Source organism: Carettochelys insculpta, chromosome 7 (assembly GCF_033958435.1).
Source record: "Carettochelys insculpta isolate YL-2023 chromosome 7, ASM3395843v1, whole genome shotgun sequence".
In the NCBI taxonomy this organism is placed as follows: Eukaryota; Metazoa; Chordata; order Testudines; family Carettochelyidae; genus Carettochelys; species Carettochelys insculpta.
The window spans coordinates 47,458,093-47,530,181 of record NC_134143.1 but is presented as its reverse complement, the minus strand read 5'-3'; positions in this window follow the sequence as shown (position 1 = coordinate 47,530,181).

The following is a 72,089-nucleotide window of genomic DNA, read 5'->3' as shown; positions in this document are numbered from 1 at the left end:
GAATGCCCTAGGTGACAGGCTGTTCTCTCCTATAGACAACCTCACAACCTTACGAGGATTCTCAGTAACAACCACAGGCTATACCACAATAATACCAATCCTGGAACTTTTCCTTGCAACAAGTCCCCTTGCCAACTTTGTCCACTTATCTATTCTGGAGATACAATCACTAGACCTAACCATGTTATCCACAGAATCATGGGCACATTCTCCTGTTCCTCAACTAACATCATATATGCCATCATGTGCCAACAATGCCCACCATGTATATAGGACAGACTGCAAACACTCTTCAACAAAGAATGAATGGGCACAAAACAGACATCAAAAAACTGCAAACACAAACCTGTCATCCAGCACTTCAGTGGAGTGGGCCATTCTGTTAACTACCTGAAAGTCTGTGTTTTACTGAAAAGGAACTTTAACCATTTACAGAGGAAGTACTCAGAACTGTCATTTATATTCAAATTCAGCACATTGACACATGGTTTGAACTGGGGCAGCAATTACCTGGCCCATTAGAAGGATTCTTTTACCTACTTTGTTTTATCTAACTCTCAACTTCCCCACCCCACATCCTCCTCCTGCCACCCCTCTGCTCTTCTGATTTGCCAACCTTGATAACAATTTTTGGACCCCTGTGGTTTATATATTGAGTCTATTCTGATATGGCTGTGATCTGAAGAAGTGGATCTGTTCCACAAAAGCTCATCACCTAATAAATTAATTACTTTGTTAGTCTTTGAAGTGCTACATGACTGCTTTTTTGTTTCCTCTGTATGCTGTACATAGGACAACTAATTTGAATAGGCAGAGGTTTTGTCAGTGGACACAGGAACTGTAAGCTTGCCGGTGGAAAACTTGACTTCACTCTGCACATGAACCCTCAGCCCGGTGCTGCCTACCTACTCATGCACACACAAATAATTATTCTATTTCCCCACATCATTGGCTCACCTTCATTTACAAATGTCAATTTAAACCCTTATGTACCATCCTCAAGCCAGCAAGAAAATGTTGAGATTAATTTCACTGATACGTCCTTTATTTTGGAAATTTGTTTGGGGATATAGTTTATAAGGAACATGCCATCAGACTATTTTATGCTTTGTACATTTGCACTAGTAATGTGATTTTCAAAGCACTTAAGTGATTCGCTAACTCAAGACCCATTAGCATTAGGTTCTTTTAAAAACTATTCCTTAGGTAGCTAAATTTTGCATCTATTTCTAAGTGACAGGATACAATAGGAACAACAAGGGTCCCATAAATTTACTAGAAATCAGTGGAAGCTTCACATACCACTTTTTGTTTCTTTCAATGGATGACCATTACAAAAATAATGTAACCATCAGATGTAAGATGGTTTGAAAAAAAAATCCATAAATGAAAACCACAGAAGCCACCAGACAAGCAATAAGCCTCTTGACAGGCTCATTGGGAACACAAATTGACAAAAAAAAAAAAAAAAACACTCCTCTACTTGTGTTGTGTGGATTCCTGTGACACAAAAAATAATAAAAAATGAATATTGTGTTGCCATTAGAAGTATGTAAATGCAAGCAAACATATAGTACCAACAGGGACAGTCAAATAACATGATTAACTGGGTAAAAATAATTATTTGTTCCTATAGACTAACAAATAGTTAAAGACAGCCCAGTTCTAAATTAATCAAATTGCTGTATGAGCTGGACAAAAAGGCGAATTATTGTTCATAGGACACCAGGCATTGGCCACTGTCACTAGACAGGATACTGGGATAGACTGACCATTAGACCCCATATAACTGTTCTTATTTTCTTACATTTAGCAGTGAAAAATGAAAACAAAGAATTTCATTTTTGAAACCATTTTTTCATTTTAAAAATGAAAACATAGTCTGGTTTATGAAAAGAATCAAAATATTTCAACTGAAAAATAAAATATTTTCAGTTCTTGGTTTTCAGTTCTTTTTTTGTTTTTAAAACACAAAAAAATGAGAATTTGCACTTTCGTCGAAATCTTTTCTTATTTAAAATGTTGGTGAAAAATATCAAGTAACTCTAATATTATTTCTTTCGGAGGATATTTGTGAAGGCACCTGTGTGAATTAGCTAACATTTGTAGCTTTCTGACTGCCCTTTGTGTCTTAGAAAAATTACCCCATTAAAGCCTGACTGTATTCTAAGAAGTGACTTTACAAAACATAGATTTCAGATAATCCAGATATACATCTTAACGGCTCCATATCATACATACTCAAAAATGACAAATAAAAGGTGGAGCTCAGTTAAAATTTGAATTTCTGTTTCATGTGAAATTCTGATGTTTGAGCATTTCTTTTGTCCTAAGTCAGGATGAAATTTGAAATATCAAATTTTACAGAAGAAAAAGTCAGTATACAAATATTTCAATGTTTCATTTCGGATTACCATTCACCTCAGATACAAGAGGCACTACAGTGCATTATGGGAATATAGTCTGGCCTGGAACTGAATTCATAGGGGAGAATCAGGCACGAGGCATCCAAACAAAAAATCGTATGAAGCTCTGCAACAAAATGGGCAGATGCAGTTTAATGCCAAACTAATTCTAAACAAAATATATTGGTTCAGGTCAGCCAACTGAAATATTTCAGTTTATGTCAAACTTTCCTCAAAATAATATTTTATTTCAAATTTCCCCAAGAAGTTATTGAAGAGTTTTGACAGAAAAAAGTAAAACATGCACCCTGGAAAATTTTGATTTTTGTGGAAACTATTTTCTGATTTTTTTTAAAAAGATGGCAAATTCCTGGTCAGCTATCCCTGAAGGTGCTGGGGGCTGTTTCTCCTCCCAAGTTACCCTTCGTGAAAACCTACATTAGGATCGAAAAAAACCGATTGAGGCTCTTTCCTTCTCATATGTTGCAACTCTTATACAGATCCTGTTGGCCAAGCAACATCACACTTTCCACCAAATTATGCTCATATGGTTTACTGAGGCAGTAATTTACTCTACAGAAGCATTATTACTGGTAAAAATGCATGTAAGGGAAGAACACAGTATGGCTTTTAGGTCCCTGGCTGAAATTGCAAAGCTGGCAGTTCAATAACAAAAGAGGAAAATTAAACAATAGAATTATGTCAATTTGTATCAGTTGATGATCTCCCACAATGCTTTCTACCAGCAGCAACAGCCACCACAGGCCCAGGGACAAGGTGAGAGGAAGTCTGGTTCCCCTCCCCAGAATAGGTAGAACCAAGAGTGGAACAGTCAGCCCTGCTCCTTCCACTGCTTGCAGATCAGCAGCACAGCACTAGTAGCAGCGGTGGCCAGAGCTCCAGGCCCCTTTGAAATGCTGGGTTCGGGGCAAGTGTCCCCTTTGCAATCCCCACTGGTCCCTGCATCAGTGGGCCTACTTTCCACTTGTAAATATAGCAGAATCTCAGAGTTATGAACACCAGAGTTACAAATTGACTGGTCAGCCACACACCTCATATATAACCTGACTGCATACCAAAGGATGCAATCATGGAGCAGGCAGACAGGCAGGCAGGCAGGCACATGCATATGCACGCACACACACACACACATAAACACACACACACACACACACATCCTGTACAGTAAAGCACTACAAAAATAAAGAGAGGTTTTTTTTGAAAAATGGCAAGGTAAGAAAACTGTTTCTGTGCATGTTTCATTTAAATTAAAATGGTTAAAAGCAGCATTTTTTCTTCTGCACAGTAAGTGTCAAAGATTAAGTTAATATTCAGATGTACATTTTTGAAAGAACAATCATAATGCTTTGTTTGGCGCTATGAACATTTCAGAGAGACAAATAATCTCAGCTCCCAAGTGTTTGTAACTTCGAGGTACTATAAAGTACTTTTCACATAGTATCACTGAGATACAAGCACAAAATTCCATTTTGTGCCATTTTGACAAAGTACCACAGAATACATTATAAACACTGAAAATCGAGTCCAGAGCCATAACTAGGCGTTTTAGCACTAGAGGCAAGCAAGCATATACATGCTCCCTACCAGGGTTTTTTTTTTCTTTTAAATTATTATTCTTCCTCCAGAGCTATGTGCCCTACAACGCTGCCTAAAGGATACCATCCTGATTCTGGCCCTGATAGAATCAGGCACTAAAATGGGCATTAGGGAACCTTTCAGGCAGTGGTTCGCAAACTTTTCGGCACCACATCCCCTCTCAATTTTTGAGAAACCTACATGCCCCCATCTCTTCTTAACCATCATCCAACCCCGCTTTTAACAAAAAATTCAACACATAGTTTAAAATAAGCACAAAGCTTGATATAAAAATGTTATTTGAAATCAAAAATAAGCACACATAATTTTTCTTGACCTCTTGCGGGTGCTTGGTGCAGCCCCAGCTGGCCAGCTGCCTGAGCCCCATGCCAGCTGCCAGAGCTGCCTGCGCCAGCTGCCCGCCTGCCTGAGCTCTGTGCTGCCAGAGCTGCCCATCCAAGCTGACCGAGCCCCACACTGCTGGGGCCAGTCACCTGCCCACAAGCCTGAGCCGCCCAAGCCCTGCAATGCCTGGGCCAGCCAACCGCCCGAGCCCCCCTGTCCAAGCCCCTTCCCTCCTCCCAAAGCCAGGCACCCCCAGCCCCAATCTAACCTCATCCTTCTCCTCCTCTCCCCAACCCACACTCACGCCACTTTGCAAGAGGCAGCTAACTCCATGTGGATCTTCACCAGCTGCCTCCTTTTTATAGCAGCTGCACCAGGCTGCCAACATAAAATGGCAGGGGCTGAGAGCCAGAAGCAAAGGCTGGCTTTCGGTGGGGGGAATGACAGGGGGTGGGGTTGGGTCACCTCGAACCCCCCCTGGAATTTCTTCACGTGCCCCCCCCGGGGGGCACACCCACCAATTCGGGAAACCATGCTTTACAGCGTGCCTTCAGAATCTACATGGGCCAGTTGTTCACAATGCACTAGTGTGATGTGGAATTTACATCCCTCTGATGTGGAGCAAGGCATACTACGACAGGTCCTAACTCGCTAGAGAATGACCTCAGCATAATGGAGCAAATCAATGTAGTTTTTTTGTTTCTGTATCTGCTATAGCAGATAACTGATTATTATAGGTAGTGTTCCAGAGCCGGCACTGCAAATAGGTTCTGAAAAAGCAGGAAAAAAAAAGGATGGCTTGAAAAAGGATGAAATTAGCTTAATGATTAAGAGAATAAATGGTGTGTTTAAGAATTGAAATAATTGCTGTTGCCAGACATGCTGTAAGCTGAGTTGGAATAAGTGAAAAATTGTCTATCAGCAGGAACTGAACACCAAATATTTATGAAATCTATTAACAGCTGTGCTGGCCAAGGATCGCTGGACTAGGTGGTAAGCCACAGATGCTGAAAAATCAACTGAAGTTCATAAATAGTCAAGGAAAAAAGACTCAGAAAAAAGTTGTCAGCATTAATGGAACTTTAAAAAAAATCAAAACAGCCAGGAGAACTACGACAGGAAAGTTTTAAAATATGCTGTCTGGAAGACACCACGACAGATTCAAAATTAAATCAATAACTCTTACCTTTCTACCATAAGTAAATACAGTGAAACATTATCGAATGTAGTCTAGCTTAAAGCATTGCTGCAACTCACCATGTGGTCTTTCCACATTCAGTGAATCACAAAGTACCTAAATGTAGCTGCCCTCCAGTGTCAGATTTTATCTATATTAACCAGGACCCGAGTTCATTATCAAAACAAAGACAGATACTTCTCATTCCCCATGTCTATAATTTTATCAGTTAAACTAACAGTGCTTATACTATCCTCCTACCATCATTTGTTTTTCTACTATTAAATTGATTTATAGTAAATAAAGGAGGGCTAGCCTTAAAACGTTCCATAAATAATTGCAGTGTCAGAAGAGAGAGCAATTATTTTAAAAGGGATATAAGCAGTGATCAGAAAGAGGTAATTTTATAGCAGTAAAATGAAAATTGAAAAATTCATATTTGATCCCATTACTACAAGAGACAAGGAGAATTTTTTAAGGATTATAACGCTTAACTGAATTCAGTAGGGTCTGTCTACCTGCACATTGCCAGCAGCAGTTTCAGGAAACAACAGAATACAATTAGAAACTCTTAACTAAACTAAAAGCACATCTCAAAATGTGATGAGCAAAATTACTGATGAGGCCTTGCAATGGATTATATAGGACTAGGAGCATAAGGTTGCATGAAAAGCAATGTCTGAAAAAGGGAAAGGTTAACATTCAAGGCCACAGTATTCCCCGAAACTTCCCCATTTAAACAAAAATAAAGATTATGAAAATACGTATATATTAAATTCCAATACTGAAATACTATGGTGAATAATTTCTGAATGGCAATAATAATTTTATAAATTATACTTTAATAGCTTTTATTTATGAATAGTAAATGTGTTTGGATGGGATGAAACCTGTATCAAGGCCTTGGCCCAGATTGTATCTGGCATAATGAATATTGACTTTCTGATTTTTCTGTGACATAGACTAGTTCAGCTTATTGCTGCAGGAAAAGGGGATATTGTCTCGTTGCATTGGACATTTTAGTTGAAAGGGTGATAATTAGTGTAACAAATACTCAAAGACAATGCCAAAAATCCTTATACTGGGGGAAAACGAGTTAAAAATGACATGAACATAAGGACATCAAAAATTCTCTTATAACTCTTCCTACACAGAAATTTAGGAATTGAACACGTTGGTTATGGATTTATTTTTGTGCAAACAAGCAATTTTACTAAACATATGGGAGGCAGTGTTAATTTTTAATCTACAGTTCTGCTAGTGTAGGTTTCTTCAGTGGTAAAGCAGCAGGAATAAACTACAATAAAACTCTTTAAAGATCCAATATCAGTATGCTCACAAATACTTCAGTCTATGAACAGGAGGGAATTATTAGCAGGATTAGTTTTAAGAATCAGATTTTACAGCATCTCTTCCAAGTAATCACAAGCTCTCCTGCTTCTGTTGCAGCAGACTAGTTATGTGGACAGATTCTACTGAAGTCAGAGCAGCCCATGTTTGACAGCAAAAAGACAGAATCCTTTCAGCTGGCAACATTCCAGAAGATAAAAAGCAGTCTGTGCTTCTACAGCCAGGATTCAATCAAAGCAGAGTAGTCTATGAAACCAACAGTTCTAAAGAACTCCTAATCAGCAGTATGCAGTATAGGTACTGGCAGGTAAGCAAAAGCCCAAATCCTATCAAAAATATTATTCTGCATTTGTCCCTTTTTGTCTCATTTTAAAAAATAAATATTTATCTTAGCATTTAAAAATAAAGAAAAAGAACACAAGAATTCCCACAGCCAGAGCAGACCCGTGCTGCACCATCCAGTACTGGTAAATAAACAAAATGCAAGTGACAACTGAGAGGAAGTGAGACTTCAACAGAAAAGTCCCCAAAATTAATTTTTTAAGACAACAATAAAAACTATTCCCTAAATTGAATGATGTCACTACATGGACAGTTTTAGGGTAATGGACTGGTATCAACAGTAGTGTCAGATTGTTTTGTAGCATGTTTTTTATAAAATTCTCCCTTTAGTAAGTAACTATGTTTATCCACCTATTTCAGCTAGTTGGATCTATCATATAACACAATAGGCACCACTCTTTCAAAAGACCTAAGCAAACATTTAATGGTACAGGTTGAACCTCTCTGGTCCGAGACACTCTGATCTGGCTACATCTGTGGTCTGGCTGGACCAAAGACCCCTATCTTGGAACAGTGGCTGAGTGGGAATCCAGGGGCAGTAGTGCTGGGAGCACAGCCAGGCCAGCAGCTTAGCAGCCAGGAGGGCAGCCAGGCTGGAGGTGGAGTCAGACTGGTGGCAGAAGGTCGGGCAGCTGGGAACATGGCTGGAGCCGGGATAGGAGCCTGGAGATGAACCTGGAATCCAGAGCTGGCAGCCACAGGGTCCCTTGAAAGAGCCCTTAGATCAGTTGCAGAATAGATACCCAAGAGTATACCCTGCTGACAGTTGCAACCATGTGATCCAGCTTCCCAGTCCTGGGGTTTGCTGACCCCTCAAACATCCTCCCCATTGCAGAAAGATATCCTCTCTCAGAACTCTGAGATGTGTTCTGGGTCCAGATTTTACATGATAGGTGGCATGTGGTACGTGCAATAGACTACATGCTCAGACACTTTGCACAGGATTCAAAAACCACTGACAGTTCCTTACTTTCATGAGTAATAAAGATCCACCAAAAAAAATCATAAATTTGACATACATTTCCCTGCTGTTTTCCTACTACTCCAGAGTATTGTTTGGACTCCTTAGAGTCACCTGGAATCACTCAGAATCCTGTTGCTGCGATATACGTCTGCCGTTATGGAAGCTGGAGCCTTCTCTCACCAGCACCCCTTCTCTGATCTTGGCCAGTCCACACCCCTTCCTGCTCCAGTCCAAAGTTTCTAGTAATGCTAAGAGTCTTCTCCCTGACAAGCCATTAAACAACTGCTTCATCACCTCTGTGTCTTCCTGCTTGGAGAACTTGTACTCTGTCCTTCGCAGCCCACTTCAGAAACCCTTGCTCAAAATGGTTTCCTCTCTGAGGCAGAGGCAGTGAGGCCTTGCCAGGACTGGGAGGACCAGGACTCCCACCTTGCCCATAGCCCTGCGCCTTTACCCCCGGCCCTACTGCTGGCTAGACTGGAAGTTGGAGAAGGCCAACGAACAAGGTGTGGGGGGTCCACAACTCCCTACAGCTACCTGCACATCACTTACAACAACCCAGCTCCAAATGAGAGGCAGTGTCTTGGAGCCACAGCTCAGCCATGGAAACAGCAACCAGGGCAGCAGAGGACAGCCATGATGTGCCTCTGTCTGCCCTGGGTGGAGAGCCAGGGAGACAGAGCAGGGGTTGCTCTCCTTCGCCTTTGGCAAATGAAGGATTCACAGCTCCCCAGACAGTCTTTGGCCGCTGGCTTAACCAGGGCATAACAGGGATTTGCAACATGACACACGAGTGCCTAGTGAAAACAAATCAAAACTTAGGAAATGAAAATTTGCTATTCCAGCTGCTTAAAAAGCCAAAAAATAGCACTTCCGGTCACTTAAAACATATCAAAGCAACTTCCTCCACTCTTAAAAGATCTCTCTGGTTCTTTCCTTGCTCCATGTTTATATTCCTCTAGACCAGAGGTCTTTACCTTTTTCTTTCTCAGCCCATCCTCTCCTCCCACCATGCTATAACTCCAGAACAGAGACATACAAAGACTTCAGATGAGGAAGCTAGTTTTTCATGCAGCTGTTCACTGTTACATATATCTGAAGTAAAGATCAATTTAGGGACAGTGATCATTTATTGTAAATAGAAACAAACAATGTAAGTAAATCTTAAGAGTCAAAGCCGCCTAGTACAGTGTAGATGAAACATATCAGGCCTCAAAGTGGTGGTTAAATACTTATTCTAGATAGCCAATGCAACAAAGCTATTGCCACTGTTAAGTTGTTCAACATTTCTGCGAGAAACTCTGTTTAAAGTATGGATTCCTTGCCAGAACAAGTCACTTAAGGGGCAAACTACAGACAAAAAAAGTCCAGAATCTTTTTATTGCTTTTTATTCATCTACAAAAATATCCCTGAGTGTACCATTAAAGAGAGCTACCTATTAATTGTTCGCTTACGATTTAAAAGAACCCACTGGATAGCAGTTTCAGAGAAAGGCACCCAATTGCTTGATTCAAAAGCCAACAAACTCCACAACTCTTAAAACTTACAGAGGCTTGAAGGATTTTCATGAAAATGTCCCTGATCCTACAAAAAGCACTGGGTAGGGCTCAGCCCCTCATCCTTTTTCTAACTCTGAGATTATTATTAGAATTTTCATAATTTTCACTGTTTTAGATTTTATCGTGCTTACTTTTCTGCAGATTCTTTGCAATCTAATTTCCATGGTTAAGATTCATTAAAGAATGTGTACTCCACCAGATACAAACACTGTAAGATAATGTTACCTGTTAAAAATGGTTATACACAGAGGTGGGAAAAGTACCCAAAAATTTACTCGAGTAAAAGTGCAGCTGCTTTCACTTCTGGATGCTTGAGTGCAATCAAGATTTGATGTGCATGTGTCCTTTTACTCAAGTAGTTTTCCAGAAGGACACCAGCGACTTGTACTTAAATACATCCTCCCCCCACCCCCCACCTCGCAAGCAGCTGTATTTTTATGCAAGTAATTTTGGGTACTTTTTCCACCTTTGGTTTTATGTGTATATATATGGACATTTGCACTTTACATGTATTTTGTTTGCCCTTGGGAGCCCTGTTCTTCTCAAGACTCTAAGGCCAGGCCTTTTGGCTCCTGAAAGGGATATTGCCAGCAAGCCTCCTATTATTGTCTGGCTTCAAGGCAGCCCCAACTGGGCATAATGCTCATCCTGCTGTTGTTGCTGCAAATATAACTTTAATCTCCAATTCCATTACATTCTGTTGAGAAAACATTCTGTGAATGTGTTTTGGAATTTTAGGTAGTGACAAAAGAAAGTGAAGTTAAGCCAACTCGTAGGAACCCAGGGTTTTTTTACTAGTTAGTGAAACATTTTTCTGTAAATTAGCTTATTTTTGTTACTTTTGCCACAGATCAAAATTCGATGATCTTTGTTGTTTACCTCTGACCTGGCAAGTATTACATCATGGCTACGTCTACACGTGCAGCCAACATCGAAATAGCTTATTTCGATGTTGCGACATCGAAATAGGCTATTTCGATGAATAACGTCTACACGTCCTCCAGGGCCGGCAACGTCGATGTTCAACTTCGACGTTGCTCAGCCCAACATCGAAATAGGCGCAGCGAGGGAACGTCTACACGTCAAAGTAGCACACATCGAAATAGGGATGCCAGGCACAGCTGCAGACAGGGTCACAGGGCGGACTCAACAGCAAGCCGCTCCCTTAAAGGGCCCCTCCCAGACACAGTTGCACTAAACAACACAAGATACACAGAGCTGAGAACTGGTTGCAGACCCTGTGCCTGCAGCATAGATCCCCAGCTGCCGCAGAAGCAGCCAGAAGCCCTGGGCTAAGGGCTGCTGCCCACGGTGACCATAGAGCCCCGCAGGGGCTGGAGAGAGAGCATCTCTCAACCCCCCAGCTGATGGCCACCATGGAGGACCCAGCAATTTCAACGTTGCAGGACGCGGATCGTCTACACGGTCCCTACTTCGATGTTGAACATCGAAGTAGGGCGCTATTCCTATCTCCTCATGAGGTTAGCGACTTCGACGTCTCGCCGCCTAACGTCGAAGTTAACTTCAAAATAGCGCCCGACGCGTGTAGACGCGACGGGCGCTATTTCGAAGTTGGTGCCGCTACTTCGAAGTAGCGTGCACGTATAGACGCAGCTCATGTTACATCCCAGTCATATGACTCCTACTGAGCATAAGCTGATCTTCTGGGACCCTTTTACCAGTTTCACTAGATGAATGAGCAACATTTGAACAGCTCTTGAAACCTCTTCAGTATTATCAGCAATCCACATGGCTAAATCGAGCTTTTCTAGCATAGCAACTGCTATCCTCTTTAAGAAGCATGGCCATTGAGAAGGAAACAGAACAAAGTAGCCAGTGGACACCCAGTGGACCAAAGCCAGGACTCAAATGGAATTTATCACAGCAGTGGAATTTGTCGACATTCTCCAATCAAAGGAAAGCATTGTTTCAAGTTGGTAAGTTGAACTTTCATTAAAAAGGTGGGAAAAAAGGCTTTGGAGAGCACACCTAAAAAAGCTAATCTATAAATAAAATGCTAAAGGAAATGTCATTTGTACTTTGCAATTTTAGAGAGTAACAAACCATCATTCCAAAAGGGTCAGACTAACTCCCTGATAAATTGTATACTTGAAAAAATAATTTACAGCTAGCTACATGAAGGCTGTCAAGAGGTGCACCAATTTTATTTATAAGAAAAGGGAAATCACGTTGTGATTTCTCTTCAAGCAACCTTTCAAAAAGGGAACTTTTTGCAACTTAAATGTACAAACAAATGGCACATTAGACTGAGGTCTATTTCCCCAGCACAATAGCAGCATTACTCTGTAATGACATCTGAAAAGCTGCTGTATTTCAGAGTGCACTGGAAAAAAGTATAAAAGGTGATACTAGCAGGTCATGTTTAAATGGCATCTCAAAAATACATATTTAGTCTTTTGTTAAGTTAGAGTAAGTTCCTTACAGTTTGCCAGGATCACAAATGCATCAATTTTAGAATAGACCAAGGGTGACTTCATTTCATGAAAACATGCATGGGAGATAGTAATTTGGAAAATTCACTTCCTCCTCTGTGCTACACAGTTAAATGTGATAACAGTAATAATTTAAGGAATAAAACACTACAAGGTCAAAAAGTGCAGTTCATAAGAAAGCCAAGTCCTACACAGGCTCAACAAAAATACAATTTTAAAAAGTATTTCTAAAAAAGAATTGCTTTTCTATCATTGTTGAAATTCAGTGAAGGAGTTCCACTACCTCAATAAAGGCTCAGTCTGCCACTGTCAGAACAATCAGTGGGCACACATGCACCAGAAATTTTAACCTCAAGTCTTCAACGAGCCCTACAGAGATGAGAGCATCTGCCTACACGTAGCTCATTGCAAGATCACAGCCTATCACCAAAATCCTTCAACATTCTCATGAGTGCTTAACTTTATACACTGAGCAATCCTGTTGAAGTCAAAGGGACTACTCATAGCATGATTAAGCAAACTACATTTGTGAAAGCTTGGGGTCTTAGAAGATGTGGGTTTTTTGCCTTCAGTTATTTGAGATCTTAGCAGATCTTTCATGATCAAAAATTTCATTTCTTTCTGTTTCTGGGATGTTTTTTATAATTAGGAATCCTGAAGGACAGGGCTTTCCAAGGGCCTAGGAATATCCTAGTTTCAACATGAAGTCTTCATCTGCTCAGGAAAGCCTGAAAGTTGTTTGTGCAGATTAACCATCATATGTGGTGCCCAGAGTAAAAGCCTCACTAGTTCCCTTTTTTCCCCATTCCTTTTTCTAAGTCAGCACAGCAGTCTTTTCTTTCAAACCTTTCCTAAGTACAACAGAACTGATTGTTCTCCTCTCTAGAGCAATGTACTTATTTTATAGTCAAGCACTGTGCTGTTGTTACAACTCAGTGGGAAACAAAAGACCAGAGCCTGACAATGAAATAAAACAACAACAAAACCCCATTTATTTTTGCTTTTTCATTGCGAAGATAGATGCTGGAAAAGAGAAAGCATTAACACACACACACACACACACACACACCCTTACCATGCTTATACCAGATGTTATGTACATCTGTAAAGCAACATACCATTCCCTAACAATGGCCACCATTAGCCTAGTGATAACAACTGGCCCGAAGCTTTGGCTATTTTTAAAGTCACAATTTCATCAGTGAAAAGGAACTGAAACCAATGTATACTTCTACTCTATAGAAGAACGTGAAAAAAATTGCCTGGGGTTTATTTCTGCTGTGATTCCCAATCAGGTTAGAATCAACAATAGTCTCATTAGCCTAGAAGTTCTACATAAAGGTTTTGTCCTTTGGACTCAGGGAAGCTGTAACTCATGTTTATTTCTGTTTTCTGTGAGCCTCCATAGTCATCCTGATGATGACAACCAAGCTTAGTGATATGATAAATAGAATACTAACTAACCTCACTTAATTGCTCATTGTACTATAAAAATGGCTGGGAGATTCCAGAACTGAAAGTTTTGGGATAAATTTCTTACTATATATTCTTTTACCACATTAGTGCATCTCAGTAATTTCTCTTCTGCTATGATTTCATTTATTCGAAAAACATATGGATGTATAGTTATCTCATAGAACTGGAAGGGACCTTTGGGGTCATTGAATCTAGTCTGCTACACTCACAGCAGGACCTATCACCATCTCTAACAGATTTTTTTTTAATGCATTTACTTCAGATCCCTAAATGGACCCCTCAAGGATTGAATGCACAATCCTGGGTGTAGCAAGTCACTGCACAAACCACTGAGCTATGCCTTCCCCTCAATACTGAACACTGCAACAAATTGTCATAATCGTCAGGATAAATGTTATCCAACTTAACAAAATTATATCTAGCATATTCGTGGACTTCCCATAATTCGATCTTCATGTCCACTTCCTACTGTCCTTTTGTTGGAATCTCGTGATGCAAATCACCATCTCGTGCTCCATAGTAAACTCTAGTATTTTCTCGCCTCATTCATTTCTTTCTCCCTAGCCGAACCTTCCCATGAGTCTCTCACAACCTTTGTTATCTGTTCAGACCTTCGCATTCCAATCTCCTCTGATGATCAGCACATCTCTCTTCAGTATCTCCTCCAGCATCTTTGTCAAGTCTTTATAGAATAGTTCAATCTCTTCCTCCTTACTGTCCGACATGGGTGCATACACCTGAATGACCGAGATGTTGAACTGTTTTGCTTCAAATCTTGCTACCATCATTCTTGCACTCACCAGTTTGTATCCTAACAATGCTTCTCTACGTCTTCTGCTGAGAAGGAATTTGACTTCTGCCATCCAATGCATCTCCGCCAGTCCAAGTATATTGCATTGGTATCTCTCTGTCTCCTTCTGAAGCAGCTCTAATTTTCCAGTCACCCACAGTTTTCAGACGTTCCCCATTCCAGTTGATAGTATATGTGTTAGTTGTAATTTTTCTTTCAATAGCCAACTTATCGACACAACCCTGGTTGCGTGATTGGTGTCACAGACCTTGTTTATCCAGGCGATGTCCAAGCCAGAATCTTTTATTGTTTAGTCATACTGGTATCAGATTTCATTTATATCATTGTTTTGCAGTCAGCACATCATCAGTCATCTGACCAACCCTCCTCCTTTACCCAGGCTTCATGGTGGAGTTATTTAATTATATATCAGTATAAATTGCAACAACAACGAAAACTTGGAAAAACAAAAATTTGGGAATAAAAGTTTGGTTCAGGTCAAACAAAGTATTTCAATATTGTTTAAATGGAATCTTAGAAGGTTTTTTTTAAATAAATAAAAAAAGTTTTGGAATGAAATGTCATTTTAAAAATGTCAAAACTAACCCAAGCACAGGACTATAGGATATTCTGATGTGGGTCTCTCAATGTCTCCTGTTGAAGCCATTCCCCTTTGTATAAATAATTAAATGTGCATTGGGCTTAAGAGAGAGTGAGAATGGCTCTCTAGTTCTGTGTTTCAGGCACTCACCTTTACTCAAATTCCTTCTCCCTATCAAGCAAAGGGGCAAACTGAACCCCAAATTGGACTCCCACATGCTGGCAAAGCTCCCTAACCACCAGGCTAAAGGTTATGAAGGAAGTCTCTTCTGCTTCCTCCATTTTTTCTCATAAAAAAGCAGCTTAAACACCTAATTCCAGGAAAGCATGCCTATATGTGACTCCCCAGAGGAGACATGCACCTCCCTGCAGCCTGGAGTTAGGTGCATAAATCCATAAAAGAGATAAAAAGAGGCAGGGCTTTGTGACTCTCATTCCTAACCCCTATATTTTCCCATGTATTATGAGGGTGATCTGTCTGTGACATCTGTTACCCCATTGATTGACAGGGTTGATTCAGCTGATTTGGCTGGTTAGGTGGGTATCCCTTTCTCCCTCATTGCTCCATGAGCATCCCTTCAGAAGCTGCTTGCTCAGTCGAAGAGGACAACCTTCCCAGATAAAGGAGTACCAATCACTGGTCAAGGGTATATGTATATATATATAGAGAGAGAGAGTACGACTACACTGCAGTTGAACACCTGTAGATGGCCCATTTCAGCTGTGCTTGAGGACTGCAAAATTGCAGTGTAGGTATCCAGGCTTGGTGTGGAACCCAACCTCTGGGGCCACATAGTGTGGGGATGAGAACCTGAAGCCTGGGCGCCTGCCTAAAATCAAATCTGTTTTACAATTTTACAGCCCCATAACCCAACCCCAAGCCAGCTCACATGAGCCAGCCACAATATGGACATAACCATGAGTACCTCAGCCAGGGTTTGTGAATTCTACAGATTTTCTAGATGCCTAAAACTTAGGCATCATAATACTCAAGTCATTTTTGAAGCTAGCCCAAGCACCATACTTTGTGTAGGAGTTAACATGAAAGATATAATAAGTTTAAAAAGTGTTCCTCCTGCACACTCTACCTCTGGTTCATCTCTGGTGATTTGATATCATATTATACTACATATGGTGTTCATACCATGACCTCTATTAAAATGAATAAAAGTGAAATATGTACTACAAGTCAGAAATGAAAATAAACTAATTTAAATGCTCAGATTAAGTATATTTGTCATCTTTCCACATCATGTTTTGTAAGATTACTTCTGCTACCACTGCAGCTTTCTTAATAAAATACAATAAAGCTTAAAACCACTGAGAGGTCCAATGTGCTTTCTAATAGTCACTTGTGCTAATAAGCGATGCACTTGAAATTGTCAACAAACTTTCCATACCCTAATGCACAGGGATTACGCAAGCTGTAAAACATTTAGCTCTACTTCAATAAAGACTTACTATATGGCTTTAGGTAGTAAAGCTCATTGGCAGGATAGAAGTTCAGTTACCTGTATGGCTGAATATCCAGCAAAGCTCAGGAAAAGTCAAAGTCTGCAGCCCAGGAGACATCTAATGGGGGAGTTCTCTGCTGTATTTTCAAGCGCATGATCAATTGAGTTTGGGAGGTTGGGAACATGTGGTGTGGAAATAGAGCTATTTATTTATTTAGGAAATGTAGCACTCTTCATGACAGATGCTGACTTGCATAGCACCCAGGGAAAAAAATGGTGGGTGATCAGGCAGGCTCAGCTGGTCAGCTCCTCTCCCTCCTCCTTAGCACTTCCCACCTGCCACTGGGCCCCACTGATCATCTGCACCCCAACAGCTCCTGTCTTCCATGGGTGCGCTGTCCAGGGGCATGCAGAACGCACTGGTTGGGAGTGGTGCAGGATGTGTTTGTGGGAAGGAGCAGAAGATAGGGAAAAGAGGTGGAGAGAAGCAGAGCGGAGCTTTAGTGGAAGCAGTGGAGGGGGGAAAGTCCTAGGATGGAGCAAGTATCAGAGGTGTAGCTGTGTTAGTCTGTATTTACAAAAACAAAAAGAAGTCCTGTGGGGATCAAGCAACCTCAGGAAAATGAGAAAACCATCATCTATGCTGACATCCTCTCTAGATAAAGTGGCAAGTCTTCTCCTTCCAGAATCCAACCAATTCATTTCACACCCAACATGCAGAGGCCACTTTCAGGACTTCCGCTGTCTAGGAATGAAAGGGTAGATCCATCAACTGAAGTAAGATGTTTAAAGGTATTTTAGTGCGTATCTGCATTTTTGGCACTGCCTGCACCCCTAACTCCCACTGATGTTACAACAGCTTTTGCAAATCCCTCTGGAGCATGATTCACAAGGGCATTGTGAAGGGCCTAATGCCCATTGATTTCAGTGGGATCCAGGCACCTATGTACCACTGTGAATCCTACCCAAGGCATACCTGGAACATCTGGCCCTTTCTCCCTAGCCTTGCTGTAATAACTGCCTGGAGATGTATTAATTAGTCTCAGCTTATAAAGATAGGTTTTATGCTATCTACACTTGCCAACTCAGGCCCGAGTCCCGCTATCACTTACAAACGTAATTAGCTTTATAACCATGAATATTGCTATTGGAATCACTATGGACTGTATTACATTTGCAGGATTCAGGTTTTAAAACTGGGATCTTTTCTTGACAATATCATTCTGACCCAAAATCCGAACAGCAATTTCCAATTATCTTTTCAGCAATCATTTCTCTCAGGATCAGTCAGGTGCTGTTTGCATTGAAATCATACTAAAAGCATGCCATACAACTCTTTAAATGGGCAGGAAATAGCTACCCCAAATTACACTTTAGTACATTACCAAAATTTAAAAATTGCAATATGTATATATGATATGACCCAGGGTACAATCCTCTCAGTTCTCCAAACTGGAGTACTTTCCACAGCTTTGCCCTAAGAGCTACTACTCCTGGTTTGCTCTCAAACAGCCTCCAGCATATAGTAAAAGTGTTCTAGCCAGACACTCATGGATTACAATGCAGAACACCACCAGCAAATTCCCAGTCCCAGTTTTTCCCCCAGAAATGTTCAGCATCCTGGTGAACAATACAAGCTCCTAAAGTCCATAATATGGTAACAGGATTTGTGCAATATAATTTTCCATTATCTCAAGTGGCATTTCCCCAACACTTCAATCCAAGCACATTGGTTTAATTAAAACAATAAAACGCATATATTAGCTACAAATAGATAGATTTTAAGTAACTAGAAGTAATGAGGCATAAAAGACAAAACTGGTTAGAAAAAAAATAAAACAAAACACAGCCAACACCAAATTTAACAGGCTAAGTGAATTCAAAGCAAAAGAAGTCTTTCTTCCCACATTACAGTTTTACTGGCTAGGAACCCTCCCGAGTCTAATAATGTTTCCTTTGTCATTCCAGTGTTGTCACTGCAATGAGCGGAGATGAAGAGAGATATGATTTGGAGTCTTTATTCTTCCTTCTTTTTCCTCTTTGAGTTCCAGCTGAAGTTCAGGGAACAGAAAATCTTTGTGGTTGGGGACCTCCATCAGTTCCTTTGTCAAAATGAAACTTTTCACACATTCTTTTTCCTGCCATAGAATAGCCACTTAACCAGGTGGTAGTTCATTTGATTTTGTTGACACATGACTGAGATGGTGGCTAGCCTTTTGTCTCTGAAAAACTAGGTTTTGGCTGTTCATTGCAAAGTCACAGCATAGAATCTTATAACTTCATATACAGTGTTGCCACATATATTTTACCAAGACAGTTATGATCAGCTAATTCTGCATTTTCAAATAATACCTTACAATACATGGCACAAACTTTAACATAGTACTGTAAGGATATAAACTGTCACAGTACACAATCGCAATGGAGAAAGCCCACTTGAAGGTGCTCTGAACACGGTTCTCCCATCTCTAATTTTGTCTCATATCTTTCTATCTGTCCCATTCACTACTTCTATTAGTTTACAATTAAGTGCTCACTGATGACCTCTTTCAACACTTTAATTATGATGCTTGGTTGTTTGTCAGGAGTATTTTGGCTATTATATCAGGGACTGTTCTGACAATTTACATGGCAAATGAAACCAGAATAACCACATTCATACTTTTAAAAGTAGTTTTCATAAAATATAGAACACTAGAACTGGAAGGAACCTCGAGAGGTCATTGAGTCCAGTTCTCTGCCCTCTCAGCAGGTCCGTCTAGACCATCCCCAATAGGTATCTATCTAACCTACTCCTAAAAATCTCCAGTGATGGAGATTCCACAACCTCACTAGGTAATTTATTCCAGTGTTTAACCACCCTGACAGTTAGGAAGTTTTTCGTAATGTTCAACCTCAACCTCCCTTGCTGCAGTTTAAGCCTATTGCTCCTTGTCCTATCCTCAGAGTTTTGTTTTGCTTGATGTAAGAGTAAGTTATTAATTTACAGTAACTCAGTACAGAAAAAAAATTAGACGATTCCAGTTCCATATGTTTCCTGGATTAAAATTACTTGTTTCATCAAAATTGTTTATAATGATTACATACAAGCTTGACAAGTATCAGAGGCGTAGCCATGTTAGTCTGTGGCCACAAAAACAAGAAGTCCTATGGCATCTTGTAGACTAACAGATTTATTTATTTATGCATCTGACAAAGTGGGTCATTGCGCACAAAAGCTTATGCTCCAATAAATCTGTTAGGCTGTGGCCACTCAAGCCCTCTCCTCTCAGAAGGGGCATGTTAATGAGGGATTTCAGAAGGTGCTAATGAGGCACTGATATGAATATGCAATGACTCATTAGCATAATGTTGGCCACACACAATTCAAAAGTGCTGCTTTCAGAATGCAAGCCACCCATGTAGACGGGATCATTTCAAAAGGACACTCTGATTTTGAAAACCCCTTCTTCCTATTTGGTTCTAGGAAGAAGGGGCTTTCAAAATCCAGGGGACCTTTTGAAAGGCCCCCAGCTACATAGGTGGCACCTTTCCAAAAGCAGTACTTTCAAATCATGTGTGACCACCATTATTTGTTATGGAGGAATTATTGAAACACTTCTTGTATAAATAAAAAATACATGTGGTATACACATTTGCCAGCTACATTGAAGTCAGTGGAGCTATGACATTTCACTCCAGAGTAGATTCTTTTTCCACGACACTGTATGAATAAGGGGGCCAGACATCAAGTGTGAAAAGTCAAGATGAGATTATGAGGTAATAGGCACTTATATAGGAAAAAGCTCCAAATCTTGGGACATCCGATCATCCTATGTGTGATGATGTCCTTCAAATAGATAGGACAATCTAGCCAAGCTTTATGGTTTCTCCTTATATAAAAAGGCTTAATTCAAATTAATTACTGCATTCAGTATTTATAATTTTCAAACACAAATTGGGTGTGTGTGCATGCAGGCATATGTATACAAACACACACAAATTAACTGCATATCTTGCACACTGTCCTATATTTGGTTCCTCAGAGCAAGGCACATCTGTAGCAGTTGTACAAAACTAGCTTTTGGCTACTAATTTCAGTTGTAAAGTTTCAGGCAGGACAGGACCTCTGAAAAACTGGAAGTAGAGCTTTGTACTTTAGCACTGAAGATAAGTTTCTACCATCTTTCCTGGCTGGTATGACTATGTTTCCTGGCTATGTTTTTTGTAGGCCTGCATGTTAGATATGGAACTAAATTTCTGTCTGATACAACCTGGGCTGATGCTGATGATTTCACTCTAGTTTCATCTATTGTTTAGTAAGTATTCCCCATACTGAGCACAATAATCAATCATTCTGCTTGACAATTAATTAAATGTCTGTTATAAGATAGTACTGAAAACAGAGATCAGACAATGCAGTCTTTAAGCAGAATGTAAATTGATAAAGACACCATACCTAGAACTGGATAAGCTTGAAGTGAAGATTGCTGCAAACATTTTCTGGAATCCTAAACTGCATTAGATTCATCTTTGTTCATGCTCCTTATTATTCAGTTGACCAGAATGTTTGCGAAGAGCAAGTTTCATTCACCTGAAAGAAATATGCCTAGATTTTATTCACATGGACATCTTAGATCATCACCGAGCCAATTAATCAATGGAGATAGATATGGGTGAACCCATGCTTTATAAATATCACTGCATATGAACATACAGACACCATAACATTGTACGACTACAACAAGAGAAGACAATGTAAAGTCTTTTGCACAGAACCATTAAAGGTTGATAACAGTGGCATGTAGCTTTCTGTCCCCTATAGTCTAGAAGTAACTCATGTATTTTAAAATTTGGCCAGGTATGTCTTCAGAAAATATTGCTTTTTTGAAGATATTCATATACAACAGTATTGAGGTCATAGAGAAATAACTGAATTTCTATTACTGTTTTTTAAAACACTAGGGCCGTGTCTACACTAGCCAAAAACTTCGAAATGGCTATGCAAATGGCCATTTTGAAGTTTACTAATGAAGTGCTGAAATACATACTCAGCACCTCATTAGCATGCGGGCAGCTGTGGCACTTCGAAATTGACGTGGCTGGCTTGTCCAGACGGGGTTCCTTTTCGATAGGAGCCCTGGCTACTTTGAAGTTCCCTTATTCCTATCTGCTCATAGGAATAAGGGGACTTTGAAGTCGCCGCGGTCCTTTCAAAAAGGAGCCCCGTCTGGGCAAGCTGCGTCAATTTCGAAGTGCCGCGGCCACCTGCATGCTAATGAGGCGCTGAATATGTATTTCAGCGTTTCATTAGTAAACTTTGAAATGGCCATTTGCATGGCCATTTCGAAGTTTTTGGCTAGTGTAGACGTAGCCTAGCACATTTAAGCTTAAGGCTGTGCCTGCCCCCAGGCTAATCACATAATATGAGACAACCTTTGTAACCAAGAGCTTACAATTTAAATTTACATGACAGATGAAGGACAGGTAGAGAAGAGGGTGGGACAAGGGGTTCAAAGAAATGTAGTAATTTCCCCACAGTCATACAGCAGGACAGCAGCAGTCCTGACGGTATAAGTCTTGAATCCTAGTTTCAGTGTCCTATCTATTCAACTACATTTAGCTGAACACCAACATCGGTTAGAGGGAAAGAGGAAAGGAAAATGTGTAATATATCCAAACATTTCATAGACCTGCCTATCTCCTACTATCCCTCTTTAAACTCTGAAACAAAGAGAAGTGCCAGTGCTTTATCCAGCAGCCCAATCGTGCTTGTAAAAATTAGTTATTCAGTCCAAGAATACCATGTGATTAAGTGACCAGTGGTGTATGTAATTGGAATATATCTGAGTGAACCCTTGGATAAATATAACAAAACTTGTGTTGAATACATTCAAAGGTGAATGGGAAAAATGAACAGGGGGTTGTGATTGCTTCGGAGAGGAGCATAACTAAATTTGAATGCATAGAATTTAATAATTAAAGCTGGGTAAACTAAGACCAAACATTTGGTCAGGTGTACATACGTAGGAAAGCTGGTTCAGGAAGCAACCATTTTTGTTCTGTTTTTGTGGAACACCTAGCATGGTCCATGATTAAGACTGCTAAGTTTGCAATAACATAAATAATACTTCTATTACCACTGCTAAAAACAAAAAAAATATGAACACAGAAAATTGGTATTCAGCTTCTCAAATGAATGACTGGTGATGCATGACTGGTTTTCCAGCTGTTCAGGATTAGGAAACCATGAAGCATTTGCAAGAAACAAAATGGCTACGGCTACACTTACTAAAAACTTTGAAATGGCCACTCTAATGACCAAATCGAAGAAAACTAAGGAGGTGCTGAAATGCTGAAATGAAAGTGCTGCAGTTCACTAGCCTGTGGCTCGTCTACACCGGGGTCCTTTTCGAAAGGACCCCGCCAACATCAAAATCCCCTTATTCCTATCAGTTGAAATCCCCTTATTTCTATCACTTTTGAAGTGCTGTGGCCGGCAGCATGCTAATGAGGCACTGAATATGCATTTCAGTGCCTCATTAGTATTCTTCGATTTGGCAGTTAGCATGGCCATTTCAAAGTTTTTAGTAAGTGTAGACATGGCCAATAAGTTTAAAAGCAGCTTCCCCAATAAAAATTGCTAGCAATACCAAGAGGAATCTTCTTTATTGATATATAATACCTTCTACCTCTATTTTGCAAAAGACTTGCAGATTTTCTAGATCCTGACAACTCCTTTCATGTACAGACACCAACTGTCCCCACTAAGAGAGTGCATTATTTTATATTTAACAAAATCTCTCATTATTCCATTCTGGCCATCTAATAGAAATGAATTTTGGTATAATTAAAAGGCATGTCCCCATTTTTCTCCCCAAATTGATTTTTGTTCAGTAACATGAAGGGTACATTATATTATTTTCTGTGCACATAATTAGATAGCCTTAAATTTGCTAAAGTTTGGAAAATATTATATTTTGCCAGTGCCTTTTATTCAAGCTCTTCCAGTATCCTGATTTTACTGGTAGGTTAGTTTTGTGGAATTTTTTTAGTTCACAGATTTATTTATCACTGTGGATTGACAGTGATTCGTCCTTATTACTTGCTGTAAGTAGGATGTCTTTTATAATCTTTATCGCTAATGTTTTCCTGCCTTCTGATTATTGACGATACATTTTGTCCATTGCTGATATTACTTTGCTCAGAACTTTGCTTAGAAACACACACGCCTCCTACTCAAGGCATGTGAAATTTGCACATAACTGAAGACAGAGAGATAGCCATGTTAGTCTGTATTCTGTCAAAACAAAAAAGCATCATGTAGCACTTTAAAGACTAATAAATTATTTTGGTAGTCTTTAAAGTGCTACATGACTGCTTTTTGTTTTTATAACTAAGAATTTGATCACATAAGTATTTGACAGTTTCTTCTTTTGTGTCTTGAGTCTTCATGTTGATAGTCTTCTTCATTACTTGACCATGGGAATTCATAGTTAGCACACTCAGGCTGTGTCTACATGGTGGCCTAAACTTGAAATATGCTATTTCAGCATGGGGCACTGTCTAAACAGTGTCATATGCTGAAATAAAGACTTATTTCAAGGCATCCCTGTGATGAGGTGTGCAGCAATGCTGGAATAATACACTTATCTCGAAATCTGTTTCAAGACAATGATCACGTGGCTTAGATGTTGGCAGCTATTTTGGGACACCTCCATATTCAAAATTGTGCTCACTGTGTACACATAGCCTCAGTACCCGTTAATCAGTTGTAACTTGTGGTTGATACTGAGCAACATTTTCAAGAATGCTTAAATTTTCAGATTTTCAAAGGTATTTGGGTCCCATCAGATGCAGGTGGGGCTTAGTAGAATTTGCAAGAGCACATCAACAGGTTAGGCACTCTCCCTCCATTGAAGCCAGAATCACAATTGGGCTGCTCACCTACATTTTTCAAAATCCCACAATTTGGCACTTAAGTCTACGTCCCACTGCTTTAAATGAACATCTGCAAATGGCCAAGGTCTAGATCATAATAGCACAAAAATGGGGATACTAGATCTGCCAGTGGCCAATATCAGATGCTTCAAAGAGAATGAACAGAACACGGTAGTTGTTATCAAATGGTCCATCCCCCATCATCCAGTCCCAGCATCTGCTGTCAAAAGCTTAGGGGACCCATATCATGGAGTCATACCCATGACCATCATGGCCAGTAACCATTGGTGGAATTATTCTCCATGCAGTTATTTAATTCTTTTTTGAAGCCAGTTATATTTTTCATCATCATGACATCCCCTGGCAATGAGTTCCCCAGGCAGGCTGTGTGACATGTGAGCAATTATTTCCTTCCTTTGCTTTAAACCAAAGGGTGATTAAATTAATTGTGCAACCCTTGGTTCATGTGTAATGTGAAGGGGCAAATATGCACTTTCTCTTCACCATTCACAATTTCACAGACCTCTTTTATATCCGTGCTTAATTGCCTTTTTTTCAAGCTGAACAGTCGCAGAATTTTTAATCACTCCTCATATGGAAGCCGTTCCAGACTCTTAATCCTTTTTGTTGCCTCTCTGTACCCTTTCTTTTTCTAATATACCTTTTTTGAAATGGAGTGACCAGAACAGCATGGCAGTAGTCAAGGTGTGGATGTACCATGGATGTACTTAGGCATTGCAATGCTGAGTGTAGTAGAAACAAATACAAAAAATCTGTCTTACTTTGTAATTATATATTCCAAATTTTCCAAACAGCTCAAGTGGCTATTACTGCTCTCTCAGAAACCAGAATGGGCAAACTGCAGAGTTAATGTCAAAACAAAGTTCTTGCAAATCTAAGCTTGATGCCCGTTGCAAACAGTAACAGATGTCCTTTATGATCATTATTTGCAGCACATATGAACCATGTATTGTGAGATTCTAACTCACAGATGTGTTTTTTATGCTTCCATTTCAGTTCAAAAAAACTTACATTGGCCAACTGCAACGAGAACTGATACTGCAAAACAGATGGGGAGAACTCTGCTGATTCTTAGTCATAGTTCAAAATATTTTCTCTAGTGTTCTTTTAAAGCTTATCCATGTAAAACAACAAAAATAAACAACCCTCACCATGTTAAAGGACAGCTGTTAGCCCTCAAAAGCATTTAAGATACCAACGATAAGGTGGAAAATTCTGTCTTTAACTTTTTCTGCTTTGGCTTGTGATTGAAGATGTATGTCATGACAACTGTTGTTTTCTCTAAGAATTAAGGCTTATACTAAAAATGAAGACATACCTTCATGTATTGTAAGTATGTATGACAGGCTGGACCTTACATGTATTGGTACATATGCTTGACAGTGAGGTGGGGAAGACAGGAGTGTGTGTGTGGAAAGGGCTTTTTAAGGGGTTGGGGAGGCAAGATTGTGCTAGGGAGATTTTGGGAGCTGGCAGAAAAGCAGGTGTGATTTGTGGGTATAGTATGTTGTTGTGAGTGGTTATTCTAGTGCCAAATCTACAATGTGGAGTGGGGCCACATGATGTTAGGCACTGTACAAACATGTACAGTCAGAAGTGTCCGTTGCTCCCCTGAAACCATTAGCAATCTAAGACAAAACACAAGAAATATGTGTAGTAACCATTAAGAGGAGAACCCACAAGCATGATGGTAAAGAGACTGCATGGATGCTTAGGCTTACCATTTGCAAAATGTTGTGGTTTGAGTACTCCATATGTTCTTTTTACAATGTGATCAGTCCCTGCTCAACCTCCTTCCTTGTATGAGAGAGAAATTGTATTTCTAAGGAAAAGGTGAGGTGGGCTGAAGACTCAGAATCTGGAGCAAGTATGTGTGTTCCTCCTCTCCAGGAACCCTTCTTATAAGGCCTATCGCATCCCAGATTGGCTGTCTCTAGCCCTCTTCTTATTGGTCCACAATCTTCATCCTGTCCCAACCCTTATTACACCAGAGCAACGTGACCCACCCACTACACCCTCTTATACTCTCACAAACCTGCAATTGTTTTTCTTCTTAAGGTTGACCTATGCCCTGGACTGTTTGTATGAGCCCTATGACTTCTTTCAGATTTAATACAAATTGAACCTGCTTCATGGAACAGACAAATTCCAGTCTCCTTGACCAAAAGACTGTAGCTGGTGATGCTGCTGGAAGCCTGTAGAATGGGAGTTTGCATTACATTTACTTTTATACATCTGGGTCCTCCTGCTGTCTCCAACCCCAACAGACAAAAACTATGAGTAGAGCGAACATATTGCAAAAAAACCTTGGACAAGGTCATGAAAAGGAAAGGTGGTTGGAGGGCTGCAGTACAGAAAGGGGGAGAAACAAGCTGATTATTAGTATAAATCCTGTCCATTAATCCATAAGTAAATCCATTAACATGGGAGTTCCTTTCATTGTGACTTCACAAAGAAAGGAACACCCATATTAAAAATGAAGCTGGGCTTATCAGGCACAATGAGTTGCTCCTTTAGGCTTTTACTTTGGCCATCTCACAGCATAGCTTCTTATGCTGTGACACTTCCAGAGGGAACGTACCTAGACCAAGATGTTTTATCCTATCAACAATAACCCTTGAAGTCACATCAGTGCATTAAAGCACAGTGGATCAAAATCACTTATCATCTAGCAGTACTAATGTCATCATCCTAACAGAAGTTCTTGTTGTTTACAAATATGAAGAAGGTTTTGAAACATGTAAATGGTTTATCAGTTTACTGGTTCCTGCAGCTCCAAAGGAAACCAAGAAAGGATGAAAGGATGAAACTAATCCACTAATATCTGAGCATTTTAGACACTTATTTCAGTTGATCCTTTGTCTCCATGGAACCAAAATTCATCCAACAGTAGTCAAGAAATTACCACTTTTGTTAGTTTTACTGCCGAATGGTTGTTCCATCTTCGTTTCAATTTTAAAGAGATGGATACCGGCTAAGCAGTGTGAAAGGTAGTAGCATCTGTTTGCAGGACTTGTGCAGACTTGAACAGTTTCATGCAGCTTCCCCTACTGTTTTGGACGTATACTAACTCCTGAAACCCATTAAGTGACCTGGGTTTAATTTATACTAAAAATCAGCTTGATTTCCAGGCTTCCAATAAAAACCATACATGAACGTTCATCTGGTTTTGGATTTCATCATGTCAAAGCTTGCAATGTTGTACTTTGGCCCAGGCAGTAAAATGTTACAAAATGATCCAACCTGTAAAATATGTCATAGCGTTTTCCTGGTGCTTGGTCAGCTTTGCAAACTCCAGAGAAGGCTGTCCAAGACAGGAAGTATCAGAGTAGGAGAAAGGTCTTGCTGAATACCACGAAGTTTACAATCTTCATGTTCTTTTAAGAAAACTAGTTGATCCGAGTCAAATAAGGCTACATCTGCTTTCAGAGCTGGGGGCTTGATTCTCCTGCTTGCGTAACATGCTTTGTGCTAGCTCTCTTTAAAGGTAGCAGGTGCACTACTGCGTAAACAATTGTGTACTAAGGTAACACAGGTAGCAGAGGTATAGCACAAACCTGGCCAGACATGTTGGCAGGGCTGGCAACATACGCCGCTGGACCCTGGACAATGTGGAGGGCCTTGGCTCTGGACCCCTGGAACTAGGTGTGATCTCAGGGATAGGCGTGGGGCTAGGGGTAGCCAGACATCAGCATTGCTCAGATTATGCTGTGCAGGGCTTTGGTGGCCATTTAAAGGGCTTGGGGCTCCATCTGCTGCTAAAGTAGTGGCAGTGGCCACTTGGACCCCAGTGTATTTAAATCACTAGGCAAGGGAGCAGTTGGCCCACTTGCCCTCCTCCTGCTCATTGGCCCTAGGTTCTGGGTTAATCTGTGTATCGGGGTACTAAGAGCCATTGAACCAAACTATAAGTCCAGTTTATGAGGAAAGCACATCAAATGAGGGGATGTGGCAGCACCTCCCACATCCTTTCTTCCAGCACCAGCGAACCTGCCTTAAACCTGTGACTATTTGCTTAGTCCAGCTGCACTGTGACTCCACTGCTAAAACCCAGGCTACAAGGGCTACGCTGCTGTTATACTTGCTGGTAACACTGGGAACACCATATAACACCCCAATTTCTTTTTGTAAGGACTGCAAAATCTCGAAGGCAGATTTGTCTCTCACTTTGTGTTTGTACAATGCCCAACACAGTGTGTGTTGAGCCTGATTTAGGCCTCCCAACCTTTCTGCAACACAAATATAAAACTGTTGTAATATAAACAATAGTTTTTTGATACTGTATTCTGCCACAGGACCACCACAGGACAAGTGGCATATGCCCAGATTCTCCTTTTGGAAAGGAGATAGCACAGCTTCTGCAAGTGGCAGCTGTGTAAGATGTTGTATAAGATACCTGCTAAAAAACACATTTTGCTCATGTGCTACCAAAGATAATATAGTTTGTAAATATTTATAAATTATTTATGTTTATACAGTAAATATAATTCCACCAGAAAAAGCTGCATTAATAGATGAATAGATTAAGTTTGCTTGGTTAAATTATCCAATGTCAATAAATGTCAGGCTTAACAGTGCACTTACAATCTTAACTCTGTCACTTTGTACATACACATTTTGACAGAGGTGACAGTTTTAAAACAAAGATGGCTGAAACTATGATTTCCTCAATACAACATTCCACACAATTTCATAATTATGGATGAAACAGTCCACATTTATGCGCCAAGGTTCTGAAGATTTTAGCCATCATCTCTCACTACATAAGCACATACAACTCCAATAATATTATGTATTTTTATCATACAACTTTAACTACACAGTCTTGCATGTGTGCATATTTTAGACACACAACACAAATCATTTTATACAAGGTACACACTGAATGAAGCAAGAACAACTGCCTCACTCACCGTTCACCTTTGAAGTCAAACATATTCCCTTTGTCATGTGGTTCCACATGTTCACACAACCTGCCTCATTTCCTTGAAAACTTTACTTTAAAAGGTCTAGAACTGCTCAAGAGTCAGCCGTTCATATACGAAGCGTGAGGTTCAGTGCTCTGATCTGGGCCAAACTAACCCCAGTTTTTCACTGGCACACACATCCTCAGTGATGATTATTTCCCCTGTGAAACTTTGTCTTGCTAACCCCTGTTATTTCAACTGTGCAGATTTTTTAGAAAGCTGTAAAATTTTCTATAGAAAAAGAAATTATTCCCTCCCCCTTTTTATTCAGAAGCAGAGAAAACCCCCCACACACACTTTTATTCAAACTTTACTTTAAAAAAAATCACTATCAAGAACAAATGAACTCACACATAAATAACCCCATAGTACAAAGAGTGGATAAAGCTGAGTTACTCAAAAGCCGATATTAGACTGCAACTTCCTGGGCAACATAAACTCCAATTGTGTTTTTGTGTCAGCCATATTGCCAGACTTACTCATGTTAAATAGTACATTCATTGTAATGGGACCGCTCAAAGACTAACGTACTCTGAGGAAGGAGGGCAGAGTTCAGCCCTTAATTATTTGAAATCCTTAAATCTGAGATATGTAGGGAAAAAAAAAAAAAGAAAAAACACAGAGAAGGTATGAAGAGTTGGGGATGGAAAGGATGTCAGTGTTGAAAGCCTAATGGACAAAAGCAAATCCTGAGATGTCAGGATGCTAGCTACGAGGCATGGATTGAAGCTTGCTAACGAGGCTCAAGTTCAGTCCAGAGGGTCATATCCAAAAGCAGCAGTCCATACTAGCATCACATCACAAGTTCAGGTCAGAACTGAAGTGGATGAGCTGCATGTGGTTGGAGGCTAGTGGGTCAGCCAAGGCAAGGGAAGTGGAACAGAGGCAAAAAAATGAGGTAACAGAAACAGAGCAGGAAGCCAAGAACCAGGAACTGGGACCTGGAGCAAGGCTAGCTCTCAGGAGCCTGGATCAAGGCAAGGTACCAGAAGCATATCGCAGGATGCATGGCAGCAGCAAGCCAAGGTCTAGTCAATTTCACTAACAGTTCCAGGTGTTTTTCCTGGAACTTCAATAGTATGCCTGGGTGGCTCAGGGAAAGCAGTAGCCACTAGCAATCAGTACCTATGGAGGTGAGACATGCAGTGGTATTGCAGTGCATGAGTTTCATGGGCTGCTGTTCCCCACAACTGTCAGGTAGTGCTGTGATCACAGCATCTGCCAAAGATCCAATAGATGTGGATTCCAGCCTTGTAGATCCTCACTCGAGGAAGAATTTGTGGAGGAAAGAAAAGCTGCATGACGTATAATGGGTTGGTGAGAATATTCCTGGCACTAGGGTGCTGCGAGAAGGGGAACTTTCCTCCTTTATTTCTTTGGACAAATTCTAATTCTGGATTTACTCGAGATATTTTTTCCTTCACCTATCAGTTCAACGTGACCACAACAAAATAGGCAAGCACATGTTGAGTGGTTTTTGTGCACATGGACTGGAAAGCCATGTGTGTTAGCAGAGCTCAGGCCCAGAAGCAGAGAAAGCTCTTTCAAACAAATGCATGAAATAAACTCTGAAAGGATTTTGCTCCATTAACAAAAGGTCAGAATGAGCAGTCATGTACTTCTGTCACTTAAAGCAAAGAACGAAACAGTACTTTGTTTAAAACAAAATCTCTTTTTATATAACTTTAATATAGTCACCTGAGGGAATAAAACCTTGCACAACATGCCCTGCCCATGAGGAGATAAACATCATTAGCCAATTCTGTGGTAAACATACCTGAAGGGATAATCTTTGCTCTACATCTTGAACACCAGGCTTACCACATGTGGATATGAAGACTTTACAGTAGTTATTATATCCTTCAGGAAAGTCAGATACTGAATCCTGACAAACTTTAACCATGCCTTTTTGCAATATTTAATCTTATCAAGAAACGCACGACTAAATCTCAAAAGTTCTGCCAAATATGAATACAGTCTAATGTGAAATATAAAAATCCATATATACATATTAAAAAAATCAACATAGCTGATTGCAATCAAAACACCTATTACTCCCCATTTGTGCATATTTACAAGGACACCATATCAAGTACTATGATAACATCCCCAGAAACTGGCATTTGGGAAACATCATTAAAGCATATGGGCTAGCCCTAGAAATGGAACGTTAGAGAATGAAGTAAGTTATATAATGGTCTTTCCTGTCCCATGTCCAAGTTCCCAATTGTTCCATGCCTGTTAAATCCACATCTAATATTAACTTTTTGTTTTGTATTTTAAAGTAAAAAGACAATTGTAATCTTATTTTAGTTTTGATGGGTTTCAGTATATGTAACCAATATGTTTCTACTCAGAAAGCGAGCAGTTGGTGTTTATCTTCCATCACTTACCACAAATGTGATTTGAGAAACAAAGCCATTACCCAGCTGTTCAGTAATTTTTACATTTTACATTTGATGTCTTACTATTTGATCTGTTACAAGTAAGTTATACAGTAAATAAGTCATAACATGGATTAAGTTAGGAATTTCACAAAGTTATGCAGTGATCCAGAAACATAAAAGGTCTCACAACTAATTAGCATCTCTGTTACTCTGTGCATATAAAGTGTATGTTGGTTTATTCTGTTTAACCGACTGGTGCTGAATTAGAAAAGGTCAAGCCCCTAACATGTGAAGAGTTAGAAATATTGTTTCATTTATGACAAGTATCAGAAAGGTAGCCGTGTTAGTCTGTAGCTTTGAGACCAACAAGAAGTTTTGGGCACCTTACAGACTAACAGCTATTTTGGAGCATAAGCTTTCGTGGGCAAAACTGATGAAGCGGGTCTTTGCCCACGAAAGCTTATGCTCCAAAATATCTGTTAGTCTATAAGGTGCCACAAAACTTCTTGTTGTTTCATTTATATTGCTGAAGCTAAAGTCAAGTGTGCTTTTGGGTACAGGAGTACACATCCTATAGACCTTGGAATTGTTTTAGAATCAGCACTGGCAATTCAATAAGAACACCCTTCAAAACTTTTCTAAAGGTATAGTCAATACTTCTTTTTTCTGAGGTTCATTCCCAAACAGCTAGTGTGATGTGACTGGATTTTTAAGTCAATTATGAAAGCCATTTCTGTAGCCCTTGTACGTAGTGGCACCAATTATTGCACTAAGCAGGCCAAGTGAGGGGTCTAATGAAAGTTGGTAGTGCCCTGCATCTTTTTGTGTTACCTGCATGTCTGGCCCATGCTTGTATTTAAAGGTATAGATATTGGTTCTGCAGCTATATTAGTAATGTTTTATTGCCAAAAGTACACAATAGCCATGTCTATACTAGCCAGCTATTTCAAAATACCGGGCCAACTTCGAAATAGCACTCACCACATCTACACGTGCTGAGCGCTATTTCAAAGTTGAAATCAATGTAAGGTGGCGAGATGTCAAAATCGCTATCGCCATCAGAAGATGGGAATAGCGCCCTACTTCGACGTTGAATGTCGAAGTAGGGCACGTGTAGATGATCCGCGTCCCACAACGTTGAAATAGTGGGGTCCTCCATGGTGGCCATCAGCTGAGGCGTTAAGAGACGCTGTGTCCAGACCCTGAGCTCTCTGGTTGCCACGTGCAGCAGCCCCTTAAAGCTCCCTGCCCCCTTATTTCCTGTGGCAGGAAGCTGAGAGTGTGCAGGCAGCAGCACAGACAGGTATACAGCCTGCACGCCCTCCAGATGCCCCGATCCACCACCCAGCACCTATGACAACCAGCCAGCCCCCACAAGCACCCACAGGGCACCCCCCCAAAGGGGACCTAGGGCTCCCAGCCATCCAGCCAGCAGGGGAAGAGGCAGCGGGGCCCCTCCTGGTCAGACGCCGAGATCCAGGACCTGCTGGGGCTCTGGGGTGAGCACGAGGTGCTCCAGGTAATGGGGAGCAAGCGATGGAACACAGATGCATTTGCCTGGCTGGCCGAGGGCCTGGCTGCCTGGGGTCACCCTGTCCGCACTCCTGACCATGTCAGGAGTAAGGTCAAGGAGCTGCGGCAGGGTTACACCCGGGCCCGGGACACAGCCAGCCGGTCTGGGGCTGCCACCAGCACTTGCCCCTTTTACAGGGAGCTCAGGGAGATCCTGGGCCCCCGATACACCACCTCCCCCCTGGCCACCCTTGACACCTCAGCCGACAAGTCCCAGCAATTAGGGAACCCGATGCTGGCAAACCCTGCGATGGACGCATCCGGGTCCCCAAGCTGCACGAGCCTGTGGAGCAGCAGGGCGTTCATTGCGCAGACCACCTGCAGGGGAAGAACATGAGACCACCCGTGAGGGGTGTGTCTGGCCCTCCCCCGGGCTCCCCCGCCCCCTTCGCTCCCCCCCAGGGTCCTCCCCCCCCGGGACCCCCCGGTCTCTCCCCCTCCCCCTGGGGTCCCCTTACCTCCATGACCACAGCCCTGACAGTGGCCTTGCTCACACTGAACTGCTGTCCTATGGATCGGTAGCTGTCTGGAGTGGCCAGTTTCCAGACAGCGATGCCAACCCATTTCTCGACATTGAGGGCACGTCGCATGGAGGTGTCCTGGTGCCGCAAGGCAGGGGTGAGCCACTGGCAGAGCTTGAGGAATGTCTGCCTGCTCATCTGGAAATTCCGGAGCCAGAGGTCGTTGTCCCACTCCCCAAGCACCAGCCGCTCCCACCAGTCCATGCTAGTGGGGTACCTCCATAGCTGGCGGCATGTCCAGCAGGGGGAGGCTGGGAGGCCTGCATGGTCTGTGGTGGCTTCTTCATCCCCCGAGGACAGCTCATCTTCTTCTAGTAGAAGATACTGAGCTGCCTCGTCCATGGCACCGAGCAGGGTGGCCACTGCTCCAGGGGCGGTTGTGTGGGCGTCTGTCTGCTGCTGCTGGGGGTCCATGCTGCTTGAACAGGGTGCGAGTGCTTGTGGGCTCTGCAGACCTTGTGCTGTGCAGGCCGAGTCTGCCTGGGACGGGCCCTTTAAGGGAGTGGCTTGCTGTTGCCCCGGAAGTGCTAGTCCACCCTGTGACCCTGTCCACAGCCTTTCCTTGCACCCTTATTTCAATTGGGGCTGCTTTTGTGTGTAGACACTCCCCTGCGGCACCTATTTCAATGTAGTGCTGTCCTACATCAACGTTGAACGTCGATGGCAGCAGCCCTGGAGGATGTGTGGACACTACTCATCAAAATAGCCTATTTCGATTTCACTACGTTGAAATAAGCTATTTTGATGTAATCCCAGTATAGACATAGCCAATGCTAGTTGAGTCCCTTAATCACTAGACTAATGGTTATAAGAGGAACACTTGCCATCACCTCACTTTTTATTGAAGAAGAGATGGCCTAGTTTATGCAACAGTCTCCAGGAAAAGAGTCATAGCTTTGAATCCCAAGTGGCAATAGGTGCTTCCTTCTGACCCTGAAGTTCAGTATCTAACTACATAGGTGCAGGAAGTAGAGGTGTGGGGGTGCTGCAATGCACCCCAGATTTTGCACCATACATTGCAGTCCCAGATGCCTGCTCATACCCATGGGCTCCACTGCAACTGGGATTCCAGCTGCCAGTTTCAGGGGATCCTGGCCATTGTCCCCACTGCCTCTAGGGGTTCCAGCCACCAGTCCTACAGGCTCCACTGTCAACCCCCAGATCCCAGATGCCAGTAGGTCCCAGCTGCTGGGCCAGGAGGCTCCGCTGCAGGCATCAGGGCCCCAACAGTTGGCTCCATACCCAGGGCTCTGCAGCCTCTCCCAGCTGTGGGGCCTAACCTGGGGTGGTGAGGAAAACGAATTGGGTTAGGCAGGGGGAGGGGCAGAGCTCAGCACCCCCACCATAAACATTGTTCCAGTGTTGCTTTCTCACTCCCTTGGGTTGGAAGGGCTTAGACCCACTCCACAGCATTTTCTATTTGTTGATCCAGCTGGCTCCCCCGTCAGTTTGCTGTCTTTTGGGAGTCCCTTTCTTAGGCACCTAAGTCCCCACCAGCATCGTACAGGGAGCCTGGACACATAAGACTTATGCATTCTGTTAGGCAGCAGGGACATGCAGCGTAACGTTTAGCACTGCAGCATTTAAATCCCTCCTTGTGGGTTCCACCCTAAGTGCCTACAGCCTAGATTCTCAGAGATATTCAGCTGCCTAACTCCCATTAACTTCAGTGAGAATCAGGTGCCTAAATATCTTTGAGCTGGACTGCCATCACTTTTGAAAATGAGACTTGGGATCCTAAGTCATGTAAACCGTGAACTGCCAACTTAAGCTACACTTAAATACCATTTAAATACTTGGGATGTGCTGACTCCAAGGCCTACTCTACCTGATTGTGCTGTATGGCAGAAAGATGCATAGTGTCCTAATACATCTGTCTAATGGGAACAACAACTTCAGGTAGTTAGAATCCTAGGGCTGGAAGGGACCTCAGGAGGTCATCTAATCCAGTCCCCTGCTTCGAGCAGGATCAATCCCCATTAAGTCATCCCAGCCAGGACCTTGTCAAGCCAGGACTTTAAAATCTTGAGGGATGGAGAATCCACCACCTCTCTAGGCAATGCATTCCAGTGATTCACCACCCTTCTGGTAAAGTAGTTTTTCCTCTTATCTAACCTACACCTCTCTCTCTTTAATTTCAGACCATTACTCCTTGTTGTGCCATCTAACACCACTGAGAACAGTTTCAAACCCTCCATAATCTCTGAAAGCAACCTCCTAATTTCCATTATCCTGTAATATGCTTTGGCTTGTCACATCTCAGTTCTTACCACGTTGTATATTGAGTATCAGCGTGACTAGACATAATAACCTGTTACTCAACTTAATACTCTGTTTCTGCCACACATTCACAAAATCAACTCCATCTGTACCACTAGATTTTTAAAGTGATGTTACAAGGAGGGCAGGAAACATTTCCTTTGTTGTTTATATAGTATTTACCCTTCTATTTCGTCTTTCAAGCAGCTATCAGTTTAAATTTACTTTTTAATTATGTATACTGCTTACTGCATTTGATGCTTCTGACTAGAAATATGTTTCTTATCTGATTTCATATTATCCAATAGACACAAAGGCATTTTTCTTAAATATTGAGCACTCAGGTACCTTTTTTAATTAAAGCCTAAAACAGGTTTAATTAAAACGATAAATCACAGACAGCAGTTAGTGTCTAAGTTGTCTTTTGATCCAAGAATATTTTTTTCTTTCTGCAGTTTGAATCACCTGCAAGGTAATGTACAAGTGAAAACAATTTTCACACCTTCTCAACATGGTAGCAATTGCACCATCATTCCAAATGACAGGCAAAGGCAATACCACTGCCACAGATCTAGTTGGGATCATCATAGACTACCTAGTCTTTTTCCTTGTGCACTCCCAACGTGCGCAATGTTGGCAACAAATAAGCCAAAGCTAGCCTTATACTGCTTCCAACATTTTTCTGTTACTCTAGCCCAAGTCTCCCTTTCTACATAGGATAGCTACGTGTTGGTTTGGTCTGTAGTTTTAATCACCCCTTCTCTCTGCTGAAGAGGAGGCTTGGAGACCTCAGTGAATGGATATGGTGTCCAGTGATCAGATCATTCCCTCCTAGAGAACTCATAAGGATGAGGCATAAACTTTACTGAGGTTCATTTCAGAGTTGTCTAGATTCAAGACCACAGACTGTCCATGGAGTGAGAGTTTCCACTCTTAGGGGATGCAGAGGAATGCACCACCCAGATCATCGGACACTGACGTCACCTTAATGAACATACATGGCTGTCCTCTGTGGCTCTGCTCCATCCCTGTGCCACATGCTGCTGTTTTCTGAGATACCCCCATCCCACACTGTGAGCAGTTTTGTTGATGGTCCCAGGATATTAGAGAGAGTGGGTGAGGTTATATACTTGACTGAACCAGCTTCTGTTGGCAAGTCAGACATGCTCTCAAGAACTCTGCTTTGTGTAAGCTCAGAGGCTTGTCTGCCTCACAAAACAGGATGATCCAATAAAATATATAACTTCTCCCATTTTGTCTCTCTATGCACCTGTTTTCTAAGTAGCAGACATGCAGATGAGTGCAAAGAAGCTAATGCTTCTAATGCTAATGCTTGTCTCGGGGTTGATAGAAGTGCTCCAGAGAATATCTGCTTCCCTGTTCTTTCCCCATTCCTAAAACCTGGTGTACTAATTCTACACAGTCCCAGGAGGTGGCACACTTCCTACACACAGAGGAAGACTCAGAGTGACTCCCCTCCAGGAATTATAGAAGAAGGGATGATTTGTCCCTAAATCAGCAGTAATGCCTGTCTACTTAAGGAAAAGGCAAATGACTAATTGAATAATCAGCATGTGTCTTTGAATACACTGCAGTGTCTTTGAGCACACTGCAGTAGAAAAAATATATTACCATATGAAATATGAAGCTAGGAGCAACTGTTTGGGAGGATAGAATTATAAATCAAAATTATCTGAATAACCTGGAGAAATGGTCTAAGGTAAACAAGATGAAATTCAATAAGGAGAAATTTGGAGTACTCCACTTAGGAAGGAACAATCAGTTGCACACATACAAAGTGGGACGTGACTGCCTTGGAAGGAAAACTGTGAAAAGGGATTTAGGAGTCACAGTGGACCACAAGCTAAATATGATTCCACTAGTGTGACACTGTTGCAAACAAAGCAAACATGATTCTGGGATGTATTACCAAGGGTGTTGTAAGCAGAATGGAAGAAGTAATTCTTCCACTCTACTCAACACTGATTAGGCCTCAGCTGAAGTATTGTGTCCAATTCTGGGCACCATATTTCAGGAAAGATGTGGCTAAATTGGAAAAAGTCCAGCAAAAAGCAACAAAAATGGTTGAAAGTCTAGGGAATATGACCCATGAGGGAAGATTGAAAGGCTTGGGTTTGTTTGATCTGGAAAAGAAAAGACTGAGAAAGGGACATGACAATAGCTTTCAAGTACCAAAAAGTTTGTTACAAGGAAGAGGGAGAAAAAATTATTATTCTTAACCTCTGATGATAAAACAAGAAGCAATGGGATTAAATTGCTGCATAAAACTATGGTATTTGGAGATGAGAAAATAGGAAGGAAGATCAGTGTAGATGGGACTGAACTAGAGAATGTGAAGAAGGTCACGCATCTGGGGAGCAACGTAACGTATGAGCTGGACTGTAAGAAGGAAATAGCAACTAGAATAGTGAAAACAGAGTGAGTTTGAAGGTGATGGATAAGATCTGGAAAAGCAAAGCAATTAGCTTAGGAATGAAGCTAAGCATCTTGAAAACGTGTATATGCAGCAGCATGTTGTACAGATGTGAGACATGGGTGATAACAAAATATTCAAAGAGAAGAATATTGGTGTTCGAGACAAGTTGTTACAGAAAGAGCCTGAGAATAGGATGGATGCAGAAGGTCACCAACAAGTAATTATACAGGAAGATACAGCTGAAAGAGAACCTACTGCAGAAGGTTATACGATAGAAGTTATAGCTATCTGGGCAATTTTGCAGAATGAACAAAAAATCAAGACCCTGGTATTTGGCATAATGGACAGTTTGAATAGGAGAAGCAGACCCCAGAGAGAATGGATAGATGATATAATAGATTGGTAAGGAGCTAGTCTACACAAAATAAGCCACTCCACACTGGACAGGGAAAGATGGAAGGAAATAGTGAGAGAAGCATCAAACACCAATGGGCACTGAGCCAATGGTTGTTATTGATGATGATGGTGGTGGGAACTTTGTTAGGGTGATTTATCACTACAATAAATTGCCTAAGGAGGTGATAGAATCTCTATCACTGGAGATATTTAAGAGCAAGTTAGACAAACACCTGTCAGGGTGATCTAGATGGTGCTTGGTCTTGCCTTGCATGCAGAAGACTGGACTTGATGACCTCTCGATATTTCTTCCAGTTCTATGAGTCTGTGATTCTAGGAAAGCTATTGTAATGTCAAATACTGTAACATGTATTTCTGTTTCCAATTTTTTTCTGTTTTCAAATAAAGCTTTCTTATTCATTTATTTTTAAAAGATACAAGTCCCAATCACTTTTGAAGTAATAAGAGACAATGATGACCCAACAAATTATTCCCTTGGTAAGGTAGAATGCACTTTACATCTTCCTTTATTCCCTGGAATTTGAAAGGGTTTTCTATTTGTGGAAATAGCACAAACAGTTTCTAAGTGTTGCATCTGCTAAATTCTGAATCAAATATTCAATCCCACAGGGGAAAGCTTTAATGTCATCATACGGATGTAGACATAATATGTTTGGGTTTTGTTTTAATTTTATGGCAAAATTTTTAAATGTGGCTAGTAAACTAGCAAATACACAATTGGCTTTGCAAAGAAAAGCTTATTTATAACATCCAGTCAGTTGGGTGTGCAATTTTCCAAGTCATGTTTGCAAACAGCAGTGTATGTGGATCTGTGTAGGATTAGATGTACAAATGAGAACAAAATGTTGCAGCTTCTCCTCTCCCCCATGCTCCTCTCATGCTCTGAGGCCTTGCACTTCCTACTCCTCCCCATCCCTCCCAGCATTTTCAGCAGTGCCATGAATCGCCTGATTTGTATTTCCCATCCCCACTCCTCCCCCAGCCCTCCAAGAGATGGAATGCCATGAATCAGCTATTTATGGCTGTTCGAGCTCTGGGACAGAGATGGAAGACAAAGGACAGAGGGAAAATCAGCCATTCATTGTGTTCCCAAAGTACTGGAAAGACATAATATAGTAGTAAATATATGGAGATACGCATCTCATAGAGCTAGAAGGGACCTCAGGAGGTCATCTAATCCAGTCCCCTACACTCTTAGTAGGACCAAGCACCATCCCCAACAGATTTTTTTTTAAATCTATTTGTCCCAGGCCCCTAAACAGCCTCCTCAGGGACTGAAGTCATAAGGCTGGGATTAGCAGGCCAAGGCTCAAACCACTGGAGCTATCCCTCACCCTTAAGGAGGGAAAAGTAGGAAACATGGAGCTGTAGTGTGTGAGAAGTGCACAGGGAAAGTGGGACTCGAGTCTGTGGGCTGCAGCTGGAACCTCAGTGGGCTGCAAGCTGCAGATGGGTAGCCTGCATCCCAGTGAGACAAAGCAGGACCACTCGTGGTGCACTCACGGGCCTTGGTTGCCCATGACTGTTCTAGAAGGAGCAGATTTGTTCCCCTTCCACAACAGCCAAGCTAGCATTGCCAGGCACGTTGGAAAGGCAGACTTCTTCTCCAGTCCCTGCTCTGAAGAGGAAAAGTGGCCTTGCAAAAGCTGCTCTTCCCTACCTCAACGTACAGACTACCAATGTGTGATATGCTATTCAAGTGTGTAGTGGAGCACTTTTATATCAGCTTATTTTGTCCATCCTCAAGAGTAACAGCTATGCCTTAATTTCCCCTTCTGGGCTTCCATTGCAATCACATGCATCGCTCCTGGGCAGTGGGGGTCTCACTTATAAAAATATACATTAGATTCCAGTACTTGCACTATAAACCCTCTTCCATCAAAACCTTGTGCTCAGGTTTCCACAGCCCTCGCACATAGGGAGTGCAGACAGATAGATTTCTTTATTTTGTATCAGGTTTCACATCAGTCCTTACCTCCATCAACAGCACAGATTCCCACAGTTCTTGCATGAGGGGTTATGGGGCTGAGGGGCCACTTCACATTTTTGGTAGAGTGGGTGGGAGAGAGTTGTTTTAACCAGGATTCCATTCCAGGGGCTACTTAAACAATCTCACAAAAAAAACAGGAGTTCTTAGGTGCCCCCCCTTTTTTTCCCCCATGTAATAACTTAGAAATTAGCAAAAATAGAATTGCCAGATTCCTACTGACTCAATCAGCCATAGTCACAGACAAACAAAAATAGCCCAATCTATTGCAACTTTTTATTACCATATTAGTCTACATCTTTAAAAAAGCTCCTCAAAAGGCATTTGGGAAGAAGTCCTTGAACTGAAAAGTGTATCTGCAGCGCTAGCCCTACCTGGTAACCTGACGCAAAGCACGTTGTAGTCAAAAGCAAGGCAAGCAGGACTAAATGGAAAAATGGATGGCCATCCTGGGACATTGCCACTCCCCAGGGGAAAGTTTTAAGTCCAATTTAAGCAATGTGTGTAGTGTGACACCTCATGTATGTTTCTTGGTGGCAGCAGGAAAAGATCCCAGCCTTTCTTTAGCTCTACAGCCCTTACAAAGAAGAACTGAAACGTCCAAAGCTGGGCTAACCTGACGTTCCTGGAGCATAAGCCTCCCTGCCCTGACTTCCCTACCTGGGCAGCCCTGTGTCTCCTGGGGTCACAAAGGCTTAAGCACCTCCCAGGCTTTGTTGCTTATCAGCATGTAAAGATGAGGGCAGATCAGAATGAAATCTGCAGCAATTGTCTTTTTACCTATGCACAGTTTCCTTCCCCAGCATTCCGTCTGCCTGTTTCAATGAGTATGAAAAAAGAGCTGCAGATCTCCCAGCCCTGCTATTGGATCTGCCAGCTACATCTTTGCCTTCATTTTGGTAGAGCAGAAACTAGCCAGCTGAGGAGGTGAGAAGGGTGAAATACCTTTTCAAGCAATATGGGGGAGAAGAACACTAGCAAAAGGTAGCTACCTTTGGCTGGCTGGAAAGGGGAAAAGAATAAGCCAAGGTAGGCAAACAAGAAGTGTGACTGCTCACCTTTCTGTTTTCCATTGCATTTGCAGCTGCAGTTCTGTTCTCATCAATCAGGTAATGGAACTAATATCTCAGCTCCAATTGTAACCCAGATGCAGTTGATTTTAGACAGGTGCTAGGCAGGAGTTTGCATGGGCTGGGCTTTTCCTTCTGCTTGATGAGACTGCATCCCCCTCACTCAGATGAGGAGGAGGGGCAAGCAAGCAATCTAGCTGCATTCCTCTTTCTACTTGTTAATGAAGGGATGCAGGAGAAAGTAGCCAGGTCAGATAGAAAAGTTAGGGAGGGCTGCAACCCCCAAAGGGTGCCTGTGTGAAGAGTCCTTTTATCCCCTTTGCTCCAGACTGTTCATTGCCCTCCTAATGGCTTCTAACCAGAGACCCACGAAGCCTCCTTTCACCAGAACAGATTTACAGAAGCAGCAGCACTTCATGTCTCACAACCAATAACCTCTCCCTACTCTACACAAGATTTCTCTGAAAGTTAGCAGCAACACTTCCTTCCTTCTTATTCCCTGCCTCTTTTCCCAGAAGGCCTTGTTCTCTGCCTGATCATATGACCAGCCACAAGCTCTCTAGGGATTACAAATACTACAAAGCCTTGCTCTGAAACAGTCAAAACTCCAGATTGGGCCCCAAAAAGGATCAGCACCACATTGCATATTTGCAGTTTGAACTTTTTCTTCCTATACATCCCCATTTGTCTCTTCTCTTGAAATAAAAGTTTATTCTCATTTCCAGGTTTCTTGAATATCTTCTAACAGTAGCTAAGGGACTGAAAAGCAGAACAAAGGACAAATCCCACCCCCGCACACACACTTCATCCTAGGCAGTGAAAAACCATGGCCAGAGATAATATTCAAAGCCCCATTGATGAATGTTATCTTCATCTGAAGCTCCCTTTTTTCTTTTTTTGTTATCCCAGCTCTGCAAACCTTTTTGTTTTTTCAGTTCAAAACCAAGTGAAATGAATAACTTCAAGAAGATAAAATCTCTCCTCACTCTTGTGCTAAAGTCAGGGAGGTTCTTACCTATATACAGAATATGCAGCTGGATAGGGTACCTAAAATTTGGGGCACCACTGAATCTTATTGTCCACCCACCAGTCTTTTCCTGCCCCAGTTTTGTGGCATCTGCAGCCTGGTGAGTCTCCCTTTGGAGTTGAAAGAATAAACTTAGAAGTAAAATACACTTCTAGGGTATGTCTACAGGGCAGAGCTATTTTGGGGTACCTGAGTTTCCTGAAATAGCTACTGTGTGTCTCTGAAACATGCCAGTTATTGTGAAATATTTTTCCAAAATAACGGGCATGCTATTTTGGCATCCCTGCACACCTCATTGCAGGAAGAATAAGGGATGCCTTGAACTAGTGCTTTATTTTGACATCTGGTGCTGTTCAGACAGAGCCAAATGCAAAAATAGCCTATTTCAAACCGCACTGAAAATAAGCTATGCCATTTGCATAGCGTAAATGGCATAGCTTATTTCAAGTTTAGACTGTTGTGTAGATGTAGCCTAGCAGACCTATTAGCAGAAGACTGAAACTGTGAAAGATCAATTGGTAATGGTAATGAAGCCAATAAACAGCTATATACTGTCAGTTTTTCAATTTGCTATGTTAATTTTTACTTTAAAAATATTAGTGTGCTGCTGAAGATGATAAAATTATATCTTTAATAATCATCTCTCTCATGCTCTACACCTGGGCTGCCATCAGGCACGGGGGGACCAGTCTAATAATATTGTGTAGAGTCCCATAAATCCTATAGCTAGCCCTAATTAAAGTGGTACTAACTTCCAAGAACTGCTTACCCAGAACTAGACAGCAGTAAGGACCATATTTGGATGATGCTGCCATTTTGCTGGGCCTTTCCAGGGTTCATGTGGATAAAAATACAGTGGTATTGCACAGGATTAATTCTGATTTTGCTCTTGGTATGTCCTTTCTTTGCAGACTACTTTACTGTTTCGTTTTTAAGCTATTTGTGAAAAAGCAGTTGTGTGTAATTCTCCACTGGAGCACAATACCCGTCAGAAACGTTGCAACATATGCCATCTTTTATGTAACATTAGCCATGAGGTATTGAGTCCTATCATGATCTCATAAGAGAGGAAAACTCTCAAGAACATGTCACAGGGTTGTTGAAAGTGAAACACAAGCCAAAAACAATTTCACCTGCTGTAGTTATGGGGCCTTTACAGTCTATCTGAACAAAAGAACCAAGACAACACTTTTTAACTTTTAGTTTGGGGAGAATTGTTTCATCTAAGACCTCAGGGACAGAGAGACCACTGACTTTAATTAAGCTTGCCATGCTTAGCTTGTGAGCTTGCTGAGAAAGTGAGAGTAGGAATAGCTTGTCGGGAACAATTTTCCATTTTCCGTAGTGCTTCTGAAGGTCCTGTACAAAGAGAGTAGGTAAAACATTGCATTTTTTCATGCTTAAATACTGTGGTTCTGATTATGGCTCTTAGTTAGAGTTTTCATTGCTGATGAGATGGTATAGAGATGATATACTATAGTATGACCCTTTAAAGGAATTCAGGCTGGCTTTAAAATGCACAACATGCCTTCCTTTAAAATGCCTTCCATATTTAGGCCCAGATTGTGATAATTTTACACTGAATACTACCTTGCCGTAGCTATTCACTTTCAATTCAACAGGATCTCTTCTGAAGGAAAGGACTAATCAGAGTGCGATAAAGTATCAACTCTGGCCTAAAATTAGCACCAGCCTGCCCTCTCCCAAACTCTATTCGATAAGCTAGCGTTCCTGCAAATACTGGTTAGGGGCCTGCTAACCGTCCCTGCTGAGACTGTGCCTCAGCGCTCCTGACAAGGTGCATACTAGAAAGAAAAGACTTCTTGCCCTCTGTTTTCTCCTTTGCAAGCGTGAGCACAGTCTAGCCCTGTGTTTGCATAAATAGAGCTGGAATAAGGGTTAACTTGCCCTGAGTAGCATATAATGTGTTCTCTAAAAAGAGAGAGAAATGGAACCAAAGAAGTACAGTGTTGGCAGAATACTGCCTAGTGTTTAAAAATTTGTCTCAAGGGGAATAGAGTTCTTTCTTCTTATTTATTTGGGGTATGCCTTTACTGCAAGTTAACTCTCTCTTTTGCACATGTTTGTCCCCAACCCCCATCCCATCCATACACAAAAACCTCTGACCTGAGTTTAGTGATACTTTCAATCAGTAGCAGGTGCAACTATGGGTATGGGTTGGAAACCATCTTCCACTCTCACACAAGCTGCTAACCCACCCACTTTCCAGTAGGACACAGTCTAAATCACTCAAGTGCTGATAGTCCTCCAGTGCCTTCCCATAATTCCCCTTGGAATGACAAGGTATCCCACAATTCACTTGGAAAAAATCATACAGCAGCTCAGTTTATTGAACCATCAAGTACCATGGGATACACCCTCAGAAGTATTAGTGACACACTTTGACAAATGTCACACCACTGAGAACACAGTACCTAGTCTATGGATTTTCAGTGTGGCTGCTCACATCTGGTACAGATTAATGTACAAACTCTGCAGTGAAGACACTCATCTCCTAAGTGTTTAGAGAAGTTGCCCTCATCCAGACATAGGCTATCTTTGGCTAACAGTGCCTGTCAAATTAGTAATTGCAAGAAATTTCTAACAAATTTTGATTGTAATTTTTTCAACTAATTTATTCACCAATTATTTTTATGACCAGTTGTAGTTGTTGGAACATAGGTAAGGTATATTTAACTATAGTTGACTGTAATACCCAGAGTTTTTTCTGAGCTCATATTTTGTTCCTGTCACAACAGATGCACAGTAATATGCTTAAGATATTGGACTCCAATTTTTATGTCAGGCATTAATGACAGAGATAAAGGTCACACATATCTCCTTTTCTCCTTGTGCCATAGATCAATCCAAAAATCAGGAGTTTTTGGCAAGACTAAGTACTAAGGCATTACTTTCTAATTAGGGATTTTTTATTTATTTATTTTTTTGGTCCAAAGACAATGTCTCATTATTTATTTCCCAAAACAATATTCCCTACAACTGAGTGATAGTAAAATATTTGATGTAAAAAGGTACGTCTACACTGCCTTTACACCTCACAGAAGAAAGTCTCAGAGACTTGTGCCCAAGGTGAACCACTAGAAACAACTTTTTAGCTCAGGGGTCATGAACCCCCCACACACGTTCCAGCAACCTCCAGCACAGGTCCCAAGAGTGGCATGTGAGTTGATTTTCATCACCGCTTGAGGCAGGAGTTCAGCTCCTCCCGTCCTTCCCCATGCAGCTGGGAGTTTGCTCAAAGCCATGCTGCCTGTGGAGAAACAAAAGACCAGCTAGTGCTACCAACCGGCAAGTGGTAAAGTTCTGCATTTTAATTTATTCAGCAACAAAGCTGTTGTAAGGAAGACCATTGGTGACTTTTAAAAGAAGTCAAAGGGTCAAATTTCAGCACTCCACCTCAGAAAGGTTGCTGAACTCTGGTGCAGATGTTCAGGCCTGGACTGTCACTCAGGTTCTGCAGCCCAAGGATGGGGCTAGGTTTCAGAACCCAAACGCCACCGTGAGCCCAAATAGCTACACAATTGTTTTTCAGAGCTATAGCACAAGCCCACAGAGCCAGACTCTGAGAAGCCCTGCTCTAGGTTTTAAAACTCACTGTAGACGTACCCTCATACACTGGAAGTCATCTTCAGCCTCCCAGGATAAACTGGTACAAAGTGATTTGGCCACTTTTGTAAGAGCAGGATATAGAAACAGGAAGTCTCCCCCACAGCTCATGAAATATGAAAGCCTAGCTGATGAATTCGACAGAAGCAGTCGGATTTATGCCAGCTGAGGATCTGGCCCATGGTCCTTTGTTTTAGGAGCAGATTCTCCTTTACATTAAGATCCTGATCTCACAAACACTTATGTACTTCCTTAAGTTTAGTACCACAAGTAGCTCCATTGAAGTGAATGGGACCCTTCAGAATAGTTAAGCATGTGCACTGATGCTGGTAGGATTGGGGCCTACATCACTTTCTATCCTTTAGTTTGTCTAAGTGGGGCTCTGAAGTGGACATAAATTACATGTACTCATGGCTTTAAGCCTATTGACACTCCCAAAGTGGTATAAAAGCTGACAATTAGCGATGAAGAAAACCAAACCCTCTGTTGACAGAATAGTGCAAGAGGAAGTTTTACTGGTGGTCCTGATTAAGCTTTTGGTACCTATCAGCGGGAAGTGGGCCTTTCCCACAAAAGCTTATTAACTAATAAATAATATTGTTAGTATTTAAGGTGCTACAGCACTGCGTGCTTTATTTTTGAAATAGTTGTACATTGATGTCATTGGTGCATAACAATGTTCTTATTCAGGGTAATATTACTTGTACCTCAGAAACTGCATTCTGAATGTCACCTTCCTCTCATTTTTTGGAACTAGTTCTGTATTTCCTTTTTTCCCCTGAGTTTTCTTCCAGTGTACAGCAATGAACCAGCAGCATAAAATATTTGCTTATTATATGATGCATGAGGATCTATATTGTCTTCACCTTTGTATTGTATATTCCTGAAGCATTACAATTCTTACAGTTTGTTTTGTTTCCCCTCAGACAATGAACACTCTAATAAAATAATAAAACAAATAAAATAAAAACAAAACAAAACAAGATTCACCCATTTGGAATGTGTTTTCATATTCACAGGGATTATTATTTACATTCTGACATGGATTATAGAGTTAGCATTCTGGCTTTCATTATGCCATCCTTATTGGTGCCAAGTAGCATCTTATTATGTAAATAGACCCAATAAAACAATGAGATGATTTACTTCTCTATGATTAAGGGTGGCAGAATCAGCCCTTTAGTGTTCAATATGGTTCTAAGATAGGCAAAACCCCAGTTTATAGAAGTACAGAGGCAATATATCATGAAATTGTTGTATAATGAAAATGTCTCCCCCAGCTTTTACAATAGCTTGTTTTTGCTGATCAGGAAGTTCAGGAGCTAAGCTTAGTTTTTAAGACATGTGTCTCACAAAGTAACAAAGATGACTTTTTATAGGTTTGATGCCACTGCCAAGAAACGCCAGTTATAACCTCCAGCACATTGCATTACTTAACACAAAACACATTGACTTCAATGGACTTATTCCATGGTTGAAAGTGTTTTGCTACGGACAATGCACTTTTGTCCTCACAGATCCACGACTGGATTTTATTTTTATCTAATTCCCAATTGTTATTTAAACAGAGAAGTTTTCAGGGTGTTAGGGATCAATCCTGCTGCTTCCGTTCCATGCTTTCAGATACCCACCTTCTTCCCAGTACAGTTTAAATCAGTTTTTATTAAAGACAAACATACTGTCATACAGGCTATACTCTCAGATTAAACTCATTCTATCGAGTTTTCACTGATTTTTCAGGTACACAATAAGTCAACAAGGTTCAGCTTTCACTAAGTTCAAAGCTTTATGTCTAGTACACTTACAATAGCTGCTGTGGAATGTAACTATGTCCGTGTGTACATATTTCAAAACTCATCCATCCTAAAATTTGGCACAGTAATATGGAAACTAAACACCTAGGCCATGTCTACACTGGCCCCTTCCTATTGAAAGGGGCATGTTAATGAGGGAGTTCAGAAGATCCTAATGAAGTGCTGACATGAATATGCAGCACCTCATTAACATAATGATGGCCGTGTGCAATTCAAAAGTGCTGCTTTCAGAACGCACGCCACCCGTGTAGATGGGGCCTTTCCAAAGGACTCCCCTGATTTTGAAAGCCCCCTCTTCCTATCTCGTTTTAGGAAAAACAGGCTTTCAAATTCAGGGGGTCCTTTTGAAAGGCTCCTGTCTACATGGGCAGCATGCATTCTGAAAGCAGCACTTTTGAACTGTGCATGGCTGCTATTATGATAATGAGGCACTGCATATTCATGTCAGCACCTCATTAGGATCTTCCAAACTCCCTCATTAACATGCCCCTTTCAAAAGGGAAGGGCCAGTGTAGATGCAGCCGAGGTGTTTAGTTTCTGTATTCGTGTGCCAAATTTAAGAATGGATGAGTCTGGAAATATATACACATGGACAAAGTTATATTCCACAGCAGCTACTGTATATGCACTAGATATAAAGGTTTGCATTTAGTGAAAGCTGAACCTTGTTGACTTACTGTGTATATCCATGTCAGTGCCTCATTAGCATCTTCCTAACTCCCTCATTAACATGCCCCTTTTGAAAGGGAGGGGCCAGTGTAGACATGGCCCTATTGCAGAATCTTCCATTTCGTGGCTGGATATATTGTGTACAACATCACTGAATGGGCTCAGACCAAGACATAAATATGAAAGTGTGAGCCGATGCCCAGGTGCCAGCTAAGGGTCTGGTGGGGCAAAGGGGGTGACGCCACACCAGCAGCTACGCTAAGCAGCCAGGGCGGGCTGGGTTCTTTGGTTTGTGTTTAGTTCGGGTACAGCAGCAAGAGGAAAATTACACTTAGAGAGGCTTTAACAGTTACTTTTTATTTATACAAAGATAGAAACAATTTAACTAAGACAAATGATTAAAGTACAAGTTAGTACTCGTGGTTTTTAAAGGGGAAACAACACAATTTAACTTAAGAAAAGTTTTAGACAAACTAGCTAGCTTAAACTAATACAATTAATGTGTACACAAGAAAGGCACATTACAGGTGTGATTTTCACCCCTGCCTCTTAGACCTGGTGGAACCAGAGTCTTTCCCTCAATTCCTATAGGAAAGAAGTGTAATACAGGTGTAATTCTTACCCCTGCCTCCTAGATCCGGTGTGACCCAGAATCTTTCTCTCAATCCCTCGGGAAGAAGTAGATACGAACCAGGTGTCCCCAGTCTCGGGAGTTAATTCCAGACCTGGCCAGCAGGTGTAGGCGATTGAAACTCAAAGGGGGGGTGGGCTGCCAAACCCCTTTATACCTCTTTTGTCACGGAGGCTTCTTCCTGGTCTCAACTGGCCAATTGGGAGGAATGTTTTGAACCCCAGGTTTCCCAGGGAAGGTGCAAGGCTCAATTTGCACCTGTGAATTGTGGACAATTGGGCACCTTTGGAGGTGATGGGCAGGGGTTCCCTGTTCTTCCTGGGGAAGTGATCAGGCGTGTCAATCACTGAAATTAGCCAGAAGGGCGGCCATTAGCTAGCCCATTCACTGTCTGGTTTTTGTGTATAGTAGAGAGGCTGGGTGAGACAGCACACCTGCGTTCCCAGGACATCAAAGGCTGCCTGTGTCCCCTGCTTATTTCTCTCTCTCTGTCTCGCCCAGTGGGGGGAGAGGAAGAAAAGGCCAAATGGGGGGTTCATGTCTGGCTACAGAAAGTTTTCTAAGTGAGCTAAAAACAAGGTTACTTGGGCCTGATCTAAAGCCCATTGAAGTCAGTTGGAATCTTTGAATGACTTTTATGGGCTTTTGCTCAGGTGATTGTTCTGTGATTGTTCTATGGTTCTAGGCAGAAGTCAGTTCCCGGAAAGCATATTTATCACCTTAGGCCAAATTTGTCCTTTTTTTATGAGAACTAGATTTCATATTTAATTACAATCACTAATACAGTTCCATAGTTGTAAGTTTGTTAAAACAATATCAAAGTGCATCCATTATGTGTTAGAGCTAAACAAAACCAGCAGCCGGCTGAAATCAACAAAATGCACCTTTTCTTTCTAGGTGATAAATAATGGCACCATTTCAACTTTTGCAAAGAAAAATAGAACCTTTTAAAAGTCTCGGACATGAAGAGATTTGAATTATGAGTTAAATGTGGAACAATATACCAACTGGAGGCTACTAATACTGTGGGCTCCTTATCAATCTTTATCTTAAAATGAAAAAAGTGGTTGGCTTTCTCTTGAAAAGCGATTTGCAGAGGCTTTTAGTGATCTTTAGACTGTAGCATCATGAAGGAGGAAACATGATTAGACTATTTGCTCATATACTGTTGAAGATTAGGACTGGGGTTTCCTAGTAACAAGCATAATTATCCATTCTGTTCCATGTATTACTTTCCAGAATAGTTTGTAGCACTTGCGGAATGTTAAAAAGGGAGTATTCTCTCATGCATCATGTGGAGACATGTTTGGCCCCAACAAAATGAGAAAGAGGCATTGTATTTCATATTACTCTTCAGATACAGCAAGATGATTTTAAAGGACTTAAACCTTATCCTGGAAGGCTAGTGTTACAAAGGGGCCAGGTTTAGTAGCCTTGTGTCTTAGATTCTCAATATTATGTAGATGCCTAACTGCCATTGAAACCCACATGAGTTCCACATATCAATACCTTTGAGAATCTAAGCCTAAATCTCTATTACAAAGTCTATTGAAACTCTATCATTCAAGGGAATCATGCCCTACATCTTGTTTTGCTTTGAACACCTGCAGAGGAGGCATGGGCAAACATTCTCACTAATGGTCCTTTTCTTTTACTGAAGCTATGATAAAGAAAAAGTAAGTAGACTCAACGTACTTTGAAAAAGCCTCCTTATGAGTGAAACTAGTTCTGACTTTGTCTGTTACATTCCAAGTTATGCTATGTGACCTAGAGAAAATGACAGTGAAAATAAGTAATGAAGTAAAATAAGTCAAAAATAGTTTTAGAATAGGGGTGGGCAAATACCGGCCCTACTGGCTGGATCCAGTTCCTCAGGGTTAGCCCCTGGTAGGCCCCTGCCTCCCTATTTTCCTTCACCTCCACAGATATGGGTGATTGAAGCTCCCACTGGACACAAATCACTGATCCTGGCGAATGGGAAGTGGTGTCCCTCTCTACTCCATTTCCCACAGCTCCCATTGGCCAGGAATGGCAAGTCATGGCCAACATGAGCTGTAACTGCTCATATCTGGGGAGGCAAAGATAAATATAACAACAGTGGCCTGCAAGGGGCTAGCCTTGGTGAAACACTGCCATTTTATTGCCCAATTCTGTTTTAGAATATGCATCAGCTGATCAGTGCTTGCTAGTTACCAGCATTAATTTTGAGTACAGAGTCCTTTCAATATTCCTTCTCACAGATTAGATACTGGTTAACTCTTTGTTTAATTTCTAGTTCTTGTTGTAAATTCCTCTATAGAGAACATGTCCCTGGCCATGGGCTGTGAGGTTTGTGTGTGCCTTCCACTACCCTTTACCAGATAGCCTCGAGATGTCAAGCAGTTTTAAATTAAAAATAGGATTTATATGGACTTAACAGTCTTCCCCACTAATCTAGGTAAGAATAAATTTAAACTGTAAAATAATTTACTTCATAAAACACTGTTTAGGTAACCATATAACCCAGGTAAATGCAAGGTATAGGGAGTGACCGTTAGGGTTGCCCGTTGCCTATGCATATTCATAAGCTAATTGCCTATTCATGAGCATCGGTTTGAATTCAGATGCACGGATTGGACCATTTATGATGCTCATGAATATGTAAACGGAACGTGCATCCTGGTTGCCGGGGCAACGCAGGTGCGGACCTGACACCTGCGAGTGTTCAAACAGGTCCGCCCCAGCTCTATAAATTCTGGAGCGCAGCCCGGCTTTGCCAGTCCGTCGGGGAGCAGCGGAGAAGAGGACAACGGACCCAGAAGAGCAAAAAGGACTGAGTTTAGAGCTGGACTCAGCCTTGGCCGAAGATTCGACGAGAAGAGCTGAAGCAGACCCACGTGTCAATCTACGCACCCCAGCCACCGTGGGACGCAGAAGCCTTTTCGAAGAGCTCCGGCTGAGAAGCCTTTTTGAAGAGCTCCAGTGAACAAGAACTGAGCTGAACTCACTAAAGGCCTCAGATTTTACCTGAGGCAGGCTCGCCAGGCAGACCGCGCCGGCAGGTGCCCTGCCTGGGGAGCCGCACAAGCGGCGGCCTCTGCTGGCCGGCGGCGGAGCTGCTGCTGCTTTTAGCCAGGGGTTTTTGTTAACCAAGCTGGCCTTTTCCCCTGGCCTCCTCTTCTTTTCCCTATTTATCCTATCTGCCTGCCGCGGCTGCCAGTAAAAAGCGCGCCGTGAGGGCTTCACTTCCTAGGTTCCTGTGGAGACCCTCGGGCCCGGCGCCCGGACTGACAGATCAGGAGGAGGATAGGTATTTAATAACTGCTCTCCACAAACATTAGGGATATTAGCTTAAATCACTAGAGTTAGGGTTTATAGCATTAATAATACTGATCCCTTATTGATATTACAAAGGTTTAAATCGTCTTAAATTGTGGAACCCTGTTCCCAGGGTTCTCATTTGTAAAGCACAGGAGGCGGTCTACTGACCTAGCCGCTTTACCTTTTACATACATAATAGAAGACTAGATAAGAATTTTAATTCATAGGGACCCAGAACTGATTGCTCCCTCCGCTGGGTAGAGCTCACCCAAGCGGGGGTTGAAGCATAAGGGGATAACCCGGTAAAGGGAGAACCCCAATTAGAATTTTACACATAATCTTAAACTAAAAGAGTAATTTAAAGGGACACCCCATTAAGGGGGTACCCATATTAAATAAATCCCTGTAGGGTTACATAAGACCTCAGGCGTTGCCAATAAGTCCTGAGGCGGCCGTAGGAGGCAGGTATCCTATTAACATTCATTAAGTGTATACATATAAGAAGTCCTAGGGTAGTAGCCATAGCCACTTTTAGAGGCCCCATCTGCCTGGCCAGCAGGGGTAACCTCACCTAGGCAATTTTAAATTCCAGCTGTTCCCTTGGGTCGCTGGGGGACCTAGGGTAGAGCATCACCGGCCATTTTCCTAAAAGGCGAAAAGTGCTCTGAAGGGGGCGGGTGCCCCGAGTAAGAGGAATATAATATTGTATAGTTCCTCCCGAGGCAGGGCAGTAAAGGGGCTCCCTTATTAGGGGGTCCGACATAGGCAGCTCTCGGGAGGCGTCGTATTATAGTCCCTTTAAGCCCAAAACTACCCATAATTAAGCGTTTGGGACGCTGAGGCGAAGGGAAGCCAGCGCAGTCTTAATTTATTGCGCTGGGGTCTTTTCGGGTAAAAATATCCCATAAATCTGGAAGCCCGTTACCAGACTAAATAACCTGGCATATTATATGTATACATAGACATTCTGGAAGCCCGTTACCAGATTAAACAACCTGGCATAATTAAATATATAGAAACGTATTAATATATAACATAAAGAGAAACATAAAGATATACACATATTCAAATAGATACATAAGGAAATATATAGCAGAGTTGTTGTTATCAGTTCTGGTTTATTTCTTTTCCCTTATAGCACACGCACGGAAGAGCACCAAGTTGTGCGTCCCAGTGGAGCCAACAGTAAGTCTAAAGAAGGGTATAGTTTAAACGTTGTAACTACACAAATACAACAAAGGGGCTATTAGTCAACTAGTTCCAAATCCTGTGCTGAGACTCAGGGAACAGGGAAGGATATAGTTGTAGCTTCTAGAGATATTAAATAGATACATAGTAAAATAAAGTGTGGTAACATAGTAAATAAATAGGAAAGAGAAAACACTACATTGTAAAAACCTAGCTCTTGTTAGAATAAAAAGAAACTTAGTTGTGGACAGTTGACCCCTTGTCTGTCATCTTTTCTGGGGAACAAACGGGCTCTGTCACACACCCTGTAAACCCCTGTGGATCAGACACCGTTGACATCGATCCAGGTAGCGGGGTAAAACCTGGGCTGGTGCTTGGTGGCTGGTGGAAAATCTTAGGCAGCCTTATTGGGCCCTTGGTTGTCTCTGTATTGGCCACTGCAGCTTGACCTGTGCCAGCCGTTTAAAGATCGTTAGTTCTTCTATTTTTTTTTCTATTGCGTACACTGAAGAGCTGTTAGGTGACACTTCTGCCTAAGAAGACCAGGTAAGGAGAAATCAATTGTTAAGAGTTTTAGTGAAAAATTTCACCAGCTCCAAAAGTTCTTAGTCTACTAAATGCCACAGGACTTCTTTTTGTTTTGGCAGATACTGACTAACTTGGCTACACCTCTGAATTTTTTTCAGACAGCTCTATTTTCTCAAAAGTACAAACATCCCATCAAGAAACAAGATGTGTTCACCATATTCTGGAATGTAGTAAATAATCCAAGAGTAATGCAGATGGAATACAAAACAGATATTGATAGATTGCCTTTTTTATTTGCTGTCCCTGACAGATAAGGTGCTAGCACCTTTAATAATATGATGCATAATTTCTTCATGGGGATTAATGCTGGAATGACAAATATGGCTGTTTGGTGTTCAAAGATATAAACTACTATTCTCATAATTCAGTTTATGGCACTTACCACCTGAGATTAATCTCACCAAAATGTATTTCTCATGCTCGGAAAGCAACATCTATTATACTTGCCTTGTATGTTCCGAATACTTTGTAACACAATAAATGCATAGAAAATGTATTTCTAAAAGAGCAGAAAATGCAAGTGCCCTTTCTGAAACAAATAAAAGGATTTGACCTCTGAAGTTTATGTTGGTATTTAGGCACTTAATTCCCACTGAAATCTGTGGGTGTTAGGCGACCAAATACCTCTGAGGATCACACTGAACCAAATTAAATTCTCTGTTCACTCCAGCTACGATAGTATTTCTGACCAAAGGTTTAATTACTAGATGGCAAATTGTGTAATTTAGTTAGTAATTTTGAGAAACCTTTACCACCAAAAATAATGCATGTGTGACTGTTTTGTGACCAAGTCAAAATGGTAAACAAGCCCTGATCACTTGTCTCCACATAAGATCACATCTCAAATCCATTTAAAGAGGTATTGCATGTTTATTGTGCTGAAACAAGTGCCTTGTAAGTGCAGCTGCCTTCTACTGTTAAACTTGCTTTTACTTTTTAACCTCAGTTTAATATTTATGCTACAGTGGGAAATAAAATCTGTGAAAGACAGAGAAAAAAAATTACATCTTGGATTCATGTAGTTACTGAATATTTCATACTAGTATTTGGTGTTAATCTAGAAATAGTAATGATGCCAACAATCAGCTGCCATGTTACCATTTACTTAGGTGCGTGCTATATTTACTGTTAAAACAGTGTGCTCATCACAGTAAGTTAAATATATATATATATATTGGTGATTCACTGAAACATGGATTTTATTATTGCATTCCCCATGCCCTGAGATGCATAAATAAACTGCTATGCCTCTGCAAGGGCCTCAAAGACACAGAAGAACAGAAAGCATCTTACCTTCAAGACATTAAATGGTGAGAAGAATCCAAGTGTCAATAGTTGGATCCAGGTCAGGATTCAGATTTTGGCACACACCTTCCCTACAGAGATCTAGAAACTATTGATCAGGGACTTAGGTCCAGATCCAGCAATCTAGCCTAATGTAACAGGCTCCATTCTTCTCATATTGGTATAATTGATGCAGAAAATTCAAGCATAATTTTGTGCTTTCAATTAAGATACTCCCTAAATAGTTTACAAAGGAATTCCAGCCCTTATTTAAATCTATATCCTTGTGCTACTTATCTCTAAAGTTCAAAGAAAACTCTGAGTGCAACATATGTTAGAGACAAGGATGTTAGGACCAGATACAAGCATCACACACTTTCCATTAAAAGAACATGCTTTCAGTTGCTTGCAACTTTCCACACTGTAACTCTGTAGGTCAAAAAAAAAAAATCCGTGCTGGGTGTCAGTCTCAGATTGAAAAAATTTGAAGAAAAAAGATCAATCAAAAGAAGAATATAGCTAGCAGGAAAAAATGCATTTTCTTATGTTAAAAATATCTGGTAACCTTTTCTTTGAAATGTGTTAGCATCCCCATGTTTTAGAGCAGGGACTTGAAATAATTTAGAGGGATAGCCAGTGTGCCATGTAATTAATGACTACAACTGAATTCCAATGCACAAGGAGCAGAATTAAAGTTTCACAGGCAATTTTGTGTATTCCTTAACTTTTCAGTACTTGACTTTCCAACCTGAATAATGTTCTTTTAAAATATTATTGAGAATGCAGTGTGAAGAAAGAGATAGAGAAAGTGGAGAATTTTTTTTTCTTATCCTGACAACAAAGTCCTATTTTTTAAAAAAAAATTAGGTTTTTGTGCTCACTGTAAATTCTATCAATTTAATAATGCCTTCAAGGTAGGAATGGAATACCCTCTAAAAAAAGAAAAATTAAATAAAAATTAAAAGGATCACAGAAGCAGGATTATGATTTTCTTTAATTGAAATGAAACATTAAAATTCAAGTGTAAAATATTTCAGTAGTTTGGTATCATATTTCCCAAGCATTAAAGAAAACGGATCCATGGTAAATGTAGTGCCCATCTTTAAAAACAGAAAGAAGGACAATCCAAGGAACTATAGACCAGTCAGCCCCACCTCAGTCCCCAGAAAAAATCATGGAGGGGATCCTCAAGGAATCCATTTCGGAGCACTTGGAAGAGGGGAAAGTAATCAAGAGTAGTCAACATGGATGTACCAAGGGCAAGTCATGCCTGACCAATCTGATTAGCTTCTATGATGAGGTGACTGTCTCTATGGACATGGGGAAGTCAGTGGATGTGATATACCTTGACTTTAGCAAAGCTTTTGATACAGTCTCCCACAACATTCTTGCCCATAAGCTAAGGAAGTATGGATTGGCTACATGTACTGTAAGATGGATAGAAAACTGGCTTGATGGATGGTCACAATAAGTACTGGTCAATGTCTCAGCATCTGGTTGGCTGTCAGTTTCAAGGCAGAGTGCCCCAAGGATCAGTTCTAGGGGCAGTACTGTTCAATATTTTTTCTTAATGACCTGGATGAGGGGATGGATTGCAGATGACACTAAGGTAGCAGGTCAGGTAACTATATTGGAGGGTAGGGAAAGGGTGCAGAGTAACCTATACAAATCAGAGGATTGGACCAAAAGAAATTTGATGAGGTTCAACAAGTAGCAGTGCAGAGTCCTGCACTTGGGACAGAAGAATCCCAAGCACTGTTACAGGCTGGGGACGAACTGGCTAAGTAGCAATGCATCAGAAAAAGACCTGAGGATTACAGTGGATGAGAGGCTGGATAATGAGTCAACAGTGTGCCCCTGTAGCCAAGCAGGCTAATGGTTTATTGGGGTGCATTTGGAAAAGCATTTCCAGCAGATCAAGAGACGTTATTATTCCCTCTACTCAGCACTGGTGAGGCCATGTCTCAAGTACTGCATCCATTTCTGGGCCCCCCAGTAAAGAAAGGATGTGGACACGCTGGAGAGGGTTCAGTGGAGGGCAATGAAAATTATTAGGGGGTTGGAGCACATGACCTATGAGGAGACGCTGAGAATTTGGGCTTATTCATTTTGCAGAAGAGAAAAGTGAGGGGTGATTTGATAGCAGCCTTCAGCTTCCTGAAAGGGGGCTCTAAAGAGGATGGAGAGAGAAACTGTTCTCAATGGTGACAGATGGCAGAACAAGGAGCAATGGTCTGAAGTTACAGAGGGAGAGATGTAGGCTGGATATTAGGAAAAACTATTTCAGTAGGAGGGTGGTGAAGGACTGGAATGCTTTACCAAGAAAGGTGGTGGAATCTCCATCCTTAGAGGTTTTTAAGTCCTAGCTTGACATAGTCATGGCTGGAATTGTTTAGTTGGGGTTGATCCTGCTTTAGGCAGGAGGCTGGACTAGATGACCTCCTGAGGTCCCTTCCAGCCCTAAAATTCTATGATTCTATAAATCCTGTAAACCTTACTCATATGAGTAGCCTTTGGTCATGCTGGTAGCCCTGTTACCTTAATTTGGTGTAATGAAAGAATACTCACAAGAACTGTGGAGAAAATTTTAAAAAAACCCACAAAACACTCATCATAAATAATACCTAAGTTCTCTGTAGCTACTGTCCTCTCCAACCTGCAGTATATTTCTATTCAGAAATTAATTGGCTGTTTCTGGGACTGTTCTCTATTTCTTTGTTTTTCAATTACTTTCTCTAGAGAGCAGATGTTTTACCTTTTGCCATCATGAGCCTTCAGGTAAAAGGAGCTATCAGTCATAAAATAATACTGGTTGAACCTCTCTAGTCTGGCACTTCCTCATCTGGCAACATCTGTAATCTGGCATGATTTTAATTAGAGGGACAACCACTTATCATGGATGTGGTCAAGTTTTTCTGTGGTTCCATAAAGTTTGCTTTCAGCCAGCAGTCGTGGCTCTCAGTTTTCTGTGATGTTATTCAGCTGTAATTTACTCCTAAATGTCTATGAAAAGCCCAATATGCAGGGGAAGTGTTGGGTAGTCTGCTAGACAATACTGACCTTCATATTGCAGCAAATTCTCACATTTGACACCAGTCAGGTCCCCAGGTTGCTGGACCACAGAGGTTCAACCCGTATAAAAGCTGTCTGCAGCTTTTATTCAACTGCTAATCGAGCCAACTAAAACCAAAATGGTGGAATTCCTGCTGAAATTAGCTATAGACACATATATTGATATCTCACACTGGCATTACATTTATAGCCAGATATGTTTCTACCAAAACGGAAAATGTTTTCCAAGGAGTATATAAAAAAACTGATATGGCACCTCATCCATGCAAATATTGCTCCGGCAACCCTCAGAAGTTGGTACTAAGGATGACTGCCCTGCTTTTACCCTTAATGCTTTGGGCTGCAGAATGTCCCGTGTAGTAACTTACATGTGCACTGACCTGCTAGACTGGTAGCCAGTGTTCCCTATAAGTTGTGTGCTTGTGCAGCCACTCAGGAGAGAGTCAAATGCTGCCCAGGTGATTAGTGGAGCTCCCACAGCTAGGTTTTTTTTGTTTCTACTGGTGGGCACATTTGCACATGCTTTGGTGCACATAAAAATTATTCTGAACATTCATAGAAAAATTCTGTCCATGGATGAAAAAGATTAGAGGAAACACTGCTGGCATTGAAAAGTGAAATCCATGCTTGGAACTGACTAACCTTGACCATCAGTGGTTCAACCTGGAATGTTAAAATTTCACACTCTATTACCTGACATTGTTCGCAAAATTACTAAGGCTTATCCTATAGATACCTTTAGGATATGCACATATTGTATGGATCATTTGTTCCTGGAACATACTGTATTAGAAGAACTGCTCAGCACAACAGAAAATTATTTTAAGCTTGACCACCTCATCTACACAACCAGAAATAATGAAGTAATCCACACAAACTGGTTTCAGGCCTGTTATTTCTCTCCTAGCAAAATCCATTGTTTAAAAACCCCAACAAGAAGGAAGAGAAAATGCTACATGATGAATAATTGCGGGCCTTAATCAAGACCCCACAGCACGTCTGCCAGAAAACTACTGCACAACCAGAATTAGGGGTACATTTTGAATGGCTCACTGAATACTGTGTACAGATGTAGTCACATCATCTCAAAAAAAAAAAAGTCATCTTGACATTGAAGAAGTTGAAAAGGGCAACAAAAATAGTTAGGAGTTTGGAAGGAATGCCATATGAAAAGAGATTAAAAAGGCAGGTATTTTTCAGCTTAGAAAATAAGGCTGCATCTACATTGTATTAAAATTGATTTCTTAACACTGGGTTTTATCCATTTGATTTTGAGCATCTTCACCTTCCCATATGCCCCCCCACAAAAATCAACTTACTGCTTCCACACACAAGTAGCTTAAATTAAGCTGAAATCAAGTGCTGCTGCAGTGTATTGTGGGAACCTATCCCACAGTTCGCTGAGCCCCATTGCATTCTGGTCCTATAAGTACATGTGGGTATATGATGCCATTTTCTCACATTTTGTTCCCCCCTTTCCCCTGCCATGTTAAGTATGGTTAAGTAGACACAGGTGCTACACTGAAACAGCATGCCTAGGCGTTATTTTTGGCATGGATAGTGATTTACACCTCCTGGGAAAGAGGACTCTAAGTAGACATGGGTGCTACACTGAAACTCGAATGAATCATCAGTAATGGGCCAGGGAAGCTGACAGTACATTTTTGACAGCCACAAAATTTGTGACTGCCCACAGAGGCACTTTCTGGAATTTGATTCTGGATTTAGGCCTCCTACCAAAAAAGACCTTTATGCTTGAGTAAACACAGTTGCTACACTGAAACTTGAATGATTCATTAGGCTAAAAGACCTAAGACTACCACCAAGGGTTGCACCCGGAAAAGAAGACCCTAAGGACAAGAATATTCCTGGCTACAAGACTTACTTTGACAACTGTGGTAACTGTATAGCTAATACATTGTCTTCATTGAAACATATGTGGCTCAGGGACTAGAAGACCCCTGCTACAGCCAGCCCCGAAAATCATGACTGCTGAGGGAGCCATCCCCTGGCTGGCTACAAGAACCCAGGCTACAGCCAGCCCCTGCAAATCATGACTGCCGAGGGAGATATGGCCCTGGCAGCTAAAAGAATTCCTGCTAAAGCCAGCCCCTGAAAATCATGACCACCGAGGGAGCTGTGCCCCGGGGAGGCTACATGACCCCTGGCTATAGCCAGGCCCCAAAAATCGTGACTCCGAGGGAGACGTCCCCCAGGCAGCTACAAGACCCCAGCTACAGCTATCCCCAAAAAATTGTGACCCTCACCACGTGCAAGCTGCCTGGCACCTTGCACAGCATGGCCTTTTATTGGTTCAGGGTCATGTCATGTGATGCAGCTGGGTGCACTAAAGTTCCAGACTGTGTGGTGCCTCTGGAAGGAGGGAAGGAAGGGAATGTGGGGGTCAGGACAACATGTAAATAGCTGAAAAGAAGTTTCTCCTACTACCAGACAAGCACAACCTCTACCCACAACCTAGCTGACACATGTACAGAAGGCCAGCAGCTGACGCCAGGCAGTGCAGAAAAAAGGCAGCTAACGGGTATACACAGAAGCACAGACCCCACAGCTGCACTCCTAGCAAAGAAAAAGAAAGAAAATTTTTCAGCCTCTCACGACCCTACAGCCACAGGCTTGCAGGTGCTGAATTGTCACGGTCCTTTTGTCTAATTCCTCTGCAACTGAGAGCAGTGGAGATATAAGAGGCCAGAGCAGAGAACTGTGGTATATTGTGGGGCACACACAGGACATCTGTAGAGGCTAATGAATTTGATTTAAAATGCCACATCCTCACTACCCTTCATTCAGAATTTTAAATTAAAATTGAACGCTACACCTACCAGGTTACTACAATTTTAGGATTTTGATATTATTTCAATTTTAGTGGTCCATAAATCAAATTAATGGAATTTACAGTGAGGACAGGCACTTGGAAAAAATCAGGCTAACTGACTTAAAATCAATTTTATTTTGTAGTGTAGATGCAGGCTAAGAGACTAAGGGGGGATATGAGAGAGGTCTAAATGGACCTTTGGTCTGACCCAGTTTGCCTGTTCTTATGTTCTTATGAGACCAGAATCAACCTTGTCTCCCAGCAAGCCAAACCAATATCCAACTTCATAGACTCATCAGCAACATTAATGACATTTAAAATGTGGCTGGTTAAAAGAAGGAAATTCTATAGGCACTGAGAAGTGGAGTACATAATCAGTCAATATTAATCTCAGTCAACCAATGAAACTAAGGGTTTATACCTATTGTAATAGATTATGTTTCATACACAGTGGAATGCTTTATTAGAATTACTGTAATTGTAGTTATTTGTCCAATCAGACGATTTAAGCGTGACATCCTTCACTTATGTTTTGGGGTAATATTTCAGTTTGTGTCATCCTGCATGTGACATTCAATGATATCTAAGAAAGGTCAATCTAGTTACCTGCTGTTAACTTAAGAATAATTGTTTTCAAGTTAAAATCTCTCTCTTCAACTGATTTTATGCATGAATTTTTAGATATATTAAAATAGATATGGGAGGCATCTATGTTTTAACTGATAATTCATCCAAAAGGTTTGTGTAGCACATTTTCTTCTTTGTTACTGATTATTCGTTCTTTTCCCATTACTGAAAGTGATTAATGTGTCTCTGTAATCATATAAATAGAGCAAAAGGAGTAAGTTACAAGCAAGTAGCTTTCTGCCAAATGGTCTGTATTTTATATTATTTCAGCATATGTATGCAAATATGTATGCAAATTGCTGTATCCATATTTAAGTTGACATTAATTAATACTAAACTATATTGGACATCCTGGTAAATTTCATTTCCAACTGTACCACATTTAATGCTATGTTTGCCATGACTGATGCTACTATAATGACCATATAAAGAATTAATAATAGAGTTCATTGAAAATTGTTACAGTTTTTTAGCAATAAATTTTTTTCAGTCCAACGTATTTTTGCTTGTATTACATGACAAGATTATTTTTAACTTCAGCGTCTAATGGGATTTCTCAGAAATCCTGCCATCATTTTTGGAAGCTTTCCATATTGTTATTGCTTTGCTTTATTGGAAGTTGGATTTGTCTTACAATAGAATGATATAAAATAGTCTGCTTATAAAGAATTCCCTGTTGATTTGTATAATTGGAGTTTTGTTCACTAACCAGGTAGAGTTGCCATTATTTTCTTATTTTGGACATTTGGGTAAATGAGCAGCCTCCTGATTAGCTTAAATTAGTGTTTTGATTTGTCAATGCAATTTTGAAGCTATTCTTTTATGAGAGTACCACTTCAGTACAAAGATCAGTAAGTCAGACTGCAACAACCATGAAAAGAATTAGAAATAAAAATTAAGCATAGAAAATTACATGAATTGGAGTTGTAACAAATATAGTTTGGCACTTACACTTCCTGAGCAACAGGCAAAAATTTTAAAATAATTTAACTTGAATAAATATCTCATTACATGTCAAACTGTGGAGCTTTTATTCACACTGAGTATTATCTTACTCCTAAGAGTGACCGTATTTTCCCAAAGGGAAAATGGGACACCTCATAGGGCAGGCCTCAGGCAGCAGTCTAGTTCCCCCCATGCAAGACTTGCACAAGGATTCCCCACCCTCACTGCCTGTCCACTGCCCCACTGCCCATGGTGCAGTCCAAGACAGGTTTCCCTCCCACCCCCACATGTGCCGGTCTTTCCCAAGATCCCATAAGGGTCTGGCCCAGCACAAGCCTCTTTACCAAACCTTCCTTACCATGCACTGCTGGTGATGCCATTTGCCCCATCCTCTTCCTTCTCCCCCATACACACATTCCTCAACACCCCACTAAGGGGTTACAATTCACTTTTTAGACAAAATTGGACATTAACCCCATTTGCTTTTGCCAAATGATCATCAGGGTTTAAAAAAGGGACAGTCCAGGCCAAAACAGGATGTATGGTCTCCCTAGGGTTCCACGAATAGCTCTACTCAATTTTATAGGGATAGACAAACAACAAGGCCCCACTCTTCAAATACATGATTGTGTGATGACTTCAACGGGACTAATGCATGCTTAAAGTCAAATAAGTGTTTGCAGCAGAAGACCTAAAGTCCCATTCAATGTAAATAAGGCTCCAGCCATAAATTTGCAAATTGGAAGAGCATAATTTTATGTGACTTCAGTTGGATACACGTCTGACATCTCCTAGAATGAAATATACTCAAGTTCCTCTAACTGGCATTGTAAAAAGGATTCCAAACTTTATTAAAACTGAACACTTCATGGTCATTTAGGATAAAAGAGTTTTAAACTCAGGCCTATTTTGTACAAAGTCATAAAAAAAGAAGAAACATTCACCTATTGTAGCCAGACAGAGTCTCCCCCTTACAAGCCAGCTTGCTTGCTGCCCCCCACCCCACCGAGAAGCACACAGGGCACGGAAACGGCTGCTGACAGCACAGTCTTTGATGCCCTCATTGAGGCCCAGATATGCTAGCTTATCGTGACCCTGAGAAGCAGAAAGTACAGATGGAAGGCTAACAGGCCAGACTGTCAACAAGGGTCAGGGGGGACCCTCAGAAATCACCCCAGCTGGCATTGATCGATATGATGCACACACACATACCATCCCAGAAGGGGAAGTGCCCCGCCCGCACAGAAAGAATGTCCTGTACTCCTAAATTGCTTATCTCTTGTCTTACAAGTGCAAACTACGTAAGAAATGCCCTTGTAACAAACTGGCGTCACAAAGACAGACCAGTATGATCTGGCACCATAGATAAGAAAGAGAATACGTAACCCAGAGGGGTATAAAAGATGGGCCCAGCAGAACTCTAACTTTGAGTGCATTCCACCAACTACTTGCTGGTCGGGTCAGGTGACTGCCTCCCGAGGTCCACAACTGGGGACGCCCAACCTCGTATTCGTCTTTCCGCGGAATTGAGTGACCGATCCGGCTTGGCTACGCTGGTATCAAGAGACGCAGAGAGGGTAAGATACACCCATGCTAGGTCTCCGACTTTTTTTGTGCACAGCTAAAGAATTAGAGCTCTGTAACTAGTGTCAAGATATCATTGTGTTAGATGGTAACAGATATCTTTGTATTGGATTGTAACGTAACTTGTTAACACCTGTACTTTGCTAGCATATAAGAAGTAAACAATAGCCTTTTGTAACCGTACACTTATAACTGTAGCTTAATAAACTTGTAACTAGTTAAGAATCCAAGCCTAACCATTTTGTTAACCCTTTTGTTACTGCAACACAGCCGGCACAGCAAAAGAACTGTAACCGTTTGGTTACTACAGCCTGGCCGTGGGTGAAAGTGCTAAGAGCTGCCTGCTCTAACAGTAAAAAAAAACTGGGTTGCTTAGGACCCAGGGGAATCCGTCAGCCTGTCTTGGCTGCTTGCAGCGACGAGCTCTCTGCTCTTGTAGTTTTAAACTTGGATGATAACAAGGGCATAGTTGGTACCTCATCGCACATTACCCGGCCACCGGCTAACATCTATACAGCAAACTTGGTTAAAGTTGCTTTTTATTGCTGTTGTTTTGGATACTTTTGTAAAGACGTAAAACTGCTATTTGTGGTGTTCATTTATGGCATAAATATAATTATAAAGGAGTTTAGGTGCTCACTTTTTGAATTACTTTTCTGTACTCATGAATAATATGATAATACATTCTGGAGTTTCACACCTTAATTTACTAGACCACTTTTGTATTTGTAGAGGTTTGAGATCATTGGAAAAAAATGATATGTACTAATTGTGACTAATATTTATTATTATTTTTACTATTACATGGGGGAAAATTTCAATCACTTGCATCCAGTGAACTTCTTATCTACCATTCCATATTTATTTCTAAACACTGAGAGGCCTTGAGATTAAAATTCTTTACCCATATAATAGAGATAGATAGGCAATGCGGTTCTACCTTCCCCACACTGCCCCATCTCTGTGTACAATATTGTACCAGGACTGCTTTTATAATGAGAGAGTATTTAAATCTCCATGTTCATCCACTCTCTCTCTGAAATCACTCCCATGGGTACAAGATATTAACAATGTAATGTACTTAAAATATTGCAGAATTGATCTATTTAGTTAGGGTGCCTATTTAAAATATAAGACGTAAGTGAAAGCAAGTCCCATATTTAACATAGTACTCAGCTACCATCATGCACTGCTTTCAGGTTGCAATATTATTGTTAAAAGTGAAGTCATTAATCCAGAATAAAAATTGTATTTTGTTCCAGAATGGCATGCCCACAAATGGAGCTATTGTGGAACAGCTTTTTTCTGCTGTAGGTGTACTAACCAATTTTCCCAGCTCATATAGTCCAGCATTTTGCCTGGCATGGTATATAATGAAGTGATTGAACCACATAAAATCATATGATTTGTAAAAATGCATGATTGAGAGCTAAACCAAAATATTCTCACAGGAGAGCTGTAATGTTTGTAAAAGCACCAAGATGTGAAGTTCATCAGGAGAAAATGCACAGCACATTGTCTTAGTAGTATGAGCACTCAGCTCGGTTTGACTCTACTAAGGATTCTGAAAAGCTCAAAGTTGCAACTGGCATGCCCAAAGGCTTGCCATATATCATTAATATAGTCATTTCTCATTTCAGGGTTGTTTTGAGCTCCCTCTTGAATACTCAGTCTGTGGTATAACAGACTTCTTATTTTGTTTTCCTTATTTCACCAAAAGTAAATCACCCTCTGTAAGTAGGCCATAATCTGATAGGACTATTCAGCTGCCAAAATCCAATATGCAAGTCTTTTTTTTCTTATACCCTCAATATTAAACAAATGCATAAGGGGCATTCCTGTGCTCTTTGGAACTATTAATGTGAGTATTTATGTTTGCAGGAACGAGGCCAAAGGTTTCACTATGGTTAGCAAGAAATCCAACTAATGGCAAGTCAGCGGTTAGCCAACAATGTCCAGGGTCATAGCTGTACTTTTGGGGAGCTCAGTTTACTGTATTTAGTAGTAAGCATGTCAAAAATTGTGTATGCTATATTTTTAAACTGCTAACAAATTAAAAATGAGGAAAAAAAATGATTCTGATGTTTATCTCTTGACTCAGGATAATAAAGTGAAGGATTGATGCTAGTTATTCCATGATTGTAAGTATTTGCATTATGATCCGTTAACAATTCAAGGAGATATAAAAGAAGAATAGTTTAAGGTTCTTCATCACTTTCCATTCATTTGCATCAACAAATCTGCATATAAATAGTAAATCAGACCTTAGCATGTGCTTTCTAGAGTGACATTATTAAAGTCTACTTCCTAATGTTGATTGCTGCTGCTGACATCAATTTGTGATTGCCTGTTACTGAATTAGAGCAAGTAAATGATCTACAGATACAGCTTCTGTACAGTAGTGGGATACAGCTGCATATAAAATGATTCTCAAAAAATGGATTTTTCTGAATCTACTTCTACATTTGTCATTATTTATAAACTCATCAGCAGAATGCAAAGAAAAAAGCAAGCAAGTGAAGAATTGCTTCCTTATTAGCTGTATTTTTAGAAGTGTAATTAGTAGAGCACCACACTATGGCAGTTTGTTTTAGAGAACAACTTGTTTGAGCTTTTTCTTATGCAGTTCAGTCTTCACTGCTAATAAAGCATATCAAATTGTGACCATTGAGCTGTTGTTTTGCACTAATGATAGAGACTATACCCACAGACAGTTTCTCACTGTCAATGACTAGTTTCAGATACACCTCAACAACCTACCACTAGAAAATTCATTCTGCTTGGCTTTGCTTTTACATTCTGCCTGGTTTTGCACTTACAGTTTTACAGGCATTTTATAGCATATTATTGACTAAATCTTTTACAGTGAAATAAAGACACAGACTGTGGCTACGCTTGCATTCCTCTTTGGAAAGAAGAGTGCAAATGAGGCACTGATTTACATATGTCATGCTTCATTTGCATAATCTCTTTTCAAAAGAGATTCTTTCAAAAGAAAAAAAGCAGTGTAGATGGGGATCTTTTGAAAATAGACCCCATCTTCGAAAGGACCCTTTGTCCTGAAACAAAATAGGAAGAAGAGTTCTTTTGAAGATAGGGTTTATTTTCAAAAGATCCCCATCTACACTGCTTTTTTCCTGAAAGAATCTCTTCTGAAAAAAGATTATGCAAATGAAGCATGACATATGTAAATCAGTGCCTCATTTGCATTTTTATTTCACTCATTTGCATTCCTCTTTCAAAAGAGGACTGCAAGTGTAGACATAGCCTATGTCTTTATTTCACTGTAAAAGGGGCAGTCAACATTTCTTTATCCACTTCTTTTCCCCTAAGAATTAATATAAAATAGAGGCCTCAGCATATCTAATATGCAAACACTTTTTCCCCAGTCACAGTAATATACTTTATTGTCTTATAATTACAATGAACAATACTTTAGAACAAAGCATAACCTTCACTTTACCAATAGTAGGTATTTAGGAAAGAGCCTGTCAAAAATACGACAAGGATGTACATACCAAACACTCATTGTCTTTCACTAAGGAGTGAGAAACCTTAATCCTCATTATGGTTTTGAAAATCCACCCCCAGAAGAGTTAATTTTAGTGGATAATGAGTTTCCTAATTGCTTCATTTTTGCTTCAATTTATATTTCAAACTTCATAGTTCTGGTTAAATACTTTCTTACCTGTTCCAAGATATCTTGGGCACTCTAGTTTCTTAAACATGGTGGTCATCACTTTTGAAATAATAGATATTCAACCATCATTTAAGCTTTTACTCACAAAATTAAGAAGAGATTTAAAAAGAATCAGATAGTATTGGGATGTATGAAGTCAAAACAGCAGCAAGTGTCCTTTGGCTGTGAATAAAAATTACTCCACAAATGAAGAGAAAAGGGAAGTTAATTTATTTTCTCAGTTGGAACCGATTGCCCTGAAAGAAAATTAGAATGTCATAATCATTAACGTAAATGGTGCTTGCATGTAAAATGTATTTGCACATAGTCTACATGTCCCATTATGCAGCTTGTATCCCTTGCATTCATTTAAGGGCCCTTTCAAACTTTTGGCAGCTGATCAGTCTGTTTAGACTTGAGATAATTGCTGTTAAATTTTGAAGCTATTTAGGTTTAAGACAAATAAATAAATCCAACACGCTCTACATGTGTGAAAAGAACTTTAAAAAACATTTCCAGAATAAGATCTGAAAAGAAGTGTGATATTCTTATACCTTCTAATGTTTGATTTTTGTTTCTCTTAAAAACATATACTTCTTACCTGACTTCTTGATTCATAAAGGCATCATTCACAAAGCACAACTTGTTCACAGCACAATATAGGATTCATTTCCACCTGTTTGAATCCACTAGAGCCAGGGGGGAATAATTACCCAGTTTTGTTTACTCTTCTCAGACCATTTTTAAATTAAACAAATTTGCTGGCACATAATTAAGCTGTATAGCTGACAGGACTGGGTTTGTGCTAAAAATGTTTGGAATTAATGTCTTGAAAAAACAAGGGAAGAAATCAAAAGCAATTCATATCTTATATTTAATATATGGCACAGAAAACATTTTATCTTCATAGCATCAAAAACTGAAAAAGTTGGCCAAAGGAAGGCAATTTTCAGTTACAGTGGAAATGTATTAAAAATGTCTTCTCATGCCTTATAGTTAAGGGTCATGCTCAAAAATCAGGAAAATGGCTTCCTCTTCAGAGAGGAATCAAAAAGAGAATACATTTGTCCTTGATGAATAAATTTCCTGCTATTTTTAACCATTTGTGTGTATAAATATTACTAAATACCACTGAGCAAGATCATCCCATTCCTCAGAAAAACTTACATGAGAGGTCAGAAAAAGCAAGGCAATTCTGAGGGTGATTTCATGGATATTCCTGCAGACAAATTCCTTTAGAAGGGACTCAGTTTGGGGGTGGGAGAGTAGAGTTGCCACCGCTATTATAGGTAACCTACTAGCATGTGGATCAATGGTGTCTGTGGTGGAGTCTGCACCTCTAGATTTGTGAAGACAGAAGCAACTTACATGGATGGTCCTTCTTCCACATGACTGAAGTGGCCCACATGAGCATGACTACACTATAACCCATGCTTACTAGCAGCTGCTGAAGGCATCCATAAGAAGTTAATATAGTTGTATGCGTGGTAGCTTCTCCCACCTCCTGCTCTACGAAAACTGACTTCTGAATATAAATACAAATAACATGGAAATGTTTTGGACACAATACCTCACGTAATGTATCAATTTTCCTGTTACAGTTTGTTGGATATATATAACCTATTTTAATGCATTATTCTTGCATGTGAAATTAGAAATATGAAGTCTGTTTATAGTTATTTATGTGCGGATGAGAGCCTTTACTAGTGCCCTGGCAGCCTAAACAATTGGGTAATCAACTCAATGACTTCTAAACAGCCTCCTTTGTCCTGTAAATGTGAACAATTTGGTTCTAGGAAGACATGACTGTACCTGGATTTGGGTTGCATTTAGCTCTCATGTTTTTCCATGGGAAGGAGGGATGTAAATAATAGATTTATGCCCTAGGAGAAAGTCTATTTAAGCAATGTGAAGCTGTCAAGTCTTGGTCTTCAGCCAGCCTTGGAAAACTGCCTGACATACCCTAAGAGGACACTTGATGAACTCTGAAAGGCTGTTAACCCAAATCAGAGTTAAAGAACAGCTCTGGTTTGAAAATTATGCCTGAAATAAGAACAGCTCTTTAGGGTAAGAATCTGTATGTAATACGTTTCTTAGTGAATTGGAAGTAGCTATGCATTTTCTTTTCATTTTAATTTAATTGATCTGTCAGTTTTCACTTGAAATCACTTAAACTCTACTTTTTATACTTATTAAAAACGCTTGTTTATGATCAAGCCCAATATAAACCATTGTTACCCGAGGGCACCCTCTATTGTGCGTATCTCTCTTTCAGTGGTAATGAGGGTGAACATCCTCATGAGCCTTCTCTGTGTAAAAATTTACATAGAGAAAGATGGATTCATTGGGGGGTTTGATCCCTTTTGGGGGGTTGGTTTCCTGGTGCAGTGCCCTAGAACTGCATTCTCCCAAAACTGTAGTGTAGTCTGCACTGTTCTTTGGTGTGGAGGTTTCCCCAACTCTGTGCCTTGGCTGGGGGTGACCAGAGTTTCCGGCCCAACAAGACATGAGAGCCCCAGAGAGCGAGGAGGCAGATGTCAGTGGCATGATCAGCACATAGGGGAACAATCCCAAGGGGACATCTGTGGTCACACTCTCTCACAGTATGTACTTCTGTCTACATCTCCATATGGAAACCAGACACATAAACAGGTCATATAGCCCCGACCTGCTCTGATCTCTGAGTACCCTGACCTGCTCTCCAAATCCCACAAGACTGCATTTGCATGAAGGAGGTAAGGGACTGGACAGGGCCATAACTACTCCAAGTTGTGTTTTCAGTAGTTGTATGTATTTCTAATTATCTCAGTTTTGGGATATCCACCTTGAGACATCCGAGATCTGAATTTCAGAGTTGCTGACTGAACTTTTACAGATCCTGATAAAGCACCCAGATTACCAGGCACTCGAAACTGATGGCATAAGTTACTAAAACAACTATTTATCTATAACTTAAAAAGTCACCATGCATTTTCCTAGGCCTCAATATTTAAAACTTTCTAAGAAAGAAGTGAATGCAAGACAGTATTGTGGGAGAACACATTTTGGTAAGCAGCACAGTCTGACCATCAATACATAAAATAAATACACTATTTTTCATGATATTTGCTAACTAACACATAAGAAAATACCTCCCATACCCCAATGAACG